This window comes from Crotalus tigris, unplaced genomic scaffold (genome assembly GCF_016545835.1).
Source record: "Crotalus tigris isolate CLP2741 ecotype Arizona unplaced genomic scaffold, ASM1654583v1 scf7180000021690.217554, whole genome shotgun sequence".
NCBI lineage: Eukaryota > Metazoa > Chordata > Lepidosauria > Squamata > Viperidae > Crotalus > Crotalus tigris.
The window spans coordinates 210-70,291 of record NW_024098634.1 but is presented as its reverse complement, the minus strand read 5'-3'; the positions used below and the strand labels follow the sequence as shown (position 1 = coordinate 70,291).

Sequence of the window (70,082 nt, the reverse complement as noted above, 5' to 3'; positions counted from 1 at the left end):
CACTCAATAGTCTTCTTACTAGTATATATTCAATGTTACATTTATTTATTTATTTATTTATTTATGAGACTTATATACCGCTTTAAGTGCAAGCACTCTCTAAGCGGTGTACACCAGTAAGCAATGTATATATATATATTTACATTGCCCCAACAATCTGGGTCCTCATTTTACCTACCTCGGAAGGATGGAAGGCTGAGTCAACCTTGAGCCGGTGAGATTTGAACCGCTGACCTGCTGAACACAGTCAGCTAAAGTGGCCTGCAGTACTGCACTCTAACTGCTGCGCCACCTCGGCTCTTACATGTCACATTCCTTTCTCTCTAACTTGTTTTTCTAACCATTGATAAAAATTAACCCATGTTCTAAAATACACCGAATCTTCTTTCTCTTTTATATATATACATATATACATACATACATACATACATACATACATACGTATATTATTCTTGTTTTTCAGAAAGGACCTGCTGAAACATTTGCCACTGTGATGCGAGGGCTACTTGAAGTTGGCAATAAGATCTCCAGGCATTGCAAAAGAAGGTGTGAGAGTCAGACGTGTCCTGTCAGTCACCCTTTGGCCACATACCCGTCACACGCAGACACTCTGAAAATGCAGTCGCTCCATAGAAAACTGGGTGGGTTTTTTTCTGTCAGTGTTGAGTTGTGTCAGTTTAGTTGAGCCAAGAATTGAGCATGCTTCACTGGTGACTGGCAGGATCATTCTGGATTTGTGTGCAGGTGTGTGTGAGACTTTGTGTCTTTGAGTCAGTGTTGGCTCCTGGCAACTGTTTGGGTGAATCTCTACAGTTTTCTTGGCAAGGCTTTTCCAGACTGGTTTTCCATTGCCTCCTTCCTAAGACTGGGGAGAGAGAGAAAGGGAATGGCCCAAAGTCAATCAGCTGGCTTTGTGCCTACGGCGGGACTAGAACTCACAGTCTCCTGGGTGACTGGCCCAAAGTCACCCCATTGGCGTTCATGCCTAAGGTGGGACTAGAACTCTCAGTCTCCTGGGGATTGACCCATAATCATCCAACCTGCTTTCACGCTTAAAGCGGGACTAGAACTCATGGTCTCCTGGTGATTGATCCACAATCGTCCAACCACTTTTCATGCTTAAGGCGGGATAGAACTCATAGTCTCCTGGGGAGTGGCCGAAAGTCACTCAGCTGGATTTCATGTCCAAGGCGGGACTGGAACTCACAGCCTTCTGGTTTCTAAGGTGGCGCCTTAAATACTACATCTAATTTCCAGATTACATGGACACATATTTGGGGAGGCATTTTTTTTCTGATAACTCTTCAAGGAGCGATTGTGTCGTCCTTTTGCATCTTCTTCTCATCAACATTCAGTTTTTCTTTCTTTGTTCGTCATCCTTTCTGTTTCAAATTGTCAGCACTGAGCATCACAAGAAGAATAGAATAGAATAGAATAGAATAGAATAGAGTGGGAAGGGACCTTGGAGGTCTTCTAGTCCAACCCTCACCCAAGTTTGAGACCCTGCACCACCCAAGAAGGAAACCTAACAGTGGAAGAAGTCAGATGTGTTGCTTTTCAGCTTGGCATTTAATTTTTTTTTAATTGAACCTATTTTTCTGCCACCCCCATCATAAAGAACACATTACAGGTAGTCCTCGACTTACAACCATTGGTTTAGTGGCTGTTCAAAGTTACAACGGCATTGAAGAAAGTGACTTATGACTATTTTTTTATACTTACAACCGTTGCAGCATCCCCAGGACACGTGATCAGAATTTGGGCATAGCAACCAGCCTGTATTTATAACAACTGCATGCCCCCCCCCCAGGGCATGTGATCACCATTGGTAACCTTCCCAGCCTTCCCTTCCCAATCTTCCGACAAGCAAAGTGAATGGATCAAACCCTGACTTGCTTAATGACCTCATGATTCACTTAACAAGGGCAGTGATTCACTTAATGACTGCGGCAGAAGTAGTCGTAAATGGAGCAAAGCTGGCTTGCTTAACGACAGAAATGTTGGACTCAATTGTGGTTGTAGGTTGAATACTACCTGTATCTACACCTGAACAGGTAGTCCTTCACTTACGACTGATTGCTTAGCAACCATTTGAAGTTATGACAGACCTCTCCGTGGCTACTTAAGATCTGGTTTCAAAGGCCGCACCCCCCCCCATGGTCATGTGACCAAATGTTAGATGCTCTCCAGGACGTTTGCAGAGTCCTGCGTTCCCTTGACCACAATTTAGGATGTTTTTTTTCCCCCAAAACTCAGCATTTACTTCTGTTGTCCAGCAAAAACGCCCCATTGCTAACAGTAGATTTGCTTTTTGACGTCCACAAAAAAGGGTTTGTGGAATTGGGCCTGGTAATTTGATAAGCCACTTTCCAACAATCGGGACCTACGACTGTAACAGGTAGGTTTCATTATAACAGTGGTTCTCAACCTGTGGGTCGCAACCCCATTTGGGTCGAACGACCATTTCACGGGGGTCGCCAAACAACGCAGTCCGCCATTTTTTCCCCCTTTTCCTTAGCTGTGCTACTCCCTTTTATTCTATTGGCTTTTGAAAGCCAATAGAATAGACTCTCTTGAATAGAGTCTAATTCTATTGGCTTTCAAAAGCCAATAGGAATTGTCCAGGCTGTCTCTGCCCTGCTGAGCCCGCCAAAAGTCCCATTCTGCAAACAGTGCTGCACCAGTTGAGTAGTCCTCGACTTACGACCGGTTGGGGATCGCGGCATTAAAAAGGTTGAGAACCACTGCATTATAAGAACGTTGGGGATTACCTGAGCAACAGCCCTGTAAATCATACAAAAGACAATCTTATTTGAGATTATTTTTAAAAAGATAAATAAAATAAGGATAAATAAGATGGCAGCATCAGTCAAGGGAAAGGCCTCTGAAACACTCAGTCTTCAAAGGTTTCTAAGAGACCCACAAAGAGGGAGCCAAGCCTGATCTCTGTATACATATATAAAGATTGCTAAATGAATATAAATTTAAGATATTAATGCATCTTAATACAAATATGCAAATTTGCTGAATAAATATACATTTACGGTATTAATACATATTAATAGTAATATGCAAATTTGCTCAAGGTATTAATGCACGTTAATAGATGTGTATAAATTTGCTCGAAAAATAAAGATAAATAAATCTCTGCAGGGAAGCTGTGTCATGTCACAAGAAGCAGGGCCTCCTTGCCTCTTCTTTAGAGTTGAAAGGGACCTTAGAGGTCATCTAGTCCAACCCCCTGCTCAGGCAGGAAACCCTATACCATTTCAGACAAATGGCTGTCCAGTCTCTTCTTAAAAACCTCCAGGGTTGGAGCATTCACTGCTTCTGGAGGCAGGTTGTTCCATTGGTTAATTGTTCTAACTGTTAGAAAGTTTCTCCTTAGTTCTAGGTTGCTTCTCTCCTTGATTAGTTTCCACCCGTTGCTTCTTGTCCTGCCCTCAGCTTTGGAGAATGGCTTGACTCCCTCTTCTTTCGGGCAGCCCCTGAGATATTGGAAGACCGCTATCATGTCCCCTCCTCGTACTTCTCTTCATTAAACTAGACATACCCAATTCTAGCAACCGTTCCTCATATGTTTTAGCCTCCAGTCCTTTGATCATCTTTGTTCCTCTTCTCTGCACTCTCCCTGAACTCGGAACCTCGCCAAAACGTGGGATTCACATTCTCTTCCCTCTAGGTCAATTTAGGATAGCAAAGTCACAAAGCTAATTTCCTGAGCTAGAGACGAGCCATTCCTAAGGGGAGACCCCAGGGGGACCATTTGGTCCAGAAGGACATATTTTAAAAAAATAGAAAAGAACCACCCTGTGTTCACGTTGTAAATTCTCGAATGAGAAGCACTTGAGCACAGAATGGAATAATGTGGCTCTTTTCAGATACGACAGAGTTCAATTTGCAAGCGGGGTTGCATGGCATGACAATTAAGGAGATCCAGAGTTGGTTTGAAAATGGTATCCAAGAGGGCTCTTCAGCAATTCCTCATCAAAGTGGGGAGTAGGAATGGAGTGGGGGGGGGTGCCCCAAGGTTCAGTTCCGTAGCCTCTTTTTTGTGCTCCTTTTTCTTAATTGCTCGGCTGAAGAGGTGGAGGGAACGCTGCAGACAGAAACAACATTCAAAACAGCCCTCCTGCCTTGGGTAAAATGGGCTGCAAAATTCACAGTGTGCAATTTGCAAATGCAATTTCTCCATGAAGGAAGCAGCAATTAAATATGCAGGTGTACGAATGGGAGGATCCCTGATCTGACGATAGTGCTTTTAAAACAATTTTAGAACAGGAGTTATATGCAAACCAGATATGAGTCAGAAGTACGTTGGATGGGGCTGCTAAAAAGGGACCTAAGACAGCTACCGGATGGATAAAAAGTTATTCAAGTAGAATATAATAATAATAATAATAATAATAATAATAATAATAATAATAATAATAATAATAATAATAATAATAACCCCCAGTGAGGCACTACCTTGACGTGGTTGTGGGGCTTGTGTACTCTGAGGAAGATGAGAGCTATGCCAGAGGTTCAACCATACTGGACAGGTCTCATCAGAGGAGTCAGACAAAGAGTGTCTCTCCCATAAAAAATATGGTGAGACGTAATTTCAGAATGCCATACCGGCTCGGACGTCGCCCGGGTTAACAAGGTCCGCACTAGATATTGGAGTTCCTGGATATCTGGTGAAAAATGGGTTACAGGACTCAGGACTGTTGGCTGAGCAACCAGGGCCAGCAGATGCAGAACTACTGGAAGAAAAGGTGTTTACCCGTCGCAGATACACAGTGATGGAAAACAAAGAAATAATGATCTGTTACTACAGATCAAGTCCAACAAGAAGAGGATATCTAAAACGAATGCACCAATTCTGGAAAGAACAACATCCAGAATCAGAAATAACAGAACAGAGACTAGCAGATCAACGCCGATTTATAACACGAAATAAAGTATTTACAGAAACAGAATTGGACGAACTGCAAAGGTTTACCCAGGGCAAAGAAATCAAAGCCTTACAAGAAGTAATTCAGAATGTAGAGGCAAACCAGGGGGAGTTGGCAGTGAAAGAATCCAGTAGAGATATACAACTGTTCTCATTTGGAAACCAGGCACCTCTTCCTCAGGAAGAACAAAACCCTCTAACTAAAGAAATAAAAGAATTGAAACAAAGAATAACTGAGCATCTAGAACAGCACAAAAACAACAGAATAAGCTGCCTGCATTGAAGCTTGTTCCAAAGAAACAGCTAGCACAAGCATTAAAAGATGCAAATACTGCAATAGCAAGTATAAGCACCAATTCACTGCAAGAAACAAACCAACTAATGTACAGCACAGCTGCAGTTATAACAGAATACCTGGGATGTAAAATCAACAAAAAAGAAAAACAAACAAACAGTGCACCACAAAAATGGAAGGTTAGACTAGAAAATAAGATCAGCAAGTTAAGATCACATGCAAGCAAGCTAGAACAGATGAAAGAAAAGAAGCTGAAGAACAAGAAGACCAAAGAATACCTAATCAAGAAATACCACTTAGAAACAAGGAAGATCAAGGAAGCACTGGAAATAATAAAGCAACAAATAACAGCTATAGCCAGGAAAATCAGTAGATATGAAGCTCGAATTGCAAACTATAGGCAGAACCTCCAATTTCAATCCAATCAGAAACGTTTCTACCAATCCATCAATGGAGAAACTGCAAGGAATCAGTCAGTACCTGACAAGGAAGAAACAGTGCAGTTCTGGAAGCAGATATGGGATAACCCAAAGAAATACAACAAGGATGCGGCTTGGTTAAAAGAGGTGGATGCAAATAAAACAGAAGTTGAAATGAAAGAACTAGTAATAACAACAAAAATGGTAGAAAAAAGAGCAAAGAAAATCAAAAATTGGTCAGCACCAGGTGAAGATGAACTGCATGGGTTTTGGTTGAAACATCTAACTGTTATACACCCACTCATTGCCAAGCAGTTCAACAATATACTACAAGGAGGAGAAATTGAAAAGTGGCTAACAACTGGGAAAACCTACCTAATAATGAAAAATCCAGCAAAAGGGGCAACACCAGGTAACTACAGGCCAATTACCTGCTTACCAACAACATTCAAATTACTAACTGGTGTGGTAGCTGATGCAGTACAACAGCATCTAGTTGAAAACAATCTCTTTCCACCTGAGCAGAAAGGAAACCGCCCCAATAGCAGAGGAACAAAAGATCAACTCCTAATAGACAAAATGATCTTGGAAAACTGCAAGAGAAGGAAGACCAACCTGAATGTAGCATGGATTGACTACAAAAAGGCATTTGACTCTCTGCCACATGATTGGATAATCAAGTGCCTAGAAATAACAGGAGTAAGTAGAAACATCAGAAAATTTGTGCAAAAATCGATGGCACAATGGAAGACACAGTTGCAGATCAATGGTGAGAGCTGGGAGAGGTTAATATCAAGAGAGGAATATTTCAAGGAGATTCATTATCACCATTACTATTTGTTATTGCACTGTTTCCTCTGTCAACAATACTGAATAACTCAGGACATGGCTATCAAACATCAAAAACATCTGCTAGACTATCCCACCTCCTTTACATGGATGATCTGAAGCTGTATGGAAAAACATCATCTGAAATAGAATCGCTGCTCAACACTGTCCGTATATATAGCCAAGATATTGTAATGGAGTTTGGCTTGGACAAATGTGCCACACTTACTATCAAACAAGGAAAAATAGTGAAAACTGAAGGAATCAAGATGCCCCACGAAAATAACATTAAGAGTCTGGATGAGGAAGAATACTACAAATACTTGGGTATCCTTCAAGCTGACAACATCAAGCACACTGAAGTCAAGAAAAAGATTAGAGGTGAATACATCAAGAGAGTGAAGAAGATCTTAAAATCCAAACTCAATGGAGGAAATACCATAAAGGCAATCAACACCTGGGCAATCCCAGTCATTAGGTACACAGCTGGAATAGTGGACTGGACTCAAGCAGAACTAAAAGCAATGGATAGGCAGACCAGAAAAATAATGACAATGAATCATGCCCTTCATCCACGCAGTGACATTGATAGACTTTATCTACCAAGGCAAATAGGTGGGCGTGGAATGCTACAAGTACATCAGATGGTTGAAGAAGAAAAAATGGCTTTGGAAGAATATCTGAAGAACAATGATGAAGATGCACTGAAATTAGTATATCAGGAAGGCTTACTAACTACTGGAGAGACCAAACTGGCCTACAAGAAAGACCAAATGAAGAACAGAATAGAGGCATGGGAAGACAAAGCACTACATGGCCAATACATTAAAAAAATAGCTGGGAAAGCAGATAATAATAAAACCTGGCAATGGCTAAGAGCAGGAAAATTGAAGAAAGAGACCGAGGGACTAATTCTGGCTGCACAAGACCAAGCCTTAAGGACAAATGCATACAAAGTCAAAATTGAGAAGACAGCAACAGACAGTAAGTGCCGCCTATGCAAAGAAGCTGAAGAAACAGTGGACCACTTGGTAAGCTGTTGCAAGAAGATTGCACAGACTGATTACAAGCAGCGGCATGACAAAGTAGCAACAATGGTGCATTGGAAGATCTGCAAAAAATATCATTTGCCTGTAAGCAAAAACTGGTGGGATCATAAAATAGAGAAAGTCATAGAAAATGATAAAATTAAACTGCTCTGGGACTTCAGAATTCAAACAGACAAGCACCTGCAACATAACACCCCAGACTTAACAATTGTCGATAAGAAAGACAAAAAAGTCTGGATAGTGGACGTGGCAGTGCCTGGAGACAGCAGAATAGAGAGAAAGAACTGGAGAAGATAACAAAATACAAAGACCTACAAATAGAAATAGAAAGACTGTGGCAAAAGCAAGCAAGGGTAGTACCAATAGTCATAGGCTCCTTGGGCGCAATCCCAAAACAACTGGAGCACCACTTGAACACCATTGGCATTGACAAATTTGCTATTAGTCAATTGCAAAAGGCGGCCTTATTAGGAACTGCTTCCATCCTGCGACGATACCTGTAATACCATCAAACATCACATCTGCCTATCCCAGGTCCTGGGTAAGGACTCGATAGGTAGACAAAATGCCAAATCCAGTCTGAACATCTGGCTGACTGTGCGATGATTGATAATAATAATAATAATAATAATAAAGTTGGAAGGGACTTTGGAGGTCATCTAGTCCAACCTCCTGCTCAGGCAGGAAACCTATACCATTTCAGGCAAATGGCTGTCCAGTCTCTTCTTAAAAACTTCCAGTGTTGGAGCATTCACCGCTTCTGGAGGCAGGTTGTTCCATTGGTTAATTGTTCTAACTGTCAGGAAGTTTCTCCTTAGTTCTAGGTTGCTTCTCTCCTTGGTTAGTTTCCATCCGTTGCTTCTTGTCCTGCCTTCAGGCGCTTTGGAGAATAGCTTGACTCCCTCTTCTTTGTGGCAGCCCCTGAGATATTGGAACATTGCTATCATGTCCCCCCTTGTCCTTCTCTTTGTTAAACTAGACATACCCAATTCCAGCAATTGTTCCTTATATGCTTTAGCCTCCAGTCCCCTAATCATCTTTGTTGCTCTTCTCTGTACTCTTTCTAGAGTCTCAACATCTTTTTTACATCGTGGTGACCAAAACTGGATGCCGCATTCCAAGTGTGGCCTTCCCAAGGCATTGTAAAGTGGTATTAATACTTCACGTGATCTTGATTCTATCCATCTGTTAATGCAGCCTAACATTGTGTTGGCTTTTTTGGCAGTGTATAATGATTGTTATTATTTATTATATATACAGGCAGTCTTCCACTTACAACAGTTCATTTAGTGACTGTTCAAAGTTACAACGGCACTGAAAAAAGTGCGTTATGACTGTGTTTCACACTTATGACCATTGCAGCATCCCTGTGGTCACATTCAGACGCTTGGCTACTGGCTGATAGTTATGACGGTTGCTGTGTCCCGGGATCATGTGATCCCCTTTTGTGACTTTTTGACAAGCAAAGTCAATGGGGAAGCCAGATTCACTTAACAACCATGTTACTAACTTAACACCCGCAGTGTTTTGCTTAACTGTGGCAACTAAGGTTGTAAAATGGGGCAAAACTCAATAAATGTTTCCCTTAGGAATAGAAATATTGGGCTCATCTGTGGTCGTAAGTTGGGGACTACCTGTATTTATAGCCTACTTTTATTTTTTTTTTAAGTCAAGGAAGCCCCCATCCATTTTTTTCCCACAACAACAATCCTGTGAGGTTGGACGGAGTGAGTTGCCCAAGGTCACTCGCCTGGCTTGATGCCCAAAGGGAGATTAGAACTCAGAGACTCCTGGTTTCTTATGTAGCATCTTAGCCACTGCACCAAACTGGTTCTCACTAGAGCCACTGAATGGCCAATCAAGTTATCTGTGTCATGATGGTGTGAGGACTCCTGCCTTAGACAGGGGTTGGATTAGAACAGTGGTTCTCAACCTTTTTAATGCCACGACCCCCCAACCGGTCATAAGTCGAGGACTACTCACCCGGTCATAAGTCGAGGACTACTCAACTGGTGCAGCACGGGTGGCAGAATGGGACTTTTAGCGGGCTCAGCAGGGCAGGGACAGCCTGGACAATTCCTATTGGCTTTTGAAAGCCAATAGAATTAGACTCTATTCAAGAGAGTCTATTCTATTGGCTTTCAAAAGCCAATAGAATAAAAGGGAGTAGCATAGCTAAGGAAAGGGGGAAAAAAATGGCGGACTGCGTTGTTTGGCGACCCCCGTGAAATGGTCGTTCGACCCCAAATGGGGTCCCAACCCACAGGTTGAGAACCACTGGACTAGAAGACCTTCAAGGCCCCTTCTAGTTCTATTATTCTATGAAACTCCAAGACGTTAGGGCAGATTGTGGCAATTCCAATATCCTGATGAGCCAGTTTAATCTAGTGCAGGGGTCTTCAAACCTGGCCCTTTTATGACTTGTGGACTTCAACTCCCAGAATTCCTCCCAGCGTGCCTGGCCGAGGAATTCTGGGAGTTGAAGTCTACAAGTCATAAAAGGGCCAGGTTTGAAGACCCCTGGTCTAGTGATTAAGGCACCAGACTAGAAAGCGAGAGACCGTAAGTTCAAATCCAACCTTAGGCATGAAAGCCAGCTAGGAGACTTTGAACCAGTCATTCTCTCTCTCTCCGCCTATCCCACCTCACAGGGTTGTTGTGATAGGGAAAATAAGAGAAGGAAGGTGTGTTGGGTATGTTCACTACCTTCAGTTATTTGTAAAATAACAAATAAATAAATCCAAACTTTAGGATGCAATGGAACCGCATCTACATGGAGGGAAGTATGTAGTGGGGTGCCCCAGGGCTCTGTTCTAGGCCCAGTGCTCTTCAACATCTTCATCAACGATTTGGACGAGGAAATAGATGGGGAACTCATCAAATTTGCAGACACCAAGCTGGCAGTATAAGCAACACTCCAGAAGACAGGCTTAAGATACAGGCGGACCTGGACAGACTTGAACACTGGGCGCTATCTGACAAAATGAAATTCAATGGTGAAAAAAGTAAGGTTCTACATTTAGACAAGAAAAACCAAATGTACAGGTATAGTATAGGGGGTATCTTGCTCAATAGTAGTAACTGTGAGAGGGACTTCAGAGTCCTAGTGGATAATCACTTAAATATGAGCCAGCAGTGTGCTGCAGCTGCCAAAAAAGCCAACACAATGCTGAGCTGCATTAACAGAGGGATAGAATCAAGATCACGTGAAGTATTAATAACACTTTACAATGCCTTGGGAAGGCCACACTTGGAATACTGCATCCAGTTTTGGTCACCACAATGTAAAAAAGATGCTGAGACTCTAGAAAGAGTACAGAGAAGAGCAACAACGATGATTAGGGGACTGGAGGCTAAAACATATAAAGAACAGTTGCTGGAATTGGGTATGTCTAGTTTAATGAAGAGAAGGATGAGGGGGGACATGATAGCAGTGTTCTAATATCTCAGGGGCTGCCACAAAGAAGAGGGAGTCAAGCTATTCTCCAAAGCCTCTGAAGGCAGGACAAGAAGCAACGGATGAAAACTAATCAAGGAGAGAAGCAACCTAGAACTAAGGAGAAACATCCTGACAGTGAGAACAATTAACCAGTGGAACAGCCTGCCTCCAGAAGTGGTGAATGTTCCAACACTGGAAGTTTTTAAGAAGAAACTGGACAGCCATCTGCCTGAAATGGTATAGGGTTTCCTGCCTGAGCAGGGGGTTGGACTAGACCAGTGGTTCTTAACCTTTTTGAACGAATTGCCCCCTTGAGCCAATGAGGAAGCTGTCATCGCCCCCCTCCCCCAACATAACCTCTCAATCACAACATAGGAAATAATTCTTCAATTTATGCAAACACTTTTTTTGTTTTCTTTAAAATTGTCATCAGGACATATCGATGCAAATAATTTATTTCCAGTCTTTTTCCCATATCTCCCATATTCTGGCCAATGGCGCGCCACTGTATGGGTAGAGGCTGTTGCGCAACGCGCATGAAGATAAGCAATGCGTCTTCACATATGTACGGTGTTCTGTATTGAAGCTAGCTGGAGGAACATTTGAAAACACAACTCAATCCAGTAATAGCGAGCGATACGATGTTTTTGTACGACAGATATACAGCGATTCACTGTACGAAAAAGTCTCAAAAGTGTCCCCAAAACTTCTCATTCCATCGCCCCCATATCACCCCCTTTTCATTCCTTCGCCCCCACATCGCCCCTTTTTGTTCCATTGCCCTCCTGAAAAATGAAATCGCCCCCTGGGGGGCAATATTGCCCAGGTTAAGAACCACTGGACTAGATGACCTCCAAGGTCCCTTCCAACTTTATTATTATTATTTGGTTAGTATCATTTGATGAGCCACAAACTCTCCAACCACATTACAGGTAGTCAGAATCAGAATCAAAACAGAGCTGGAAGGGGCCTTGGAGGTCTTCTAGTTCAGCCCCCTGCTCAAGCAGGAGATCCTATAAGTCCTCAACTTATGACTGTAAGGGAACCTGCCCATCCCAGTCATAAGTTGTCACAGTTGAGAATTAAGTTACCAACACAACCAACTTAATTGTACAACCTCTTTTGTGGTGGTTGTTAGGCAAACACCATAGTCGTTATGTAAACCCATGGTTTGCTATTGGCCAGTTTTGCAAAGTAAACAAAAAAAAAACCCCAGAAGTAAATGTCAGTTTTCATCAGAACATTGTAAACTGTGATCAAGTGACCACAGGACACTGCAAATTGCAGGCTTGTTGTTTAGTGCCTAACATGGTCATGTGATTTGGGGGGCGTCAGCCGTCAGAACTTCAAATATGGGTTAAAAGTACCCCCAGATAGGTCCATCGCAACTTCAAGCAGTTGCTATTCAGATGGTCGTAAGTCAAGAACTACCCATATGACCTGGTCCAGGGGTAGGTAACCTTGGCTCTTTTATGACTGGTAGATTTCAACTGAGCACAGCTGGCTCAGGAATTCTGGGAGTTGAAGTCCACCAGTCATAAAAGAGCCAAGATTGCTACCCCTGGCCTGGTCTAATATTGCTACTCTTTATTAAATTTTGGACTTTGAAGAAGCAGGATAGGAATTGAGACTTTTGAAGTTTGGTGTTTTGGACACCAGAGGTCAGACAAGAAAACAAATTGACAGATCAGGGGGTCTCCAAACTTGATAATTTTAAGATTTGTGGACTTTAGCTCCCAGATTTCTTCATGCTGGCTGAAGAAGTTGGGAACTGAAGTCCACAAGTCTTAAAATTGCTACGTTTGGAGACCCCTGTGATGGATCACTGAACAAATCGACCCAGACTTCTCATCCAAGGCAGAGATGACCAGGTTCAAATTATAATTAGTCCTTGACTTACAACCACAATTGGGATTAGAATTTCTGTTGCTAAGCAGGGCAGTTGTTAAGGGCTCTGGAGTCATAACTGCGAGGACCAATCATGAACCACTGTTTTCACTTAACAACTGCCTTGCATTGGAATTTTTGGACTCAACTGTGACTGTAAGTCAAGGACTACCTGTACTCAGGGCTAAACTGCCTCTGTCTATGGAGGCTCTAATTTCACCCGCACCAGCCATCGCAAAGCTAAAGCCGTTTGTCCAGAAAGGTATACTATAGGTGTCCTGCTGGGGGTTGGACTAGAAGACCTCCAAAGTCCCTTCTAACTCTATTATACTATTACTGTTACTGTAATTTTTCTCATTTTGCAAAAAAGAATCTCACCGCCTAACAGGCTTGTCCCTAAGCCTCCTGGAAATTTATTCTGCAATTTTTTGCATCGTTGTTATTGCTCTGTAACTCCGCTTTAAATATGCAGTCCTGATTTTCTCACCGCTGCGCGGCTACCGCCACCTCGTGGAGAACGAGGGGTGACGCAACCTACCATTTTGGATTTTATATGTATATATTTTTTCAGATCTTTTCCGTCGTGTCTCTTTAAGAGTTTCCAGGGCTTCAGGAAACCGGAAGCGTGGATGGCACGAGGCGAGTTTCTCCTGCACTTTGCTTCTGTTCCTGATTCTCTGTCTTGTTTCCTGCCTGGATGGGAGAGAATAAGAAATATTTCTAAGAAACGGGCTGTATCGATGTCATTTTCGATGTCTGCTCCTCTCCGCAAAATTTGCAGGTCAGTATGAAAAGCCGGTTGCCAAAGTTTTCCCTGGCCCCTGCTCTTTTGCTTTTTGTGCATGCAATTGCTTAGGCCAGGGGTCTTCAAACTTGGCCCTTTTATGACTTGTGAACTCCAACTCCCAGAATTCCTCAGCCAGCGTTGCTGGCTGAGGAATTCTGGGAGTTGGAGTCCACAGGTCATAAAAGGGCCAAGTTTGAAGATCCCTGGCTTAGTCAAAAGAACTGTTGCTTAAATCTCCATGCTGGAAAGAGGGGGAAAGGTTGGATCTAGATCAGTGTTTTTCAAGGTTAGCAACTTTAAGAGGAGTGGACTTCAATTCCCAGAACTCCCCAGCCGGCCCTGCTGAATTCTGGGAGTTGAAGTCCACATCACTTAAAGTTGTCAAGCTTGAAAAACATTGATTTGGGGATTAAATTCCTGGTTAGAGCTTGCACACAATAAACGGGAAAAGGTCTATATATTGCGTTGTGAGAAGCTGGGGTACCTCTGAATACTAGGGTGATTTTTATCTTCAAAGATAGTTTAGAAACTATTTAAATAAATTAAAAGTGGTCCTCTGAGAGACACAGCTCTGCAGGGGGAAAAAAGATTTCCTGGGAGTAAAATTCTGGTAAAGATTGTGACTCTGTTCATACTAATGTTAAAGCCTAACCTTTAGATCTTTTGCCATTAAGGTGTTAATGGTTTAATTAAAATATTAATTCAGTTTAAAGCCTAATTAAAAATGTTTTTAAACCGTGGCTTAAGACCAAATATAATAAGTGGGTGGCTTCATAAATCACAGAGATTTTTTTAAAAGCCTGTCTACCTAGTCATTCTAATCTAGGCAGATGTGTGGACTTCAGTTCCCAGAATCCTTAGCAGAGACTTGGTTGTGCTAGTTGGGGAATTGTGGAAACTGAAGTTCAAGCATGTGTAGGATAAAAACTATACTAAAATGAACAGCTTGCATTATTGGCTAGGCCCAGATATCATCATCATCATCATCATAAAGTTGGAAGGGACCTTGGAGGTCATCAAGTCCAACCCCCTGCTCAGGCAGGTAACCCTATACCATTTCGGGCAAATGGCTGTCCAGTCTTTTCTTAAAAACTTCCAGTGTTGGAGCATTCACCGCTTCTGGAGGCAGGTTGTTCCACTGGTTAATTGTTCTCATATCCTGCTACTGGTAATCCACAATGTGGTTAGTTTTATTTTAGCATTAGTGTATCATATAAAAGCAGCTGGTACAGCTTTGTAAATTGTGGTTTAGAGCTTACCAGGCTGTTTAAATCCAGTTACTTGTGATTTAATTCAATAAATTATAACCACATGCTACATCTATAGAGTTTAACTCTTTTTTTTTAATTACTTTAATTAAAATATCCTTGATTAGCTTTAACAACTTACTATGACATGTGCTGCAAAATAATGTTTGAGTAGGATGATTTAAAAAAAAATTAGAACTGAGATAAAATGGGGAGGGCAGCAGTTAAAATAAAAGCCTCATATAATTCTACAAATAAAATTCAATTGTTTTTATTGTTATTAGGTCTATTTGCACTATATGTTGAATAGTTCTGCCTTCAGAGAGCCCAGCATGGATCACTCTTTATATTGCTCTCTAATGGCTTTTGTTTATTTACTTTTTTACCCACTTATTATGTTCTGCCTTTATTATTTTTAAAAAAATTCAAGGCAGCCTACGTACCTAATATTCCTTCCTCCTCCCATTGTCCCTACCACATCAACCCTGTGAGGTGGATTGGGCTGAGACAGAGCAACTGGTCCACCCAGCCAGCTTTCATGCCTAAAGCGGTACTGGAACTTGCTGTCTCCTGGTAATTGGCCCAGGATCACCCAGCCAGCCTGGGGTGGGGCTACAACTCACCATCTCCCAGTTTCTAACTTGCTGTCTTAACTACTAGGCCACATTGATTTAATACAGGGGCCTTCAAACTTGGCCCTTTTATGACTTGTGGGTGGGGATTTCCGGGAGATGAAGTCCACTCATCTTCAAGCTGTTAAGGTTGAGAAACACTGATCTACAGTGTTGAATATCTAAATGTGTGTTAGTTCTAGGAATGATTTGATAAGACTGGTTCCAAATTAATTCTGTTCTGATTCTTCTTTAATAAAATAGACTATAGTCCTTGGAAGAACACATGCATGTGCATCCTCAGTGTTCCATTCGGCATCGAGTCACTTCTGTTATTCTTTTTATCTGACCGGAAGAAAAAGTCATGGCCGTGTCTTCCCTGATTTGCTCTGAAACTATAAGCAGGTGAGTGCAACTTTGGATCTTCGTTTTCAAAAGGACTAAGAACGACGGATGGAATCTTATCAAAGAGAGATGGAACCAAGAATTACAGGTAGTCCTCGACTTACGACCACAATTGAGCCCAAAAATTCTGTTGCTAAGTGAGACAGTTGTTAAGTGAGTTTTGCTACATTTTACGACCTTTCTTGCCTATAGAATAGAATAGAATAGAATAGAATAGAATAGAATAGAATAGAGCTCAAAGGGACCCCGGAGGTCTTCTAGTCCAGCCCCCTGCTCAAGCAGGAGAACTACACCATCTCAGACAAGTGATTATCTAGTTTTTTCTTAAAAACCTCCAGTGATGGAACGCCCACAATTTCTCGGGGTAAGCTGTTCCACTGGTTGATTGTCCTCACTATCAGGAAGTTTCTCTTTAATTCCAGGTTGCTTCTCTCTTTGATCAGCTTCCAACCATTGTTTCTCGTCCTGCCCTCTGATGCTCTGGTGAATAACGTGCCCCCCTCTTCTTTGTGGCAGCCTCTCAAATACTGGAACACTGCTATCATGTCTTCCCTATTTCTTCTTTTCTTTAGACTATCCAAACCCAAGTCCCGCAGCCGTTCTTCATATGTTTTGGTTTCCAGACCTTTGATCATCTTAGTTGCTCTTCTCTGAATTTTTTCCAAACTCTCAACATCTTTTTTGTGATATGGTGACCAAAATTGGCTGCAGTATTCCACGTGTGGTCTTATTAGGGCTTTGTAAATTCCTGCCCTTGTTAAGTGAGTAACATGGTTGTTAAGTCAGTCTAGCTTCCCCATTGACTTTGCCTGCCAGAAGGGCGTAAAAGGGGATCACACTGCAACCATCGTAAATAAGAACCAGTTGCCAAGTATCTGATCCCGTGACTATTTTGCAGCCGTCCTAAGTGTGAAAAATGGTCGTAAGTCCCTTTTTTCAGTGTTGTAACTTCAAATAGTCACTAAATGAACTGTTGTAAGTCGAGTACTATCCGTATGAAGAAATTTCCTATCGGTGAGAACCATTAACCAGTGGAAGGACTTGCCCCCAAAAGTTGTGGGTGCTCCATCACTGGAGGTTTTCCAAGAAGAGATTGGACAACCGTTTGTCTGAAATGGTACTATAGGATCTACTCGAGCAGGGGTTGGACTAGAAGACCTTCAAGGCCCCTTCCAGTTCTATTATTCTGTAATTAAAAGTGCAAAATTTCTGTGCTGCCGGTTAGTTTTGCGTTGAAATCTGGAAAAGAAACTCTTCTCCACCCTTGGCTTTTGTTTTCTGCACCCTTAGGGTGAGCTCCGTCCTCAACCGAGAGGTGAAGCAATTTGGAAAGAAGTACATGTTTGACGGAAATGAAGAAACCTGTTGGAATTCAGACCAGGTGAACTCTTATAAGTAACATCCTACAATGTTGCCCGGAGCATTCACACAAGCGTCTTGTGAACCTTACAACTCATTTGCGAACTAGGCCAACGTTTATCTATTAGATTTTTTTTTTAATCCCACTTTTATTATTTTGTATAAGTATCTCAAGGCGGTGAAGATACCTAATATTCCTCTCACCGCCTATTTTTCTCCACAACAACAACCCTGGGCTGGTGTGGGAGAGAGTGACAGGCCCAAATTGGGGAATTGCTGGGGGGGGGGGGAAGCTGGGGAATTCTGGGAGCTGGAGTCCACACATCTTAAAGGTTGCCATGGTTAAAAAAACAGCCATTAGGCCTGGGGTCCCGCCGTGGCCCTTTTATGACTTGTGGACTTCAACTCTCAGAATTCCTCAGCCCAGCATGGCTGGCTGAAGAATTCTGGGAGTTGAAGTCCACAAGTCATAAAGTGGCCAAGGTTGGAGACCTCTGCATTAGGCTGTTGCAGCTGCCTTTTTTTTTTTCTTTTTTTTTTTTGGTCTCTGTATGTGTGTGTGTGAGAGAGAGAACTTGGATAGAAAGCTTTTCTTTTTATACTATCTGCCTTTTTATATTTTTCTATTTGTTTGAATTTCTCTTAAGTTGATGATGTCCTGTTTTTTTGTTTGTTTGTTTGTTTGTTTTGCTGTATTAGGGTGCCATCCAGTGGCTGATATTGGAATTTCCTCAGACCATCCAGGCGTCTCAAATTCAGATTCAGTTTCAGGGGGGATTTGCAAGCCGAAAATGCATTCTGCAAGGTAAAAAACTCACCACAGTTAAAAATGCATGTCCTTGCCCAGTCTTCTTCTATTTGAGAGACAGAGGTAGGTTGTGTGTGTGTGTGTGTGTGTGTGTGTGTGTGTGTGTGTTTTACATATTTAAATGCATTTAACACGTGGCTCAGTGGTGCAGGAGTAGGCAACCTTGGCTCTTTTATGACTCATGGACTTCAACTCCCAGAATTCCTGAGCCAGCCATGCTGAGGTAAATAGATACTACTTCTGTGGGAAGGTAACAGCGCTCTGTACGCCTCGGCCTATAATCACGCCAGCCACATGACTACAGAAGCATCTTTGGACAGCATTCCCCCCCCCCCCTTGACTAAGAAACAGATGAGCTCACTGCCCCCTAGAATTGGAAACTGGACAAGGAAAATGTTTACCTTGTATATAATGTTTAATTTTGTATTTTATTTAGTATTTCTGTATTGTAGTAAAATAGTATTTCATTTAGTATATTGATAGGATGCATACAGCTTGGAGTTTTTTTAAAACCACTTGTTGTGGAAATCTGTATAAAATAAACTTCATGCTAACAAGCTGGCTATAAGTGCTTCACGTATAAAAGTTATATTTTTTATTATTAGATGCTGAGAGAACAGCAAAATAGGCTTTTACGGTCAGATTTCGGGCAGAAACCTGACCAGTGTTGGAAATTAGCAAGTCAGTGCTTAAAAAAGCCTAAAGGATGCCTCATTTTGTACTTCTCTCTAACTCCTGACTGTCTCTCCCTTCATACGAAGCCTGTTTGGCCTCTTGTTACTGATTATGAGGGGAACAGAAGATAAAAAGTACCTAAGGAAAGAAAAACAAAGTTTGGACTGACAAGAGCTCTGTTGAATTTACTTTGTGGCGCATTGAAGGGAAAAATATAAGGAATTTTCCCAGACCCCCACCATTCTGTCTTCTCATGGTTGCCCATGAAGTTTTTTGGAATGGTTCAAGGCCTTAAGGTATTGGCCAGGTAAGAGACCAGAGAGATCCCTTGAGAGCTTGCTGTGATATGTTCACTTAGACCAGAGGTCCCCAACCTTTTGGGCACCAGGGACCGGTTCCGTGGAGAGAGGTTCTTCCACGGACCGGAGAGTGCGTGGTTTCATGTGCTGCCTGCATCCTGCAGATGGAGCTTTACTTGTTTGTGCGGACCAGTTGCTGGCATGCTGCAGACCAATACCGGTCCATGGACCAGGGGTTGGGGACCCCTGACATAATAATAATAATAGTAGTAGTAGTAATAGTAAAGTTGGAAGGGATCTTGGAGGTCATCGAGTCCAATCCCTTGCTCAGGCAGGAACCCTACACCATTTCAGACAAATGATTGTCCAGTCTCTTCTTAAAAACTTCCAGTGTTGGAGCATTCACTGCTTCTGGAGGCAGGTTGTTCCATTGGTTAATTGTTCTAACTGTCAGGAAGTTTCTCCTTAGTTCCAGGTTGCTTCTCTCTTTGATTAGTTTCCATCCATTGTTACTTGTCCTGCCTTCAGCTGCTTTAGAGAAGAGGTTGACCCATTCTTCTTTGGGGCAGCCCCTGAGATATTGGAGCGCTACTATCATGTCCCCCCTTGTCCTTCTCTTCGTTAAACTAGACCTACCCAATTCCAGCAACTGTTCCTTATATGTTTTAGCCTCCAGTCCCCTAATCATCTTTGTTGCTCTTCTCTGTACTCTTTTAAACTGGTGATGGCTTAAACTCTGCAGTTTTACTAGTCCATTCTGTAGAAACATCCCTGGCTTCATCAGATTTCTTTGGGTGAATTTGATTTTTTTAAACACCAATGAGATAGACTAGTTGGCTTGCCCATCATAGCTTACTACATCTAGCAGGAATAGGGTGATTGGCTGGAATCAGGCAGCGGCTAGAAGAAGTCTTGCAATATAGGTAGTTCTCAACGACCATAATGGAGCATCATGGTTGTAAGTCTGACCGTCATAAATCAAGTCGCCCCTGTGACCGATCTGTTTTCAGATTTTGTTGTTGGTTTTTTGCAGCGGTTATTAAGTGAAGGCCCCATTTATCAAGCAAACCAATGGTTCGCTATTAGCCAATTTTGTCAAAAAAACTGAAGTAAATGCCAGTTTTTAGCAAAACCGGGAAATAAATCCAGTCAAATGACTGTGGGATGCTGCAAATGGCTATAAATGCTGGCCGATTGTTAAGCATCAAAATCCAGTCACATTATGGAGAGTCAGCTGAACTGAGTCGTAAGCAGTACTTTTTTTGTAAAAAAAATAAAAGGTGCTGGAACTCACACACGTCATACAACCCGCCTTGCCTACCCTACAAGGTTCCATCCCAAAAAGGTGCTGGAACTCCATTCTGGATGTTCTATGACCAAAAAAAGCCCTGGTCATAAGTAACTCTGGGGAGGTCTGTCGTAACTCCGAACGGTCGCTAAACAACCAGTTGTAAGTCAAGGACTACCCGTACTATCTCTTCCTCAGTATTTTTCCTTTCCAAATTATTTTCATTGTGAAGTGACGGGTGCCTGATAATACCAGCGAAAAACAGTTCCCAAGTATTTTCACAACGGCACATCTTGTTTCTTTGCATTCAAATTTCCAAAGGTGGCCGGAAAGCAGAAGATCTCTCCACCCTAGCTGAATTCTACCCTGAAGATAGCAACTCTCTCCAGATATCCTTTATCGACTAATTCAGAACTCCAAGAAGCGAAATTACAAAATGTGTGGATCCAGGGCTCATAGACAGCCCTGCAGGGTTTTCTGGTGCAATTGCCTCTCTGTTTCCTATTTTGTTCCTCCTTGCATTCCCACAACCTTTTCCCCATTGTTGCTTGAAATGCTTGTGAATGTTCTTCCCTACCTTGGGGATCAACGCTTCAGTAGATCAAGCCTTTGCTACCCTGCGGTTAGAATGCAGTATTGCAGGCTGACTCTGCTCGCTGCCAGGAGTTTGATTCTAACCAAACCCCTGCAGCATCCCCACTCACAGGATCTAAATCCAAGCCCTTGGCAACCAGCGTGTATTTATATGGTTCCAGGGTCCTGGGGTCATGTGATCACCGTTTGCAATCTCCCCAGCTGGCTTCCGACAAGCGAAGTCAACGCGGGAAGCCAGGTTTGCTTAATGATTGCATGATTTACTTAATGACTGCAACGATCTGCTTAACAACCATGGCAAAAAGGTCATAAAGTTGGGTGCAATTCACTTAACAATTGCCTATATCAGTGGTGGCGAACCTATGGCACGCATGCCAGATGCGGCATTCAGCGCCCTCTCTGTGGGCACACGTGCCGTTGCCCCAGCCTTGCCTGCCCCCACAACCCCATCCTCACCAGCAGCCCCCCTGGAGGAGAGTCGCCCCCGAGCCTGGCCCACGCTGAGTAACGCAGCCAAGGCATGGCAGCCAGGCAGCGTAGAGAAGACTCTGCCCTCATGCCCATCGTGCATCGTTGATGCTGCGGGGCGCGGGCAGAGGGCGTGACCGCCATGGCACTGCTGGGCTGCCTGGGTGATTTGCGGCAGGCCCTGGAGGCAGTGAATGGCCCTGCAGGCAGGTGGGGTGGGGCGGGGCAGGGGGTGGAGTGGGCGCAGGGCCAGTTTTTTGGGCACTCGGTCTCTAAAAGGTTCACCATCACTGGCCTATATATGTGTGTGTGTGTGTCAGTGCAGTGGTTAGAAGGCAGTATTGCTGGCTAATTCTGCCAACTGTCCACAGTTTGATTCTCACTGGTTCAATGTTGACTCAGCCTTCCATCCTTCTGAGGTCGGTAAAATGAGGACCCAGATTCTTGGGGGGAAATATGCTGACTCTGTAAAGCACTTAGAGAGGGCTGTCAAACACTATGAAGCTGTATATTGTGCTGTTGCTATTGCTGTTCACATTATAGATGCATTGCTGTAATGAAAAATAATTTTAGGTACATCACGTAACCCCTCCATAAAGGATCTTCATCCCCAGTTGTGTTTTTTTGGGAGGGACTGTATTTCTATTCTATTTCTATTCGCATCTTCCGTTCCTTAACTCCTGCTTCCTCTACAGCTTCCCGTTCAAGGCAGAACCCCTGGATAAACTGAAAATTACTTTTCAAAACAGCTCGGATTTCTTTGGGCGAATTATCGTCTACCGTCTCGACCTCCTTGGGCAGAAGCTTTGATAGAGGAGGAAGCAAGAGCTGAAGGATTTGTCGAAATGGCAAACTTTGATAGAGGAAGAAGCAAGAGCTGAAGGATTTGTCGAAATGGCAAACTAAACACCAGTCTGGGATTTCTTAAGATGGTGTGAACTAGACTTGGCTGCTTTCCGTTTGGTGCTTCGAAAGCAAATGAACGTCCTCCCCATTTTTCTCCTATTTCAGGAGCACTTTGAACAGCTGGAAAGAAAAGAATTTCTCTCTTAGATGTGTAATTAGAGGTTTCATTAAAGAAAAACTACATTTTCCATGCTGAAAGGAAAGGACCTCTAGTTCTAATTTGAACATATGGGCTAGTACAGATACTGTAGTCCTTGACTTACAATTTACTCAATTACAGTATCACTGAAAAAAAAATGATTTACAACGGGTCCTTGCACATGACTGTCACAATGTCCCTACAATCACATGATCAGAATCCAGATGTTCAGCAAACCACATCTATTTACAATGGTTGCAGCATTTTTGGGGTCACTTGATTGCCATTTGCGACCTTTGGAGGGACTTCTGACAAGATGGGCGGCACATAAATCCAATTAATAAATCCAATTAATAAATGAGTGTACTGTAGGTATGTATCTCAATGGGGAAGCCATATTTGCTTGATGACCACAGCAAAAATGTCTGTAAAATCAGGCAGGATTCATTTAACAATGGAGGTTCCGGGCCCAATTGTGGTAGGTCAAGGACTACTTTACTCCTTTCTAGCCATCCCTGCTAAGCAGTGGTTTATGAAACACACACGCAGGCCAAGAATTAAACTTGTGTTCTGCAGCTTGCAAAACTCACGATTTGTCTCTGAGCTACACCCTTCTCAGCCAGAATCCCCCAAAAGGCTGCACCCAAAGTGTGGGGTGTGGTGTCATGGCGAGCTCAGATTCTGACACCAATAATTAGCAGCCTGCTCCAAAGGAACAACCGCCTGAGGATCTGCAAGCAGCTGCTGTCAGCCTCTGAAGGTGAGTCTGGAGCTGCCACCTCCATCCAAGGCGCCAGGGCTGCCCACACAGAGGAGAGAGCAGAGCCCGTGCCTTATGCTCACATTCTGCCCGATGCCTGGACCCTTGTTTTTAAAGGCAATAATAAATCATGCCATTTATAAAGCCTTAGTAAGACCACATTTGGAATACTGCGTCCAATTTTGGTCACCAAAAAGATGTAGAGACTCTGAAAAGAGTGCAGAAAAGAGCAACACCGATGGAGGTTGGAGGCTAAACACAGGAAGAATGGTGGCAAGAATTGGGTTTGTCTAGTCTAGTGAAAAGGACTGGACGAGATGACTGCCTCAGAGAAGAGGGGGGGGGGGGTGTCAAACTATTTTCCAGAGAAATGGATGGCAAGACAACAACAACGGATGGAAACCGAATCAAGGAGACAAGCAATCTAGAACTCAGAAGAAATTTCCTAATGGTCAAAACAGTCCGTGGAATGGCTTGCCTCCATACGTTGTGGGTGCTCCGTCACTGAAGGCTTTCAAGAAGAGACTGGACAGCCGCTTGTCTGAAATAGTATAGGGCAGGGGTAGGCAACCTTGGCTCTTTTATGACTCGTGGACTTCAACTCCCAGAATTCCTGAGCCAGAATAGCTCAGCTTGGAAACCTCTCCCTTTCCCCTCAGTACGGCTGGCTCAGGAATTCTGGGAGTTGAAGTCCACGAGTCATAAAAGAGCCAAGGTTGCCTACCCCTGATCTAGGGTTTCCTGCCTGAGCAGGGGGTTGGACTAGAAGACCTCCAAGGTCCCTTCCAACTTTTGTTATTCTGTTCATCGCTTTTCCTGGGTGTTTTGGTGTGTTTGGTCCGGACCAGCACAAACAGATCTTGCTCTGGCAATGAAATGGCGAGCTTCGCTCGGTCGTAAGCATGCTGACTCTACAGGTAATCCTTGACTTACAGCCATTCATTTAGCAACCATTCAGAGTTACAACAGCATTAAAACTAGTGGCTTATGACCGGTCCTTACACTTACAACCGATGCATGACCAACCAGCATGTCTTTACGATGGTTGCAGCATTTCACGTCATGTGATCACTCCTGTCGGCTTCCAGCAAGCAGAGTCAAGGAAATCTGGGCTCCTTTAACAACTGTGTGTTTCACTTAACAGCCATGTGATTTGCTTAACAATCATGGCAAAAAAGGCGATAAAATCAGGTATGACTCATTGAACAGCCCCCTTGCTTAGCAGCTGAAAGTCTGGTCCCAATTGTCACAATTCGAGGACTACTTGTACATCCAAGCCTAAATCAGAGGCACTCGTGAAAATGAGAAAGAGCAGGAGTAAAACATAAAAAAAAAACAGACCAGAAGCAACTGATTTGAAAATGAAAATCATTGAACAAGCCTGTTACATATACATATATATATATATTTATATTTCTATTAAACAAAAATATTCTCTTCAGTCTTGCGAAAGTTTTTTGTTCAGCTTCCTTTGACCCAACCCTAATTCATCTCCAGCAACTGAGGAAATGACACATTTTGCAGAGCCAAATAAGATCTTTTTACAACTTAAAGCAGGGGAGTCTCCAAACTTGGCAACTTTTAAGACTTGTGGACTTCAACTCCCAGAATTCCTCAGCTTAACTACGCCGCCTGAGGAATTCTGGAAGTTGGAGGCCACAAGTCTTAAAAGTTGCCAAGTTTGGAAACTCCTGACTTAAAAGGAAGGTCTGCTCAATACAGTTTCCCTCCCCCAATTTATGGTTTGACATTCAGGAGAAATTTCCATAAATCTACAGGAGAGGTAAATTAGCAATTCCTTGAAAAGGAAATAGGTTCGATGTCGGGGGATCCTGTAAGCCATAGTTCAAGAAGGCAGAGTTTCTTTTGGAAAAAACTCAGGTGCTTCTTTCTGTACCCTGTTGTCTGAAAATGCCCGGTTCTGCACCATCTCTGCAGGCTGGCATAGAAGGTGCCCGCCTCAAAGACCCTTCCATCCACTTCCTTGTTTCGGGAGAAAAAAACAAAGAGACGGTCATCATTCTGATTCGAGATCCTTTTCCTCTCTTTCTTTGTTCCGCAATAACTTGAGGATGTGTTTTTCAATCACTTGCTGGACTGCAAAGAAAGAAGAATTTTTATTGTTTGGAAAAATATTATTCATATCAGGGGCCGTCAAACTTGGCCCTTTTATGACTCGTGGACTTCAACTCCCAGAATTCCTCAGCCAGGCACGCGTGCCTGGCTGAGGAATTCTGGGAGTTGAAGTCCACGAGTCATAAAAGGGCCAAGTTTGAAGACCCCGGATTTATATTCATCTGTCCACTGCAGAGGAAGGATAGGTACACACAGTCCTTGACTTACAAACAGTTCGCTTTGAAGTTACAACGACACTGAAAAAAAGTGACTTAGGACAGTTTTTCATTATCTGTGATCGTGGCTGCATCCCCCTGCTCACGTGATCAAAATCCAGACGTTTTGGCAACTGGGTTCATACTCCTGACAGCTGCGGCGTCCCTGGATCATGCGATTCTCTTTTTGCCACCTTCTGAAGTCAGTGGGAAAGCCAGATTCACTTAACCACCATATTACTAACTTAATAACTGTAGTGATTCACTTAACAACTGTGGCAAGGAAGGTCGTAAAATGGGGCAAAACTCAACTCGCTTAGCAACGGAAACATTGAGCTCAATTGTGGCCGTTAAGTCGAGGACTACCTATAGTGAGGTGGTTTTTTTTGTGCAATGTGTGCACCTGCCTTTTCTGAGCCTTGACTCTGGAGCAATTTCCTGCGGTTTTCTCAGCAAGATTTTCAGGAGGTGTTTTTTCTTGCCTTGTTCTTCCTAGGAGGGAGAGATTGGGACTGATGCAAAGTCACCAGCTGGCTTGGCGCCTAAAGCCAAACTAGAACTCAAAGGCTCCTGGTTTCTTCCCCGGTGCCTTTAACCACTACCTCAAACCAGCTCTCAAGTAATAATACATTAATTAAGTCCTTTCGAGTTCCTGGTGCTCTCTGAGCTTGGATCTTTTATTGCAGACGTTTCATTATCCCACTATGTAACATCTTCAGTGCTAGAAGGGAGAAGGGTTTGCTCTCTTACTTATATACAGCAGCTCGTCCTGTCCCCATTGGTGGGAGTGTTGTTTTCTTGGTACGCTATTGTTTACTATTTGTTTGTCTCAAGCAGTAAACAACCAAACAGTAAACAATACGCCAATCATGGAGTTACCAGTTCAGACAAACAGTAAACAACCTAATGAAGGAACTACTAAGAATAAAACACAACACACTCAGCAACACTGACAGGGCACTCCTTTCTAGCACTGGTGATATTGTCTAGTTCAGGGGTAGGCAACCTTGGCTCTTTTATGACTTGTGGACTTCAACTCCCAGAATTCCTGAGCCAGCCATGCTGAGGGGAAAGGGAGAGGTTTCCAAGCTGAGCCACGCTGGCTCAGGAATTCTGGGAGTTGAAGTCCACAAGTCATGAAGGGGCCAAGGTTGCCTACCTGACCTAGTTGAATATCTTGTTCAAGAAAACAACCAAGCTCAGAGAGCACCAAGGGCTCCACTATTCAACCTTGAGCTAAAATATTGTTTTCTATTGGTAATGCTATCCTTTCCCTGCACAGTTTAATTTTTTTTTTAAAAAAACCTGATCGATTTTCTAAAATACTGCTTCTAAAATTGTACCACTTTGCGACAAAGTGGAATTGTAGCCACCAATCATGCTTCTATGCTAGTTCCTGTGATCTTGTGTTGAACAGGCTGTTACGGCAGGGGTCTTCAAACTTGGCCCTTTTATGACTTGTGGACTTCAACTCCCAGAATTCCTCAGCCAGGCACGCGTGCCTGGCTGAGGAATTCTGGGAGCTGAAGTCCACAAGTCATAAAAGGGCCAAGTTTGAAGATTCCTGCCGTAACAGAACATAATATCCAGAAAACCTGAGAACTAGCTTAGAAGGAGAGCGACAGAAAGCAGATCCATATAACACGTTGTATTGCACTCTGGTTCGAAACCAAATGAAGCTTTTCACTGGATTTCAGTCAGGTAACAGGGCTTCAGTTGATGCCTACTCCTTGCAGGCTGGCACTACAGATAATAATCCTTGACTTACAACCACAATTGATCCTGGAATTATTGCCATATGTCATGGAGGATTGTCCAATTTTACCACCTTTTTTTAGCTATAGTCATTATGCAAACAGTGCCGCCAATGAATCCATTTTCCCAATGGGCATTTTTGCCCAGAAATAGAAAGTAAAGCAAATTTCCAGCAAAAAAAAAACAAAAAAACCATAAATCATGAGAAGAATAGAACTTTATTGTCCCTTTAAAGGTACACCAATCAGCATACGTTAAAATGAAATTTTGTTCCATTTAGGATAACTATTATGCACATACCCACATACATATACAATACACAGAAACATCAGTCTAGTTTGAATGTATACATATGCGTGGCGAGAAAAAACAACCCTGCGAATTTACAAGACGGATGGCCTAAGGAGCAACGTTGTTGCAGAATCTAGTACAGTGATGGCGAAGCTTTTAGAGACTGAGTGCCCAAACTGCAACCCAAAACCACTTATTTATCGCCAGGTGCCAGGTGGGCATGGTCCACTGGGTGGGCATGGCTGTGGTGGTCATGGGAGATTGGGTGGGTGTGGCCAATGTGGGCATGGTCACCTCGATGTTGCTCGTGGGGACGCCTGTGGGGGCCGGGCAGGGTTGGGGGAGATCCAGGGGGTCTCAGGCAGGTGGGGTGGTGGGCAGGAGGCTCGTCCTGCGGGGTGAGGTGAGGCAGGGCGGGGGTGCCATTATCTCAGGGCAAGGCAAGGCAAGGCAGGGGTTGGGGTGATTTCTGCCTGACACCATCGGCCCCTGCACACAGAGGCCAGTGAGCGCATGGGGCCCAACAATGTCCATCAGCAGCCACAGCCTGCCGGCTCCTCGACCGATGCACTCTGGGGCTCTGCAGCCCGCCACCAGTTCAGAGAAGTGCCCACAGAGAGGACTCTGAGTGCCGCCTCTGGCACGCGTGACATAGGTTTGCCACCACTGATCTAGTAGTTCTGCTATAAATACTTTGAAACCTCCTCCCAGAGAGGAGCAACAGAAACAGACTGTGAAGTGGGTGCGTGGGGTCTCTAACAATGCTTTGAGCTTTAAGCACATAGCGCTTATAAGCAGCATAACCATGGGACACTGCACACCGCCATAAAATCGGACCAGTTGCTGAGTACCCAAGATGCAATCATGTGACTGGGTCATCATAACTTTGAATGGTCACTAAGTGACCAATCGTAAGTCAAGAATTAGTTATATCTATAGCTGAATGCACAACATTCCCCAATAGGGGGAAACTGGATAAGTAATACCCACTTCCAGGCTCCTTAAACAACTGAGATATCCCATGAGGGCATCCTTGCTAGAACCAAGCCTCTTACACAGGGAACTGCTTGCATTCACACTTAGAGCCAACCTAGAACTAAGGAGAAATTTCCTGACAGTGAGAACAATTAATCAGTGGGACAACCTGCCTCCAGAAGCGGTGAATGCTCCAACACTGGAAGTTTTTAAGAAGAGACTGGACAGCCACTTGTCTCAAATGGTAAAGGGCTTCCTGCCTGAGCAAGGAGTTAGACTAGATGACCTCCAAGGTCCTTTCCAACTCTTGTTATTATAATTACTAGAAATGTTTCATAGCTGACTGGCTCTGTCTAGAACCCAGCCCTGTTGTTATTCTGTTAACAGAATAACAGAGTTGGAAGTGAACATGGTCAACACTGAGCCAAATTCCCACTGGCCATGGTACATGCGCAGGAACCCTGTATAAGTGGGGCAAAATACCATCACCAAATTGTAACTGCGGGGCCGAAAAACAATCTATTCAACATGCAGGGATGGAGTGCCAAAATAGAACCTGTAATAGAGACTTTGTTGTGCCAAAAGAAACAAAAAAAATGTTATCTAGACATACATTTGTAATTATTTTAGATTTTATATTCCTTATTTTGTAGTTTTATCTCTTGTGTTTTTATCAAAATGTGATGTGAACGTGCTGTACCAGGAGTCTTCAAACTTGTCTCTTTTATGACTTGTGAACTTCAACTCCAAGAATTCCTCAGCCAGGCACACGGGCCTGGCTGAGGAATTCTGGGAATTGAAATCCACAAGTCATCAAAGGGACAAGTTTGAAGACCTCTGTGCTATACAATAAATCTGCTGACGCACTCTGGCTTGCTTTGGCTCTGTCTGGGAAGGTGGGGCTGCTGTAAAAGAATTCCCTCCTCCCCCTCCCCACTTGCCTTTTTTGTGACCCAAAGCCACCGCAAGGTCCATTGGAGTATAGCCAGAATCAGCCTCAGTGGTAAGGTCTGCACCGCGGGCTGAAAACACACAGCAAAAACTGGGTGGGTTACCAGTCCTCATGTCATCGTGGCAAATAATTACAATGAATAACTACATCATAGATGGTGGATTTCACAGCAGCCAAATTGGGAAGAATTTACATTGCAGCTGAGACTTAAATGGGCCGAAATCTGCTTCCATTACAGCAGAGAAGGGTGACTTGCAGGATCCCAGATATAGGTAGTCCTTGACTTATGACCACAATTGAGCCCAAAATTTCTGTTGCTAAGCAAGAAGTGAATTGGGTTAAGTGAATTTGGTCTCATTTACAACCTTTCTTGTCGCAGTTGTTAAGTGAATAACTACAGTTGTTAAGTTAGTTAACACGGTTGTTAAGTGAATCTGGCGTCCCCCATTGACTTTGTTTATCAGGTCACAAAAGGGGATCACATGACCCCGGGACACTGCAACCGTCATAAATATGAGTCAGTCGCCGAGCGTCTGAATTTTGATCAGATGACCGTGGGGATGCTGCAACAGTCATAAGTGTAAAAAACAGTCGTAAGTCACTTTTTTCAGTGCTGTTGTAAGATAGGATAGGATAATAATAATAATAGTAAAGTTGGAAGGGTCCTTGGAGGTCATCTAGTCCAACCCCCTGCTCAGGCAGGAAACCCTATACCATTTCAGACAAATGGCTGTCCAGTCTCTTCTTTAAAACTTCCAGTGTTGAAGCATTCACAGCTTCTGGAGGCAGGTTGTTCCACTGGTTAATTGTTCTAACTGTCAGGAAGTTTCTCCTAAGTTCTAGGTTGCTTCTCTCCTTGATTAGTTTCCACCCGTTGCTTCTCGTCCTGCCTTCAGGCGCCTTGGAGAATAGCTTGACTCCCTCTTCTTTGTGGCAGCCCCTGAGATTTTGGAACACTGCCATCATGTCCCCCCTCGTCCTTCTCTTCGTTAAACTAGACATACCCAATTCTCGCAACCGTTCCTTATATGTTTTAGCCTCCAGTCCCCTAATCATCTTTGTTGCTCTTCTCTGCCCTCTTTCTAGAGTCTCAACATCTTTTTTACATCGTGGTGACCAAAACTGGATGCAGTATTCCAAGGATAACTTTTATTGTCATTTTTTACTGTGGGTACACTGGCACACATTAAAAATGAAATTCTGTTGCCTGCTCTCAAAAGTGTACACATAAAGGTACATAATACACATATACACATGCTATATACATATGTATATACCTGCATCCTTACATATAAATATGTACAAATATTAATCACTGTCCATCTTGTAACTGCGAACGGTCACTAAATGAACTGTTGTAAGTCAAGGACTACCTGTATTATTATAATAGCTGGTTGCATAGTCAGCCAGATGTTTGGGCTGGATTTGGCATTTTATTTCCACCCAAGTCCTTCCTAAAAATCTGGGATAGGCAGATGTTCTTTGATGGTGCTAAAGGCATCATCACCGGATGGAAGCTGTTCCATGTCAAGCTGCTTTTTGCAATTGACTCATTGTGATTTTGTCAATGCCAGTGGCGCTCAAGTGGTGCTCCGGATGTTTTTGGGATTGCACCAAGGCACCTATTATCTGCCAGAATTCCTCCTGACCAGGTCATAAAATTTTGATGGAGCGATTGCCTCAAACCAAAACTCCAGGGACCTACCATTTTGGATGGAATTCAGTCAGTGTTTTATAATCTATAGCAGGGGTAGGCAACCTTGGCTCTTTTATGACTCATGGACTTCAACTCCCGGAATTCTGAGCCAGCATGGCTCAGCATGGAAAGCTCTTCTTTTCTCCTCAGCATGGCTGGCTCAGGAATTCTGGGAGTTGAAGTCCACCAGTCATAAAAGAGCCAAGGTTGCCTACCCCTGATCTATAGCATGCATGAAAAGCAAAACATTTAAACCTCAAAATAATTTAAAAGCCACCCAAAGGCTGCCTTTTTAAAAACCTCTGTGGAAAAAAATATTCTGGCATGGTGGATTAGAAGATCAAGCGTAACAGGTATGTTTGACTTACCTAGCAAGGCCTCAACGCACTTCGCGTGATTGCCCCGTACAGCGTAAAGCAGTGGAGTCCCACCATTCTGTAAAGATGGTTGATAAAGTTAACCCACCGTTGTCTTGATTTTTTTTATTTGGAGGGGGAGTGGTTGTGAGAAGATTGGTGTAACTTTTGCCTCAGGGAAGTTTCTAGCTCACCCTTGACCTCACATTTCAATGAGGTTAATGTTCAAAGCATCTAATGCAGTGTTTCTCAACCTTGACAATTTTAAGGCATATGGACTTCAACTCCCAGAATTCCACAGCCAGCAATGCTGGCTATGGAATTCTGGGAGTTGAAGTCCACAAGTCTTAAAATTGCCAAGGTTGAGAACCCCTGCTCTAAGGGGGGTGTTTCTCAACCATGGGAATTTTAAGATGAGTGGACTTCAATTCCCAGAATTCTTCAGCCAGCCATTCTGGAAATTGAAGTCCACGCATCTTAAAATTATAGAATACCAGACTTAGAAGGGACCTTGGAGGTCTTCTAGTCCAACTCCCTGCTCGAGCAGGAGATTTTATATCAGGGGTCTTCAAACTTAGCCCTTTTCTGACTTGTGGACTTCAACTCCCAGAATTCCTCAGCCAGGCACACTTTTCTGAGGAATTCTGGGAGTTGAAGTCCACAAGCCATAAAAGGGCCAAGTTTTTTTTTAAATAATTTTGTATTTTTCCAAACTCTCCCCCATACAAATACCGTGATATTTATCAGATGTTAATATACATTCTTTTTACATTCATATATAAGATACTTTTAATAAAATGAAATAAATACATTTTATTTATTGGTGTTGCTTGCCCATTTCCCCTTTCACTGTATCCACACTCCTCCTTCTCTACCTTCTTTCTCCCTTTCTTCTCTTCCCTACTTCCCTCTTCTTCCTCTCCTCTTCTCTTTCCTTCACCACTCTCCTCCCCTTTCTCCCCACTTCTCCTCTTCTCCTCCAACCTTCCTACTTCCTTCTCCCCTCCTTTACTCTTTTCTCTCTCCTCTCCTTTCTTCCCTCTCATCCCTCTTCAGATACAAATCAGGGGTAATGTCCGAGCAACTCCTCTCTCCAAATTAAAAGGGCCAAGTTTGAAGATCCCTGTCTTATACCATTTCAGAGAAATGGCTGTCTAATCTCTTCTTAAAAGCCTCCAGTGATGCAGCACTCACAACTTTTGAGTACAAGCGATTCCACTGGTTAATTGTTCTCACCATTAGGAAATTTCTCCTTAGTTCTAGGTTGCTTCTCTCCTTGATTTAGTTTCCATCCATTACTTCTTGTCTTGCTTTCTGGTGCTTCTTAAAATTCCCAAGGTTGAGCAACACAACTCTGAGGTGTAATCACAGCTCTCTCTCTCTTTTCTAAATGCCTTTTTATCAAGGGGGCAGAGTGCACCTGCCCTTAGCTTCTCTAACCAGAGGTTCTAGAACAGCTCCCATAATCCCCAGCCAGCATGCCTTAATTTATTTATTTTATTTATTTATGAGACTTATATACCGCTTTAAGTGCAAGCACTCTCTAAGCGGTGTACACCAGTAAGCAATGTATATATATATATTTAATTGCCCCCAACAATCTGGGTCCTCATTTTACCTACCCCGGAAGGATGGAAGGCTGAGTCAACCTTGAGCCGGTGAGATTTGAACCGCTGACCTGCTGAACACAGTCAGCTAAAGTGGCCTGCAGTACTGCACTCTAACTGCTGCGCCACCTCGGCTCCTATAATGGAACAGTGGGGCCTGGAGTCCAGCCTCTATAGAAGATAATAGGGCTGAAAAAGGCCAGATTCAAATTTTAAAGTTGAGTTGTATTCATAACCCCTTTCAGCCACAAATCTGACTTCAGTTATAGCTTCTTAGTCTCATCTTGTAGGACTATAGCAGTGGTGGCGAACCTATGGCACGGGTGCCAGAGGCAGCACTTGGAGCCCTCTCTGTGGGCACACGTGCCGTTGCCCCAGCTTAGCCTCCCCCATGACCCCCTCCTCCCCAGCAGCCCCCCTGAAGGAGAGTCGCCCCTGAGCGTGGCCCACGCGGAGCAGCGCAGCCAAGGACATGGCAGCCAGGCAGCATAGACAAGACTCCGCCCTCACACCCCATTGTGCACAATTGATGCTGCAGGGCGCGGGCAGAGGGCGTGACCACCATAGCGCTGCTGGGCTGCCTGGGCGATCTGCAGTGGGCTCTGGAGGTGGTGAGTGGCCCTGCGGGCACGCGGTACGGGGGATGGGTGGATAGAGTGGGGACAGGGGCAGTTTTTGGGCACTCGGTCTCTAAAAGGTTCACCATCACTGGATTATAGTGATGATGATGATGATGATGATGTTATGCCTTTTGGGGAGAAAGGTCAACTATAATCAAAATAATCAACAAAACAAGAATATAGGAGAGACTGAATGTTCAGCCCTTTTGGACTTTAGGGGTTGGAAAAAGCAGGTTGGGTTCATACAACACACCTATCAGGTCCGTTTAAGGAACCTGTCTTGATTGGGGCTAGAAAAGGGCAGCTTTAATCCAAAATAACATCACGGCAATTCTGAGTTAATTTACCAAACCTCTATCAATTACGTTATGTTGACCCCAAACGCATTCATACTCTGGGACGGTGTCCAAACTGTTGCCCACTTAATCCCCCAAGAGAAAGAGACAGAGGCGGCTATTAGATCACCACCATCCTGTCTTCAATCTCCCCGTTTTAGAGAAGGTTGTTGAAAAGATGGGGGGCTTGCAATTATAAAGAACCAAAGAGGAAGCAGATTATCTCAATGTTCTTCCATCCAGGTTCAAACCTGGAGAAAGTACCAAAACCATAAATGGTTGGATCAAGCAAAGCTGATCCTATAGGACAGTGATGGCGAACCTTTTAGAGACCGAGTGCTCAAACTGCAACCCAAAACCCACTTATTTATCACTGGGTGCCAGGTGGGCGTGGCCCACTGGGTGAGCGTGGCTGTGGTAGGCGTGGCTGTGGTGGGCGTGGTCACCTCGATGTTGCTCGTGGGGGGACACCTGTGGGGACCGGGCAGGGTTGGGGGAGATCCAGGGGTTCTCTGGCAGGTGGGGCGGTGGGCAGGAGGCTCGTCCTGCAGGGTGAGGGGAGGCAAGGTGAGGCAGGGCGGGGGTGCCATTGTCGCAGGGCAAGGTGAGGCAAGGGCTGGGGCGGCTGCTGCCTGACACTATCGGTCCCTGCACACAGAGGCCAGTGAGTGCATGAGGGCCGACAGTGTCCATCAGCAGCCACAGCCTGCCAGTCCCTTGACCGACGCACTCTGGGGCTCCGCAGCCTGCCACCAGCAGTTCAGAGAAGCCGCCTCTGAGTTGGATGGCCAGCTGACAGCTGAGGAGGCGATGCAGTAGGTCATGCCCAGGAAAAGGAGAGCATGCGAGGCCAGGAGGGATAGGAAGGGGGGGGAGGAAAACCAGGCATGCTGGGATGCATCCAGCCACGTGAGACCTCGGCGAGTTAGCGGGCGGCTGATTGAAGAGGGACAGTTGCCATCTCTGGAGCATGGCACATGTGCTCACAGAGAGGGCTCTGAGTGCCGCCTCTGGCATGCGTGCCATAGGTTCACCACCACTGCTATAGGATCTCTCCGCGGTTTTTGACCCTGTCAATCATTCTATCTTACTGAACCACTTCAGCTCTCCTCCCTCAGTGTCAGTGTTACCCAATCATAGGTGTTGATGTCCACAGCCTTCTCCAACAGCAAGGTGACAATGCCTGTGTATCCTCCTGTGCTGGCCAGGGACAAGGCACTCTCTCGTTCCTTAGCAAGGACATGGGGATCTGCGCCCTACAGAGAGTAAGAGAAAGGTTTAGAGATCGCTCACAACTGCTGCCAGAAATGTTGGCTTTCTAAGGCTGTTGTCTCCGGGCAAGCTTTCGTACCCAGTCTAGCATGCTGCGGACGGTTTCAATCTCTCCGAAAGCCGAGGCCCACATCAGAGGGGTGAATCCTCGCTCGTCGGGCTTGTTCAGCAGATTCTCACCTGTAAGAAGGATGAAGTGGGCAATAGGGCTTGATTGAAATCAAAAGGTTTTGGAGGAGCAGCTTGTAGGGGTTTAAAGGCCCTTCGACAGCCCCATGCGATCCTTAATGGGGGAAGCAGCCCGCTTTCTAATCCTCCCTTGGTGCCCATCACGCTTCCTTACGCTCCGATTTTAAATATTCTTTTCATTAAAAATTAATAATATACAGGTAGTCCTTGACTAGTCTTAGACCAAAACTGAGGCCGGAATTTCTGTTGTTTACGCAAGGCGGTTGGTAAGTTTTACAACTTTATTTGGCCATGGTGGTTAAATGAATCACTGCAGTTGTTAAGTGAATCACAAGATCATGAAGCAAATCCAGCTTTCCACATTGACTTTGCTTGTCTGAAGCCAACTGGGAAGGCTGCAAATGGTGGTCACATGACCCCGGGACACTGCAACTGTTCTAAATACATGCCGGTTGCTAAAGTGTCAAAATAATATTAATAATAATAACAACAACAACTAACGATAACAAAAAAATTGGAAGAGACCTTGGAGGTCATCTAGTCCAGGGATTTTCAACCAGTGGTATGGGTACCACCTGTGGTACATTGGCACCTGGCAGGTGGTACGCGACCATCCTAGAAAAGTGGTAGCGGGGGAGGGGAATGAGCTGAATCAGTGGTAGCACCGCACAAGCCTGAGCGAGAGATGGCTGGAGCTGCAGGGCTGTCAGGGCTCAGCAGAAGCACTAAGATCAGTGCCGCTTTCCAGCTGATTGGCGCTTCTTTGGGGCTGTCAAGGCTCAGTGGAAGCGCCAGGATCAGTGCCAGGATCAGTGCCAGGCTCCAGCTGGAGCTTGGCGCTGATCCTGGTGCTTTTGCTGAGCCCTGAAGAAGCACCAATCAGCTGCAAAGTAGCACTGATCCTGGTGCTTCTGCTGAGCCCAGAAGAAGCGCCAATCAGCTGGAATGTTGCAGCATTTTCCAGGGTCTTCTGATTTACATTCAGATGCTTGGCAACTGATTCATATTTATGATGGTCACAGTGTCCCAAGGTCATGTGAAGTGACCAAAACCTGCTGCAACCACCCAGCAGACAAGGGGAATAAAAACCAAACACCCCACCCCCGCTGCCAATCCTCAACAGAAATGCTCACAACAATTAAAATCTCGGACAGGAGGAAGAGCGCCACTGGGTGGGCAGGCGTCTTGCTCGGCTGTGGCTTGGGGGGCACTTTTTTCAGTGCCATTGTAACTTCGAACAGTCATTAAGCAAACTGTTGTAAGTCGAGGACTACCTATACTTTATCACTTTTTTCCTTTTTTTTTTTTGGGTCATCAAGTTTTTGACACCTTGCTAGGTGACTGGTGGTACTCTGATGTTACCATATCCTAAAAGTGGTACAATGGGTGAAAAGGTTGAAAAGCCCTGATCTAGTCTAACCCCCTGCTCAGGCAGGAAACCCTATACCAGGGGTAGGCAACCTTGGCTCTTTTATGACTTGTGGACTTCAACTCCCAGAATTCCTGAGCCAGCATGGCTCAGCTTGGAAACCTCTCCCTTCCCCTCAGCATGGTTGGCTCAGGAATTCTGGGAGTTGAAGTCCACGAGTCATAAAAGAGCCAAGGTTGCCCTATATCATCTCAGACAAATGGCTGTCCAATCTCTTCTTAAAAACTTCCAGTGTTGGAACATCCACCGCTTCTGGAAGCATTTTGATCACGTGACCATGAGGATGCTGCAATGGTTGTAAATGTGAGGACTGGTTGTCACTTTTTTCAATGTCATTGTAACTTTGAAAGGTCGCTAAACGAATGGCTGTAAGTCAAGGACTACCTGCAGAAGAGGCTGGCAGAGTGCAGAGCAAGGAACCAACCATAGCAGTTTTATTTCTAGGAATGAATCAGTGACCCACACACAAATGCCACTGAAAGGATAGCTAATATTCCACGGTGCTACTTCTACATCCTGTTCAAGACTGTGACTGATTGTGTCCACCATGACAGCCATTTTTGAAATGGGGAAGCCTCTCAAGAGTCGCCATTTTGTGAACTCTGAAAATTCCAGTCAAACCTCTAACTCCAAACAACTACAGAGCCCCAATCTAGTCTCGTTGCCATCCTTCTTTCAGCAAAAATCAGGACAATGGATCCATTTCATCTGCCTCTAACAACAATTCTGTGAGGTAGGTTATATTAGGTTACCCGGTAGACAGGAGTCAAAGGTGGAAGGATGTTTTGAAGATTTCTGTCGTTCCGATCACTGCTGAAATATTTTGAACATAAAACTATTACTGAGTGAACAATCTCCAGGCTGTATTCCTCTAGAACGGTGCTTCTTAAAGTATGGCCCTAGAACTGCTGGAGGTTCCCCCAAGACACTCTCAGAAGTCCTCAAAGTCAAAATTATTTGCCAGCCTATGTTGAAAACTAATAAAACATTAAAATCCCATCAATCAAGCATGAGACTGTAGCAGCGGCAAATGCGTTTTTAATTTTGAATACGGCAAATGTAATTCGGACAAATAAAAACTCCATAATTTTTAAAAGTGAAAAGGGGTCCTGATAGAAAGTTTAAGAAATACTGCTCTAACATAGCTCTTTGCAAACAGAGCAACATTAAGAGGTGTGGACTTCAACTCCCAGAAGTCCTCAGCCAGCATGGCTGGGGAATTCTGAGAACTGAAGTCCACAATTCTTAAAGTGGCTCAAACTAAGACTCTCTAGCACAGTGGTTCTCAACCTTGGGTTAGCACCCCATTTGGGGTCAAATGACCATTTCACGGGGGTCGCCAAACAACGCAGTCCGCCATTTTTTTCCCCTTTTCCTTAGCTGTGCTACTCCCTTTTATTCTATTGGCTTTTGAAAGCCAATAGAATAGACTTTCTTGAATAGAGTCTAATTCTATTGGCTTTCAAAAGCCAATAGGAATTGTCCAGGCTGTCTCTGCCCTGCTGAGCCCGCCAAAAGTCCCATTCTGCAAACGGTGCTGCACCAGTTGAGTAGTCCTTGACTTACGACCGGTTGAGTAGTCCTCGACTTACGACCGGTTGGGGGTCGCAGCATTAAAAAGGTTGAGAACCACTGCTCTAGCAGAAGAGTGAGAAATAGAGAAATTTCACGGCTCACCTTTTCGGAGGCTTTCCTTTAACAAAATCAGTTCACCCTGAGCTGCAAGCTGGTGAATGGACAGAGCTGGGAAATCAAAAGAGAAGACAATGATCAAGACAGCTTAAGGGTGGTTTAAAATGTTAATAAATTAATACATATGAGTGAACTGTTCCATATAATGCGACTGTGAATATTTTTTTAATAATCTAGCACAGGGGTCTTCAAACTTGGCCCTTTTATGACTTGTGGACTTCAACTCCCAGAATTCCTCTGCCAGGCACGCTGGCTGAGGAATTCTGGGAGTTGAAGTCCACAAGTCATAAAAGGGCCAAGTTTGAAGACCCCTGATCTAGCACATTTCAGATTTATTGAGGTATAGAGTTGCTAGTCTGAAAAAAAATCATATTGTGCAATTTTATACTGATTTCAGTGATGAGGAAAGAGCTAAGTGTTATATTTTTAAACTTGTAGAAATCTTATTCATCCCTTTAGCAAAACACACATTATCTCATCAAACCCATGGGACAGAAACTTGACTTAAAGAACAATGAACATTAAAGCTAGATTATAAGGAAACTGAATTTTTCATCTAGTGCCTCGTACAGCGTGTATTTTATTAAGGGAGTACAAATTAGCTCCATTTATTTTGCAACATGCAAGTCAATCCACATAAATTGATGTGACCCTAATCTCTAAATCAGACCTGATTTGAACCATTAAAGTGAATGTTCAAAAAACAACAACTGAGCTGGCCCAGCTTGATTCATCCATATTTGAACTGGTTAATCAATTCAATGAATCAGATGCTGGCAAAAGCCTAGCAGATTTTCAGAACAAGGAGAAAAAAACTTTTTTTCTTTCTTCCAAGGAACTATTTTTTTAATAGAAACAAATACAGTAGTGTACAACGGCATGAAAACTGCAACTTAAAGTGAAAAAAAATGTTTTAAATGTCACTCTTTAATTTTTGAATTTCTTCAGTTAGAGTAGGGGTGTCAAACTGCCAGCCCACGGGCCAGTTGCATCATATACAGGCCGCGCCCACCCCAGATCCGGCAATGCAAAAAAAAGTCATGATATGTGGTGACACGTCACATGACGCAGCGAGTTTGACACCTGTGAGTTAGTAACTGCAGTGAATCCTGCACTGGCAAGGGGTTGGACTAGATGATCTCCAAGATTCCTTCCAACCCTTACGTTCTATGATTTTGGAGCTTCATGTTAATGAGCTGTGTTGCTTTATATATAAGTACTTGCATGAACTGTGAACTACCCTGAGGTTTATGAACAACTACGAAGCTATAAAGTTTATAATAAATAAATACAATTTCTCAGATAAAATATTTAAAATAATATTTGAATGCCTTTTGCCTTTTGGTCTTCTACTCCAACAGGTTTTCCTCTCTCTGTGCTTAATTTTGACAGCTGGAATCACATGACCTAAATGGGTTTGCTTTTATGACACAGAAAAAACTCACTATCCAAAGTGGCTGGCAAGGCAGAGACTTCATTGCCACGTTGACGGTTTGTCAGGGTACTGGAACGCTTCAGGATCCCATCTGCATTTTGAGAAATAAAAGAAAGAGAATCTTCAGTTTATTGACTTGTCCACAATTAGCGAGATTCACATGGGGCTTGCTAAGCTGTAGCCTTGTTTTAGGGCCCCAGCTGAGTTCATCCAAGATACACTAAGGCAGGAGTATCCACAGGGTGTGGTCAAAAAAGTCAAAATGGCTACCACAGAGCAACTGAAGCTTTGTCTATATGTGGTGGTCATGCTATTGTGGCAGCCATCTTGACTTTTTTTGACCAGTCTACTGCTCTAAGGCAACGAACTGTAGGAGAAATAAAAAGTATTAAATTAATGCCATTTTTGTTAAGAACTAGCTTTTTTTCCAGATATGTCCACCAATCTTTTGTAGAATTCAAACTGGACACATTTATTCCATGTGTCAGAGAAGATTCAACAAATGAACTGTTCTGTGATCTTTTGGCCAAAGTCAGAGCACAGAAACTTTCCATCCAGGTGAAATCTGCATCTTTTCTCATTACATTTATGCAAGGCACTCAACCACTCCCAAGAATTATAAACTATATCCTATTGAATTAAATGAGGTTTATTTTTCAGTGAGCAGAGGATTGCAGTTTAAATTAAAGACACAACATTCCACTACTCAGCATCTTCATAATTCCTAACTTAACTTGGATACAGGTACTCCTCGACTTAACAACCATTCACTTAGTGACCATTTGGTGTTACAATAGCAATGAACAAAGTGACCTATGACTGTTTTTCACACTTATAACAATTGCAGCATCCCCATCTGTCAGAGCACGGACAGTCTTATTGCGCTGAGATAATTCAGGAATAAACACAGTAAACAGTGGTCTATATTAAATGGTGACTATCTTACACTATCTACAATATCTGGAACAATATACATACATGTGGTATACAGCAGGATTAAACACACAGCAGTTACAGCAAGAAAACGGAAGAGAGAGCACACATCTGCTGAGCCTTCCCTTTTATACAAAGCTCTTAAAGAGACACAGATCCTGCTTGCTCTTAAATAGACACAGACCCTGCTGAGTCATTCCCATCATTACATCTTACATTACATCAGCTGGTTATCTTTTAAATCATTACCCTGACACCATCCTCACATGATCAAAATTTGGCTGTTTGCCAACTGGCTCATATTTATAATGGTTGCAGTGTCTCAGAATCATGTGATCCCCTTTTGCGACAAAGTCAATTGAGAAGCCAGATTCTCTTAGCAACCATGTTACTAACTACAGCGATTCACTTAACAACTATAAAATGGGGCAAAATTCACTTAACTGTTTCACTCAGTGACAGAAATTTGGGGCTCAGTTGTGGTCATAAGCCGAGGACTACCTGTATCAGAAGAATGAAAAACTTCCATTTTTTCTTCTAAAAAAAGCAGAGATTTTTAGAAGCTGAATTCTGCTGCATCCCCACATTCAGACTTGAGCACGTACCATTTAAATCATCCCCAGCTTCTGTGTATGGAAACAATTGCAGGTTTATTATTGTGTCCTCCTCCTCCTCCTCATCATCATCATCTTTTCTGTCACTAGCTGAAACTTCAGGATCCCTCTGGATGGTGGCTTGGATCATTTTAGTATTGCAGTGTTGTTATTGTGTCTGCAGGGCTGTCGACACTCTGAAAGTGAAGTGATGCACTGAATGAGATTGTAAGGAAGCCTCCGACGCATGGTGAGGGCAGCATACCCAGCAGGATAGAAATGCAATTAGCTAATGGATGAAGGAAGGCATCACACAGAGACCAGCTACCGATTAGCAATTGCCAAAGAGAAAACAGTGAAGCAATTCCAAACAGGAGCAATTTACCTAAGCAGGAGAACTTGGTTTGTAGACGCCATTCTCAACTCACCCTTCTTTTCTTGGGGGACTTCTTGAATCCGGTTTAGAAGGATGGATTACCGAATAATCAAAGCATGATCTCCGCAGTCCCCGCTTCGATGGGAAATAACGTTAACAAACAGCCTTTAAGGCCATTCGTTCCTCTGATGCAAAATGAAAATAACTTTCTCTTCCCACAATGCATCTGAAGCGCTGGTTATTTTCAAAAAGCACCCGGCTGGTGGGCCCTTTAAGAGTTTACGGAATTTTATGAATGAACCGACGGAATTTGCACCACCCACCCGACCAATTTGCACCACCTACCCGACCGTGTGTCAGGAGGGGGCGGAGCTGCTTTCCTCCTGACTGTTTAGCCTTAAAGGGCCCCCCTTCTGTTGGTTTCTAAGCCCAGACCAAAGTAATGTGGTCTCGACTCTCATTCATCAAGCAAAAATTAATTCTTCCCCGTTAGATTTCGGATTGCGATGCAGCTATTAAAAATAAATGTAAGATATCCGGGGCTGGCTTGATTCCCTTAGTTAAGAATAGCTAAGGAAAGTAAAAGTGATCTCAAAACAATGATAGACATATACTGCATTTTTTCCTCTGTGTAACTATATAGTTCATGTCCTTTCCTTTCTTTTCCATGCCCTTTCTTTTCCTTCCTTCCTTCCTTCCTTCCTTCCTTCCTTCCTTCCTTCTTCTTCTTTCCATCTTCCTCTTTCTCTGTGACTTTTTCTTCATTTAGGAAACTCAACTAAAACTAACCCCCTAAAACCATCTGACACATTTTAATCCTTTTTAAAAATTATTTAAACAGTTAACAAATTTTAAATAAAAGTGATCATACTGGCCATGTTCTTTTTTCAAGGTCTATTTCTTGCCTTGCAAAAAAAGTTCAATTACTGTCTCTATAAAGGCTGCATTCACACAACATGTTTAACTTGGCTGCTGCTTTTAATCCATTTTCTGGATGTGGCTAATCCAATGTCAAATTACCAAACAAGTTGGGTTTCTAAGTCATGCTAAGACAGAACGAAACCTAAACAAATCTTCAATTTTCCATGCTTAACATGAGCAAACAGCCTAAATGCTCCAGGTAGCATATAAGAAACCAGCATATAAGAACCACAGCACTAAAACCAATGTGGCATAAAAACAATAAATACAAAAACTGAAAGCACAAGAAACAAACCAAACATTAAAAAATTTAAATCTTTAGAAGACTATTCCATGATTCCTGGAAGAAGATCGCTCTGCATTCAGGGGATTGTATATTTTTCTATTTTCCTAATTAAGACAAAAAAAATTGCACTGGACTCTTGTGCTTGGTTTTATAAATCACACAATCAAAACACATAATGCCACTGATCGCAGCGGGATTTATTTCCAGGATCCACTGACCATGTTAGTGAGAAAGCCTCATGGAACACAACAGAAAAAAAGAGTATTTTCATTAAGTACTTAGGGATTGGTGACATCCATTCATTTTGAAAGGGAAACGCTCCCTCATAAGCCTTGTCATCTTTTTAGGCCTGAACGTCGGCACGGGAAATCCGGGCATCAATAAATGAACAAATCCTGACGGATGAAAGAAACGCTATACATTCCGCACCGTTTTGATTTTTTTAAAAAAAAAACAGCAAGAACCTTTCTCCTCAGGCGGTGTTTCCACACAGGTACGTTTCTGACGATACACCCAGCTTTCCGGAAGTTGACGTTCGGCTGGAGTTCCGCCCCGGTTCTGCAATCCGCTTTTTCTCACGCGGGGTCGGGCTCGGTTCGGTATCATGGAGGAGGCTGAAATGCAGCTGAAAGTGAAAAAGGGTAACAATGACGGCTACTTCCGGGTTATGTTACACTAAAATAAGTCCGGGGAAGAATAGAGAAAGGGGCGCTTATTCTCTCCCCGCGCCTCTGGGTTGAGATTTGGGTGTTATTGTAGCAAAAGTAAAACTGGTCACAGATCTGGAGTTGGTCTCTGGGATCCATGCGTGGACAATTTCCACCTTTCGGGTGGAATTCCAACCATTTTTATTTTAATATTGAAGAAAATAGCTCTGTTTCAGTATAGAGCAGGCATCTTCTCCCAAGCTAGAAATAGGGACAAGGCGGTTCTGTTGCATTGAATGAGAGATTTCATTTTTATTGTTCTGGTCTGACACTGTGCAGGCGTTCTCACCCAAACTGGGCTGGTTTCAAACAAGCTAACTGCAGTTGCAGCTGGTTAATGGATGGATGGGAGACCACAAAGGAATTCCAGAAAAGTAGGCTGACTTGAGAGTACAGAATGGCAATGGCAAGCTAACTGTTGTGTTGTTGCCAAGAAGTTCTTGTCAGAATAAAAATGTAATAAGGGGCCCTTGGTGCTCTCTGAGCTTACTTGTTTTCTTGCAGACATTTCATTATCCCAAACTAGGTAACATCATCAGTCTAGCACTTTTGATATTACCTAGTTTGGGTAAGGAAAAGTCTGCAAGAAAACAAGCAAGCTCAGAGAGCACCCTTATGTCAAACCTGAGCTACAAATATTCTCCTTTATTAAAAATGTAATAATACAGCTTACATGATGCAATGATACCTCTAACACCATCAAAATCAACATCTGCCTATCCCAGGTCCTTGGGAAGGACTTAAATAGATGAATAAAAATACTAAATCTAGTCTACACATCTGGTTGACTGTGCGATGAACCATAACAACTTGAAGTATGAAAGATTCACATCCACCATTACCCTCTTGGATTCTTATTCAGTTTTCCAATTTCATTTCTCTCCTTCTGCCTCAATGTTCATCTATCATTCTGAAGCAGTTGCAGATTTTAGACTGCCATCCTACCCTGACTTTTTTTTCTTGCTTCTGGTTAGTTTTTATACTTACAAATTTTATCCAAGCCTAGACATCCCTTTCTTGCACTGGTGGCCTGAAATCATGACATGTATTATCTGAATGAACCCTTTTTTCCCTCCTGCTGTGGAAGCAAAGCTGTGAGAAAAAAATATGCTTTCTTTTCTTATAGTGACAGACAAATTTACAGAAAGCATGTATGTCCTGGCCAATGAACCTTCTGTTGCGTTGTATCGGCTTCAAGAGCATGTCAGGCGCTCTCTCCCAGAACTGGCTGAACATAAAGTAAGCTGTGATCTGAACTGTAAATGAGAATGGATATAGTGTTATTCTTAGAAAGTCTATAATGTAATAAACCTATTCTGTTACAGACCAGACTTAAAGGCTCAGATTTTTAGCTATTCCTCCATATTTTTTAATTCCTCATAGGCAGAAATGTAATATATTAGGGGAAGGGGAAGGGAAAATGGACATTTTTTCACGATATGTTAATTTTCAGTGTGCAAAGATCAGGCTAATGTAGAGGCAGCTATGAGAGGTGGGTATATTAATGCACATCTGCTAATTGAAGTTTCCAGAGCATTTTCTGTAATGAAGAAGTACTGGTCTTTAAAGCCTGAGGATATATATATATCTCCTTTTATCAGTTTGTGTTTGTTACATTGTTAAGAAGAATGTGGGAGTCAGTAATTAGGCTACTCCTGAAAAATAAATTAAGCCAGATTGAGAAGTAACAAATCATCCTTTCACAATCTATTGGTTAAGTAGTTGTGGATCACTTCAGAATTGTTTGGGGTACAACTGGTTTTCTATATCGACTCTGTCCAGTTTCAAGGCCATGTTTGGGAGAAACTCAAAAATATCTTACCTTAAGCTGCATATTGGGAAGGAGAGAGTGGTGGGATTCAAATATGTGAATAACTGGTTCTCTGTGTGGATGCCACTTCCAGAAGTCCATTCTGGGCCTGGGCAACAAAAAATTAACTACCGGTTCTGCCAAAGTGTGCGAACCAGCTGAATCCCACCACTGGAAGGTGGCGCAGCAGTTAGAGTACAGTACTGCAGGCCACTTTAGCTGACTGTATTCAGCAGGTCAGCGGTTCAAATCTCACCGGCTCAAGGTTGACTCAGCCTTCCATCCTTCCGGGGTAGGTAAAATGAGGACCCAGATTGTTGGGGGCAATGTAAATATACATTGCTTACTGGTGTACACCGCTTAGAGAGTGCTTGCACTTAAAGCGGTATATAAGTCTCATAAATAAATAAATAAATAATTCCCTTCTGGATAATTATATTAGAGAAAGCTCTGTCTTCACGTCTTCTCCTTGACCTCTTGGTTTCCCTTTGCTCTCTTTTGAATCTGTCCTTGTTACTTAACTGCATTGTTAATTCTCTCATTCAGCATTAACTAAACAGTGATGGGAGAAATCATTCTCACATCCTTCAAAGCAATGGGAAAGGAGTTGTGTGAACTAATGTGGAAAATGGATAGTACCTAGATAGGATATGAGAAAAAGTGACTCTTAAAAAAAAAAAGTGAATCCTTTGCTTGACCAAAGCCATCATATCTGCTCTTCGTCCATGCTTTCCATAATGTGGTTCACTTTAAAAGATATACAGGTAGTTTTCAACCATAATTGGGACCAGAATTTCGGTTGCTAATCAAGGTGGTTTTTAAATGAGTCGCACCTGATTTTAATCACCTTTTTCCCCCACAGTTGTTAAACAAATCAGTCCAGCTTCCCCCATTGACTTTGCTTGTTGGAAGCCGACCTGGAAAAGTCGCAAATGGTGACCACATGATTCCGAGGTGTTGCAACCGTTGTAATATGCTGGTTGCCAAGTGTCTGAATTCTGATCACATGATCTTGGGAATGTTGTGAAGGTTGTAAGTGCAACAACTGGTCATAAATCACTCTTTTAGGTGCTGTGGAAACTTTGAGTGGTCTCTAAACAAATAATTGTAAGTCGAGGATTACTTGTAGTGTGAAAAATATATACGCATTCTGTAAAAACCAGAGTCAAAAGCTTAAAGGAAAAGTGAACAAAGGTAAAGCCCCTTTTTTTTCACTTTGCAAGAAGGGTGACAGAAAGTGCTGGAACGTTTTATAGCAATAACAATAGTACTTAGACCAGGGGTAGGCAACCTCGGCTCTTTTATGACTCATGGACTTCAACTCCCAGAATTCCTGAGCCAGTTATGCTGACTCAGGAATTCTGGGAGTTGAAGTCCATGAGTCATAAAAGAGTCGAGGTTACCTACCCCTGACTTAGACTTATACACTGCTCCATAGTGCTTTACAGAAGTTTAACGAGTCAGCCTATTTCCCCCAACAATCTGGGACCTCATTTTACCAACCTCGGAAGGATGGAAGGCCGAGTCAACCTTGAGCTGGTCAGGATCGAACTGCTGGCAGTGGGCAGAATTACCTGCAGTACTGCATTCTGACCACCAGGTCTCTTGTGCTTCTACCTAGCAAAAGATCAGCTGTCCTTTCTCTTTGCAGGCTGACATGCAGAGCTGGGAAGAACAGAGTCAAGGAGCCATTTACACCGTAGAATATGCCTGCAGGTGACTGCCCTTAAAAACTTGTTTTTTACCATTCTAACCCCTGCGATATACTCTTCTCTCTATCCCTGTTCCTGGATTTCTGAGGCTGGGACACTCTGGATCCCCTTTCCCCAACTCTTGTAATTCTAACCAGGTGCTTTCCTTCCTGTCCAGTGCCATCAAGAATATGAAGGACAGTAGCATGTATTTCAAGAACATTGAAGGACTCCTTAGACACGCCATTGCCGTAAAAGATCGGTTGAATTCTGCACGGAGGTAGCTCTGGAGATCCAGGTCTGGGAAAACTTCATGGTCATCCTCTCTATTTATGGAAAGAAGCTTCAGACGCCAAGGGGAAGCCATTCTTCACGTCGATGTGACCAAGACACATTTATATTAACCAGTCTCCAGGTTTAATCATTTTTTTAACATCAATAATTAGTTAATTTAAAAAATTACTCTAAGCAAAGAACATATGTTAGCAATACTTAGTTTCCAAGGAAGAAACACTGCAGGCAAGATTTTTCTTGCTGTGTCATGTGCTTGTACAAGTGCTGGGGTGAGACAGGATTGGCTTCCCAGAGGAAGAGGAGAGGGGAGAGAATACATTTAAGAATCCCATTATATCGAGCCAAACTGTTGGTCCATGTAGCTCATGATTGATGGCAAGCTAATCACACCTCTCCTGAGCCTCAGAGGTGCCAGCTGTATTTGAAAATTCCAGATTTTCAACCCAGGACCTCTTCTACTTGTAAAACGGGTGTTGTGCCTTCTTATTGGCTGCCCATTCTTCTCCCAGTTCTACCTGCTTCATCTTATCCTCTCCTTCCCTTTTCAAGAAATTCCAAGTGACTGTCCTTCTGTTCTCACGGTTAAGCTAGATTTTGTCATCTCCTGCATTTGTCCAAAAAAAGGAAAGCAATCTTAGATTTAAGACGATCCCCTACCCCACCATACACAAGGAAGGCAAGAGAAAGGAAAGCCTTGAATGCTTCCACTGTTTTATCCTTAGCTGTCTTAACAGTCTCAGTTCAGGCAGAATTATTCAGAAAACCTAGTTTTCCTATCAGATAAATACATATAAAGGATTTCGGAACGGTAAAGGGGTTAATTGGTTAATGCAGCCAATCTCCTGGGTTGCAGAGAGCAATATTATCCTACTTTGATCCTGAGCACGCTCAAAGACATTCTGTTTTACACACAACTCTGCTTCGCTGATGTGAATCCAGTGGGCTTCTGGTTCTGTATAAAGGGAGAGTTTGCCAGACCTTATTTATGTCTCTGGTCAGCTATCCAAGGCCTGCATCAATGCCCCCATCCCGTCCTCCATCAGCTTTTCATGGTCTCCAGAGCACCCTCCAATCCCAAGGGGTGAAAATCAGAGATTCCTTTCTTACTCTTTCGAAGTGGGAAACACAACACACAAAAAGTGTAGGAATCCCCGAACTTGGATGAATATAATTAAAAGGGAAAATCCATCCCAAATCTAGGGGGGGAAATACCTTTAATACTCATGACAGCTCCCTGCCCACCCTAGTTCTTATCCTTCCTTCCCCCCCTCCCCAAATAACGAATGCCAACTCTAGCCAAGGAACAAACTTCCATTTAAATCAGGTGATCACTCAGAATTTGGAATTATGGGATAATATTCCTTTTTTCAGCAACCGCACAAGGAATTTGAGCTAAGCTTGATATATGGTCTTTGTTATTTATACTGGATTTTTTTTTTAGTTTTAGGGTTAGGAGGGAAAGGTTTTCAAAATATTCACTGACATTTTACTTTTAGGAATCTTTGCAATAGCTTTGCAGGGTAAATCCAGATGATGCTCTTCAGCCATTATTATGAGGATGGAGAGATATGAATTTTCTCTCTTGTACTGAAATGGAAAATTCTGTTGAAATTCCGAGTGTCATTTGCGTATGCCAGCCCATGTTTCTCCTTGTACATGCCTACATTTCATTTCTGGCTTATATGAACGTATGGTAATGGTTCTAACTAAATCACTAAAAAGCGTGTCATTCATGACTTGAAGTGAGGTCTTGTTACGGATTTTGGCTCTTGCGAACCCTAATCACTATCGCTTTCTGGATGGCATACAAACTGTGGATGTTGGATTCACAAACTTGATCTGATGTTGCTGTTCCGGTCTTCACTGTAATCAGAAAGTCTACCTACCCTTCAATTCAGTATAGATAGTCCTCAAGTTCAAAGCTACAATGGGCTCCCCAAAACTATTTGTAACTCAGTTTTGAAATTATGGCCGCCTCACACCCGTACACCCCTGCGGTGATGTGATCGTATTCTGTACACTTGGCAACCCGCTCACTTTTACAGCTCTTTGCAGTGTCCCATGGTCATGTGACCATGGTTTTTTATTTTTTCAAATTTTGCTGATTTCCAGTACTTCCAGTTTCTGGCCCCCAAAAAAAGACCGTTGGGTAAAATGGATTCACTTAACACCACCACTACAAAAAGGTTGAAAAATCGGGTCTGGCCATGTGATGCCTCAATGTATAACTATAATTCTGGGCTCAGTTACGGTCATAAGTCAAGGATGACCTATATAACAGTGGTCTCCAACCTTTACAGTTCGATGGACTGGTGGAAGCAGCGGGGGGGGGGGAGAGAATATGGTTTCATGTGTGCCACTTTCAAAAATGCAGCCTCATGCATACACATTCACCTATCACTTCCGTGGCCCGGTTCCGAACAGGCTGTAGCCCAGTTCCAAGTCACGGACAGGGGTTGGGGAACCCTGACCTATACAACCAATCTTCCTTTACTAGTGTGAGTCCAGACAAATTGCCTCTTTATGGTAGCACCTAAGAACAATTTAAATGTAGTACCGTATCTAATAATGGATGGCATCTAATATTAGTAGAACAAAATTGGAGGTAATAGGATCATTAAAGGAAGCCTCCATGTTCAGTAGCAGTCTTTCTTGATGCTGGTTTGCAGCATGCATTAGGGCAGGGGTCTTCAAACTTGGCCCTTTTATGACTTGTGGACCAACTCCCAGAATTCCTCAGCCAGCATGCATTAGGGCAGGGGTAGGCAACCTTGGCTCTTTTATGACTCGTGGACTTCAACTCCCAGAATTCCTGAGCCAGCCATGCTGAGGGGAAAGGGAGAGGTTTCCAAGCTGAGCCATGCTGGCTGAGGAATTCTGGGAGTTGAAGTCCACAAGTCATAAAAGAACCAAGGTTGCCTACCCCTTGTCTATGTAGACATCCTCACACAATCTGTAATATGTGGATTTTTCTAATTGCTGAGAGTAAGGGAGGTGACGTCAAAAATGTTTCTTTAAGCCCTGGGTATCAAGATAATATTTGGAAATGGCTCAGACAATCACCTCCCTGATCCAAGGAGGGGAAATACAGGTAGTCCTCAACTTACAACCATAATGGAGCTCAAAATATCTGTTGCTAAGTGAGACATTTGTAAAGTGAGCTTTGACCCATTTTATGATCTTTCTTGCCACGGTTATTAAGTGAAGCACTGCAGTTCTTCAGTGAGTCATAGGGTTGTTAAGTGAATCGGGCTTCCCCATTGACCTTGCTCGTCAGAAGGTCACCAAAGTCATCGCATGACCCCGGGACACTGCAACCGTCATAACTGAGAGTCAATTGCCGAGCATCTGAATTTTGATCAAGTGATCATGGGGATGCTGCAACGGTCGTAAGTATGAAAAATGGTCCTGACTCACTTTTTCCAGTGCAGTTGTAACTTTGGTCACTAAATGAACTGTTGTAAGTCGAGGACTATTTGCACAGCAAAATCAGGCTTGCAACATTTTGTTGTTATAGCCCAGGGATAGGCAACCTTGGCTCTTTTATGACTCGTGGACTTCAACTCCCAGAATTTCCTGAGCCAGCATAGCTCAGCATGGAAACCTCTCCCTTTCCCCTCAGCATGGCTGGCTCAGGAATTCTGGGAGTTGAAGTCCACGAGTCATAAAAGGGCCAAGGTTGCCTACCCCTGTTATAGCCTGTCTCAATAAAGTGGAGTTCTGGTCCTCCTGTGAAGTTCCATCTAGTGGGGCTGTGGACTGGGACAATTCGCCATAGCCAGCTTGCTGCAGGACAACTCGCCGCAAGACAACTGAACAATTCAATTTAATTATTTAAAATAAATACAAAAATATTTTCATTTCTGCCATTCGTATTTTGTTGGGTACCTCCTTTTTGCATCCGTTCTTTAATTATTCTGTTCCGCTATTCCTTTGATATTAGTGTAAAACTCTTGTCCTGCAGCAAGTTGGCGATGGTGAGTTGTCCCGCGGTGTGAGTTGGCTGTGGCAAGTTGGCCATGGCGAATTGTCATAAAACCATGGGGCTGATCCTAATTTCCTTTTAAAGGAATCTAAATAAGGTTGTTCCCCACTGTCTTATGAGTGAACGAGAGAGCGTGTGAAGCAATCAAGCAATATGGTTAAGTGTTCCTTCCAACAAAGGTCGTCTGGAGATTGAAGATTTCTGTGGGGATCGGGATCGCCACGCTTTCTGAGATTTCACACCAAGTGTCAGAATCCAATTATATTTCATCTCTAGTTATCAACTATAGAAAACCCCATTTCTGCCTTCTCTGGATTCTGTCATACGATGAAGGGAAGGGGGTGAACAAAGGGGCTTTATGGCCCTCACTTCCTTTGGTACACTTCAAAGGGACTGAATGTGGATATCACCAAAAGGACTAACCATAACAATGGGGCTATTACCTTTCATGTACTCCCCTCTGAAGTCTCCATCCAGCCGGTAGTAAGGAAAAGGGGGTGTGAGTGTAATGCCTAAGACTGTCGCTGGAAAAAGGGGGTGATTAGGTGGGCTACTGGGGAACCCCTTAAAACCTTGAATGGGAGAGCTTGGACCCCAAGTCCTGTCTAGAACGCCTGCAACCATTTTCTCTTAATAAAGGATGCCTGTTGGAAGAACTATTCCAAGAGTTCTGTCTTCTTAAAGATGCAAAGTGGGGTGGGTCCTTACACCAAGGTTGAACCTTTGCCTGATCCCTTCGGTTTGCGAGATAGGACTTTCCTCATTTCCTGCCTCACCCCGTGGCTCAGCAGAAGGCCGGACTCTGCCGAAAGTGTCTGGTGCATTCTGGGGATGCTACAGCCCTCTTTCTCCAGGGTTGGTACAACACTGTCCACGGAGGTGACATTGGTGCTGCTCGCTGGGATGGTCTGGTGGGACTTCTGCTCCACGTAGGACAGGTACGAAACCTCTGGGTGGATTTCCAGATGTGACCGTGAAGAAGCCACCTTTGGAGCATCACTAGGATGAACGGCTGGTGTTTCGCCGCTCTGGGCTGAGCCGTTCTCGTAAAGATTGTGTGACAATTCTCCTGGGCTATGTTGCGTGGCTTTGGAAGCCCGGACGAGCACGTGGATCACCGTAATGATCAAGACGATGATCCCAGAGGAGAAGATACAAACACAGGTAATTCCCGTTTCTCTCTCAAATGCCATCATCACGTAGATCGAGAGGGCTGGAGAGCAGAAGAGAGGGGAAATGAAATTTTTAACAAGGACCAAAGCTTAAAGCAGCCTACAAAAGAATTGGGTTCTCCCAGAACAGGGGTAGGCAACCTTGGCTCTTTTATGACTCGTGGACTTCAACTCCCAGAATTCCTGAGCCAGCCATGCTGAGGGGAAATGGAGAGGTTTCCAAGCTGAGCCATGCTGGCTCAAGAATTCTGGGAGTTGAAGTCCACGAGTCATAAAAGAGACAAGGTTGCCTACTCCTGTCCCAGAACGATCAACCAAGTTTGTAACCCATGTGTTCAAAATGCTAAGAATTGGATTCCCTCAACACACTGACTCACAATTCTCCCAGCAATTAGCATACTGAAGAAGGCTTGGCCTACACAGGTAGTCCTCAACTTATAACGGTTCATTAAGTGCCGTTCAAGTTACAACAGCATTGAAAAAAGTGACTTATGACCATTTTTCTCACGACCACTGCAGCTTCCTCGTGGTCACATGATCAGAATTCGGACACTTGGCAACTGGTTCATATTTATGATGGCTGCAGTGTCCTAGGATCAGCTTTTGTGACCTGACAAATGGGGAAGACACTTAATTCACTTAACAACCATGTTACTAACTTAACAACTATAGCAATTCACTTAACAGCTGTGGCAAGAAAGTTCATAAAATGGGGCAAAACTCATTTAACAAAGGTTTCACTTAGCAACATCACTTTTGGACTGAACTGTGGTCGTACGTCAAGGACTGCCTGTATGCTTCCTTGCAATTTATATATTTTAAATTAAACCACCCAATAGCCAGACGTCTCTGTGCAGTTTATAATAAAATAAGCTCTAAAAAATACAATTTGAATGAAAACATAGACCCATGGTGGCGAACCTATGGCACAGGTGGCACGCAGAGTCCTCTCTTTGGGCACACGCTCCATCGCCCCAGTCCTAGACCTTCAGCTGGGTTTTATAAAACCTTTTTGCTTTAGGCTGCCGTGTGCAAAAAAAAAAAAAAAAAAGGTTCAATCCATCAATCAATTTCAACTTCTTGTGGGAGAAAAAAAGATCTCGCAAAGTTGGAACTGATTGATTGAACTTTTTAGTCCCACCCAGTCTGCCGTTACCACTGCAGCCACGCCCACCCAATGGGCCAGGTCCACCCAATGGGCCACACCCACCCAATGGGCCATGCCCACCTGGCACCCGACGATACATAAGTGGGTTTTGGATTGCAGTTTGGGCACTTGGTCTCTAAAAGGTTCGCCATCACTGACATAGACCATAGATAAATACAAAATAAAATAGAATTGGATGCCTTTGTAACTTCTCTCCATGCCTTTCCTTTGTGCCTAACTTGTTTTTAAAGCATGGTTCTCAATACTCCAGAAGTTATGTGGATGGGAAATTTTATTTCCTTACACCAAACATAATTTTCAGACCAGTTTTTGAACATTTCTTCTAGGAAAGGACAAGCAAGGGAAACCAGAAAGGGAAGGGAGAAACTACTCACCTGCTAGGTAGGCTAAAACAGCGCAGCAAAACACACCCACAGCTACATGTCTCACTTTTCGGCTCTCCAGCAGGAACCAGTCACCTCTGTGACATAAGAACAATATATTTTTATTATTTTTGTCTGCCAAGTAGATAGATCCCTGCTCCAAACAACTCACATGCAAACCTATTATAATGTTGATGAATATAAGGAACGGTTGCTGGAATTGGGTATGTCTAGTGGCTCTAGTTCAGGGGTAGGCAACCTCGGCTCTTTTATGACTCGTGGACTTCAACTCCCAGAATTCCTGAGCCAGTTGTGCTGGCTCAGGGATTCTGGGAGTTGAAGTCCACGAGTCATAAAAGAGCCGAGGTTGCCTACCCCTGCTCTAGTTTAATGAAGAGAAGGACGAGGGAGTACATAATAGCAGTCTTCCAATATCTCAGGGGCTGCCCCAAAGAAGAGGAATTCAAGCTATTTTCCAAAGCACCTGAAGGCAGAACAAGAAGCAACAGATGGAAACTAATCAAGGAGAGAAGCAACTAGAACTAAGGAGAAACTTCCTGACAGTGAGAACAATTAACCAGTGGAACAACCTGCCTCCAGAAGGGGTGAATGCTCCAACACTGGAAGTTTTTAAGAAGAGACTGGACAGCCATTTGTCTGAAATGGTATAGGGTTACCTGCCTGAGCAGGGGGTTGGATTTAATGACCTCCAAGGTCCCTTCCAACTTCTTCTTCTTCTTCTTCTTCTTCTTCTTGTTGTTATTATTATAATTACTTACATATTGTCCTAAAATACAGAGAGTCCTCAACATACCTACTTTCATTAGGGACCGTTCAAAGTTAACAACAGCAGTAAAAAAAGTGACTTCACAACCATTTTTCACATTTAACAACCTTCGCAGGAAACCCATGGTCACGGGATCAAAATTTCAGCACTTGGCCACTGGTTATATTTACGACGGTTGCAGCATCCCAGGGTTATGTGGTCGCCCTTTATGACCTTCCTAGACGGCTTCTGACAAGCAGAGTCAAAGGAGAAAGCCAGATTTGCTTAACAACCGTGTAATTCACTTAACAAACATGATTTGGTTAATGACCATAGCAAAAAAAGTTGTTGAATTGGATTGCAACTCAACTCAACAGCCACTACTCTTAGCAACAGAAGTCCCGGTCCCAATTGTCATAAGTCAAGGACTCCTTATACTGTAGATTTGATTGTCCTGGGCAAATTGTGAACAGTGCAAAAAAGCAACTTTGTGCTGAAGTTGCCAAAGAGCTGAGGAACCCAGCCATCCATTGTATCCATGGGTGAAATAGCCCCTCTGTTTTGGGAAGGGGGGGGTCAGCTCAAGCCCAAAGAGTGATGGCTTTTGATTAATATCTGACCCATTTATTTTAATAAAAGAGCTCTTTTAAATTCTTACTTGGGTCAGAGCTGTTGGGAGTTATTGCAGTTCTCTTTAACAGGCAGGAATTCAAGCAGTTGACTGGGGAGTAAGAATGTGAAGCTTTGGGGGGGGGGGCGGGGGAAGGAGCAGCTGGTTACCAGGGTTGAAACTTCATCTTCACAGGGAGCCTTAGGGGGGGGGGACGGAGGGAAGGGAGGAATGGAATCACAGCCTGTCTTTTGGTGTCTTCAAGTATTGAGTCTTGCTTTGTCAACTGCAGAAGGAATTCCACCCCACTGCTCTCCTTGGCAGGGATAGAAGGGGAGGGAAGAAAAGGAAAATGGGAAGGAAGGACAAGGAAAGGAAAGGGAGAAAGGGAAGAGAAGAGAAAGAAAGGGGGAAAGGGAAGAGGGAAAGGAAATGAGGAAAAATGGGAAGGAAGGAGAGGGAAAGGAAACAGAAAGAGAAGGGGAAGGAAAGAGGGAAAGGAAAGTGAAAACGAGAAGGAGGGAGAAGGAAAGGAATTTAATGTAGATTATGGGTCAGAGAGAGAAGAAAATGGAAGGGAAGGGAGATATCAGGTGGAATCCAGAAAGAACATTTGAAGTGTTCAGAATCACCACAGCAACTCAGGAAAACTGGAGGAGCTGAGATGAAAGCATAATGAATAGAGTGAGTGCCAGTAGGCTGGATTCCAAACTTGCTCATTAAAATAGAATTTCACTTTATAAAGGCTGGCACACGCAGGTGGTTGGTGTGTATTGCACTTTGCACAATAATGTGAGCAATCCTCAAGGCTGATGTGATCCTGGAGCAAAGCTCTAGAATGGGAGACTTATACAAAAATTATCCCCCTATGATTCTGTTGCAGTTTTAATGAATTTTTGTCAACCTTGGAAATATGTAAATATTAGCTACAAGCATTCTAGAGCCTGCATGGATTTGCACATGTTGGACAAGCCAAACATGGACTGTAGTTCAACATGTTTTGTGAATCAGACTATTATAATAAGCCCTACTCAGGTTTCTTTATTTAGATACAGGATTTAATGTGAATACATCTGCTCTGTTTTTTTTAACCCTGGTTCAATGTATGATGTGAACCCAACCATCGTGTGGCTTAGCTCAATCAAAATCAAAGCCAAAAGAAAGACTTAAAATTATGTCAAGCTCAAAAGGCAACAAATATCTGCTTAATTTGGTTACCTTTGGATTGATTCCCTATCGCAGGGGTCTCCAACCCCCGGTCCAGAGACCGGTACCGGGCCATGGCATGCCCACAACCGGGCCGCACAAACAAGCAAAGCTCCATCCGTGGGATGCAGGCAGCACACAAAACCATGCCCCCTCTGGTCCACGGAAAAACCTCTTTCCACATAAGCAGTCCCTGGTACCCAAAAGGTTGGAGACCTCTGCCCTATAGTGGTGTTTCTCAACTTCAGCCATTTTAAGATGCGTGGATTTCAAGTCCCAGAATTCCCCAACCAGCTTGTTCACTGCAGAATTCTGGGAATTGGAGTCCGCATATTTTAAAGCCGCTAAGATTGAGAAGTACTATCTAGGCAGGTAAAGGAACATCTGCAAGAAAATAACCAAGTCAACTCACAGGCCAATCATAAACTACATATATCCTCTATTGTTGGACAAATTGATGCCCCCAAATCTTGACTTCACCCTTGTGTTCTTTCTCTTTGTTATGTATTTATTTATTTAAAACATTTATATAGCCACCCATCTTATAACCAACTCTGGCTGACTCCCAGTCATTTGTTAGATCTGATCAAGTAGAATTCAAAGATAGTATCTCTTGACTGACAGCATATAGTATCTAAAGGTATACTACGCCTGGATGCAGAGGTTCTCTTCTTACTATCGTGAATAATAGCACTTACCAGAAGCATTAAGGACACCATTAAGCTGATTTATAAAAATGGTTTTGTGGGCTACCTAATCTCACCTTCTGCTCCACATAGAAACCTGGAATATCTTATTTATTCTGGTAGCAGAAGCCTGTAAGAGACTCAGAAGCAGGGCTGCCCTTTCTATCCGCCTCCATAATATTGTACACTATTCAAAGATAGGCTACCTCTGACTTTAGAGCAGTGTTTCTCAAGCTTAGCAACCATAAGGTATGTGGACTTTAATTCCCAGAATTCCCCAGCCAGCAGCATGACTGAAAAGCAGGATACAAGTAGTCCTCGACTTACAACCGTTCACTTAGTGACCATTCAAAGTGACAAAAGCACTGAAAAAAGTGACTTAAACAACCATTTTTCACACAATAGTTGCAGCATCCCCGTGGTCATGTGATCAAACTTCAGATGCTTGGCAACTGGAAGTTTTTAAGAAGAGACTGGATAGCCATTTGTCTGAAATGGTATAGGGTTTCCTGCCTGAGCAGGGGGTTGTGCTAGATGACCTCCAAGGTCCCTTCCAACTTTATTATTATATTATTATTATTATTATTATTATTATTATTATTATTATTATTATTATTATTATTATTATTATTAACTGTAGTGTCCCAGGGTCGTGCGATCACCTTTTGTGAACTGACAAGCAAAGTCAGTGGGGAAGCCAGGTTCACTTAACCACCATGTTGCTAACTTAATAACTGCAGCGAGTCCCTTAACAACTGTGTCAAGAAAGGTCATAAACTGGGACAAAATTCACTTAACAATCGTCTTTCTTGCTTAGCAATGGAAATTTGAGGCTGTTGTGGTCAGTCAAGGACCACCTGTATGATGCTGAACCACACTCTTTTTAGGATCTTGAAAAGCCTTAATTTCTGCACTTGGGTCGGGTTGACTGGATGGATCTGACCGTTAAATCATACTTTAACGCTTGATGTGATATGGTAGCCCAGCTTGAGGGGGGCTTCTTCAGCAAAGCAGAGGTCAATACATCGTGGCTTAGCAGAAGTTAACCCAAGTTACATGCTCTGCGCCAACTAAGTGCCTCCCCCCCCTTCAAACCCAGTTCTGAAAATGCCACCCTCAGGAAAAGCCTCCACCACCCCCGATCGTGGCGAGGGGACCTTGTGTCGCTTCGGGGCCCTTCACTCCCCCACATACGCACCTCTCGCTGCCCAGCCCGCCCCCGGAGGCCGCGCATCGCTCGGCGCCGCAGTAGCCGTGCAGGAGGCTCAGCAGCAGGCAGCTCAGGCTGAGCACCAAGCCGAGCGAGGCCAGGCCGGCCGAGATGGGCCGCAGCAGCGCCCGGAGCCGCTGGGTCAGGTCGCGGTTGCCGACGGCGCCTCCTTGGATCTGGAAGAGCAGCATCGAGGCCAGCACGGCCACCAAGCCCGAGGCGGTGCCCAAGAGCATCAGCGCGCCCAAAGCGCGGTGCCCGTACTGGGAGAGCATCGGGACGGTACGGGCCGAGGAGGAACGACGGAAAGTCGGGCGAAAAACTTTTCCCCAAAGTTGGTGCCGAGACGTCGTTTTGGAGAGGGAAGGGGGCGCGGCCGAAGTGAGCGGCTGCGCGGGGAGAAGAGGGCTGCGGGGGTCCTTCTCGCCACTGACCGCCCAGTCCTCGGACCGCCGCCCTTCCAATTGAGCCTGGATCCTATCCTAATTTCTTCATCCTCCGCGCTCAACCCGGGTTGGCCAAACTCCATTGCCGCGCTCAAATGCAGCGCAGACACATTGGAATTAGAATCAGAATAGAGATGGAGGACATTAGGGTTACGTCAACGTGAACTCCTAGTGCAGGATGGACATCGCCAACAAACTCGGAGTGCTTGGGTATGGTTAGGAGGGCACTGACTTTTCTAGGCTGCCCTATGTATGTTTCCCGATAAAATTCATGGGAAAATCCCATTGGAGGAAAATTCCATTTAGGGTTACGGTTACGTCTCCATGAACTCCTAGAGGAAAATGGAAATCGCCAACAAACTCGGAGTTCTTGGGTATCATTAGGAGGGCACTGACTTTTCTAGGGTGCCCTATGTATGTTTCCTGGTAAAATACATGGGAAAATCCCATTGGAGGAAAATTCCACTTAGGGTTAGGGTTACGTCACCGTGAACTCTTAGAGCAAAATGGACATCGCGAGCAAACTCGGAGTGCTTCGGTATGGTTAGAAGGGGACTGACTTTTCTAGGCTGCCCTTTCTATGTTTCCTGGTAAAATACATGGGAAAATCCCATTGTAGGAAAATTCCACTTAGGGATTAGGTGAACTCTTAGCGTCACCTTGGGTATGGTTGAACTCCTAGAGCATGGGAAAAATTGGAGACACGTCTGTGCTCTTAGAGCAAAATGGACATCGCCAACAAACTCGGAGTGCTTGGGTATGGTTAGGAGGGCACTGACTTTTCTAGGCTGCCCTTTCTATGTTTCCTGGTAAAATACATGGGAAAATCCCATTGTAGAAAAATTCCACTTAGGGTTAGGGTTACGTCACCATGAACTCCTAGAGCAAAATGGACATCGCCAACGTACCCGGAGTGCTTCGGTATGGTTAGAAGGGGACTGACTTTTCTAGGCTGCCCTTTCTATGTTTCCTGGTAAAATACATGGGAAAATCCCATTGTAGGAAAATTCCACTTAGGGTTAGGATTACGTCACCGTGAACTCTTAGAGCAAAATGGACATCGCCAACAAACTCGGAGTGCTTGGGTATGGTTAGCAGGGCACTGACTTTTCTAGGCTGAAATAACTATGTTTCCTGGTAAAATGCATGGGAAAATTCCATTGGAGAAAAAACCCACTTAGGGTTAGGGTTACGTCACTGTGAACTCTTAGAGCAAAATGGACATCGCCAACAAACTCGGAGTGCTTGGGTATGGTTAGGAGGGCACTGACTTTTCTAGGCTGCCCTTTCTATGTTTCCTGGTAAAATACATGGGAAAATCCCATTGTAGAAAAATTCCACTTAGGGTTAGGGTTACGTCACCATGAACTCCTAGAGCAAAATGGACATCGCCAACGTACCCGGAGTGCTTGGGTATGGTTAGGAGGGCACTGACTTTTCTAGGCTGCCCTATCTATGTTTCCTGGTAAAATACATGGGAAAATCTCATTGGAGGAAAATCCACTTAGGGTTAGGGTTACGTCACCATGAACTACTAGAGCAAGATGGACATCGCCAACAAACTCGTAGTGCTTGGGTATGGTTAGGAGGGCACTGACTTTTCTAGGCTGCCCTATCTATGTTTCCTGGTAAAATACATGGGAAAATCTCATTGTAGGAAAATTACAATTAGGGTTAGGGTTATGTCACCGTGAATTCCTAGAGCAAAATGGACATCGCCAACGTACTCGGAGTGCTTGGGTATGGTTAGTAGGGCACTGACTTTTCTAGGCTTCCCTATGTATGTTTCCTGGTAAAATACATGGGAAAATCCCACTGGAGGAAAATTCCACTTAAGGTTAGGGTTACGTCACCGTGAACTCTGAGAGCAAAATGGACATCGCCAACAAACCTGGAGTGCTTGGGTATGGTTAGAAGGGCACTGACTTTTCTACGCTGCCCTTTCTATGTTTCCTGGTAAAATACATGGGAAAATCCCATTGTAGGAAAATTCCACTTAGGGTTAGGATTACGTCACCGTGAACTCTTAGAGCAATATGGACATCGGAAACAAATTAGGAGTGCTTGGGTATGGGTAGGAGGGCACTGACTTTTCTAGGCTGCCCTTTCTACGTTTCCTGGTAAAATACATGGGAAAATCCCATTGTAGGGAAATTCCACTTAGGGTTAGGGTTACGTCACCAAGAACTCTTAGAGCAAAATGGACATTGCCAACAAACTCGGAGTGCTTGGGTATGGTTAGGAGGGCACTGATTTTTCTAGGCTGCCCTTTCTATGTTTCCTGGTAAAATACATGGGAAAATCCCTTTGGAGAAAAATTCCACTTAGGGTTAGGGTTACGTCACTGTAAACTCTTAGAGCAAAATGGACATCGGAAACAAACTAGGAGTGCTTGGGTATGGGTAGGAGGGCACTGACTTTTCTAGGGTGCCCTTTCTATGTTTCCTGGTAAAATACATGGTAAGAAAATCCCTTAGGGTTAGGGTTACGTTGGAGGAAAATTCCTAGGGGACTTAGGCTGTTAGGGTTACGTCACTTAGGGTTAGGGTTACGTGTAAACTCTTAGAGCAAAATGGACATCGGAAACAAACTAGGAGTGCTTGGGTATGGTTAGTAGGGCACTGACTTTTCTAGGCTGCCCTTTCTATGTTTCCTGGTAAAATACATGGGAAAATCCCATTGTAGGAAAATTCCACTTAGGGTTAGGGTTACGTCACCAGTGAACTCTTAGAGCAAAATGGACATCACCAACAAACCGGAGTGCTTGGGTATGGTTAGGAGGGCACTGACTTTTCTAGGCTGCCCTTTCTATGTTTCCTGGTAAAATACATGGGAAAATCTCATTGGAGAAAAATTCCACTTAGGGTTAGGGTTACGTCACTGTAAACTCTTAGAGCAAAATGGACATCGGAAACAAACTAGGAGTGCTTGGGTATGGTTAGGAGGGCACTGACTTTTCTAGGCTGCCCTTTCTATGTTTCCTGGTAAAATACATGGGAAAATCCCATTGTAGGAAAATTCCACTTAGGGTTAGGGTTACGTCACCGTGAACTCCTAGAGCAAAATGGACATCGCCAACAACTAGGAGTGCTTGGGTATGGTTAGGAGGGCACTGACTTTTCTAGGCTGCCCTATCTATGTTTCCTGGTAAAATACATGGGAAAATCCCATTGGAGAAAAATTCCACTTAGGGTTAGGGTTACGTCACCGTGAACTCTTAGAGCAAAATGGACATCGCCAACAAACTAGGAGTGCTTGGGTATGGTTAGGAGGGCACTGACTTTTCTAGGCTGCCCTTTCTATGTTTCCTGGTAAAATACATGGGAAAATCCCATTGTAGGAAAATTCCACTTAGGGTTAGGGTTACGTCACCGTGAACTCCTAGAGCAAAATGGACATCGCCAACAAACTAGGAGTGCTTGGGTATGGTTAGGAGGGCACTGACTTTTCTAGGCTGCCCTTTCTATGTTTCCTGGTAAAATACATGGGAAAATCCCATTGGAGAAAAATTCCACTTAGGGTTAGGGTTACGTCACTGTGAACTCCTAGAGCAAAATGACATCGCCAAGAAACTTGGAGTGCTTGGGTATGGTTAGGAGGGCACTGACTTTTCTAGGCTGCCCTTATCTATGTTTCCTGGTAAAATACATGGGAAAATCCCATTGTAGGAAAATTCCACTTAGGGTTAGGGTTACGTCACCGAGAACTCTTAGAGCAAAATGGACATTGCCAACAAACTCGGAGTGCTTGGGTATGGTTAGGAGGGCACTGACTTTTCTAGGCTGCCCTTTCTATGTTTCCTGGTAAAATACATGGGAAAATCCCATTGTAGGAAAATTCCACTTAGGGTTAGGGTTACGTCACCGTGAACTCCTTAGAGCAAAATGGACATCGACAACAAACTCGAGTGCTTGGGTATGGTTAGGAGGGCACTGACTTTTCTAGGTGCCCTATGTATGTTTCCTTGTAAAATACATGGGAAAATCCCATTGGAGGAAAATTCCACTTAGGGTTAGGGTTACGTCACCAAGAACTCCTAGAGCAAAATGGACATGCCAACAAACTCGGAGTGCTTGGGTATGGTTAGGAGGGCACTGACTTTTCTAGGCTGCCCTTTCTATGTTTCCTGGTAAAATACATGGGAAAATCCCATTGGAGGAAAATTCCACTTAGGGTTAGGGTTACGTCACCATGAACTCCTAGAGCAAAATGGACATCGACAACAAACTAGGAGTGCTTGGGTATGGTTAGGAGGGCACTGACTTTTCTAGGCTGCCCTTTCTATGTTTCCTGGTAAAATACATGGGAAAATCCCATTGTAGGAAAATTCCACTTAGGGTTAGGGTTACGTCACCGTGAACTCCAGAAGCAAAATGGACATCGACAACAAACTCGGAGTGCTTGGGTATGGTTAGGAGGGCACTGACTTTTCTAGGCTGCCCTTTCTATGTTTCCTCGTAAAATACATGGGAAAATCCCATTGTAGGAAAATTCCACTTACGGTTAGGGTTACGTCACTGTGAACTCCTAGAGCAAAATGAACATCGACAAGAAACTTGGAGTGCTTGGGTATGGTTAGGAGGGCACTGACTTTTCTAGGTTGCCCTATGTATGTTTCCTGGTAAAATACATGGGAAAATCCCATTGGAGGAAAATTCCACTTAGGGTTAGGGTTACGTCACCGAAACTCTTAGAGCAAAATGGACATCGCCAACAAACTCGGAGTGCTTGGGTATGGTTAGGAGGGCACTGACTTTTCTAGGCTGCCCTTTCTATGTTTCCTGGTAAAATACATGGGAAAATCCCATTGGAGGAAAATTCCACTTAGGGTTAGGGTTACGTCACCGTGAACTCCTAGAGCAAAATGGACATCGCCAACAAACTCGGAGTGCTTGGGTATGGTTAGGAGGGCACTGACTTTTCTAGGCTGCCCTATGTATGTTTCCTGGTAAAATACATGGGAAAATCCCATTGTAGGAAAATTCCACTTAGGGTTAGGGTTACGTCACCGTGAACTCCTAGAGCAAAATGGACATCGCAACAAACTCGGAGTGCTTGGGTATGGTTAGGAGGGCACTGACTTTTCTAGGCTGCCCTTCTATGTTTCCTGGTAAAATACATGGGAAAATCCCATTGTAGGAAAATTCCATTTAGGGTTAGGGTTACGTCACCATGAACTCCTAGAGCAAAATGAACATTGACAACAAACTTGGAGTGCTTGGGTATGGTTAGGAGGGCACTGACTTTTCTAGGGTGCCCTATGTATGTTTCCTTGTAAAATACATGGGAAAATCCCATTGGAGGAAAATTCCACTTAGGGTTAGGGTTACGTCACCGTGAACTCCTAGAGCAAAATGTACATCGACAACAAATTCGGAGTGCTTGGGTATGGTTAGGAGGGCACTGACTTTTCTAGGCTGCCCTTTCCATGTTTCCTGGTAAAATACATGGGAAAATCCCATTGTAGGAAAATTCCACTTAGGGTTAGGGTTAAGTCACCGCGAACTCTTAGAGCAAAATGGACATCGCCAACGAACTCGGAGTTCTTGGGTATGGTAAGGAGGGCACTGTCTTTTCTAGGCCACCTTATCTATGTTTCCTGGTAAAATACATGGGAAAATCCCATTGTAGGAAAATTCAACTTAGGGTTAGGGTTACGTCACCGTGAATTCTTAGAGCAAAATGGACATCGACAACAAACTAGGGGTGCTTGGGTATGGTTAGGAGGGCACTGACTTTTCTAGGCTGCCCTATGTATGTTTCCTGGTAAAATACATGGGAAAATCCCATTGGAGGAAAATTCCACTTAGGGTTAGGGTTGTGTCACCGTGAACTCTTAGAGCAAAAAGGACATCGCCAACAAACTAGGAGTGCTTGGGTATGGTTAGAAGGGCACTGACTTTTCTAGGCTGCCCTTTCTATGTTTCCTGGTAAAATACATGGGAAAATCCCATTGTAGGAAAATTCCACTTAGGGTTACGGTTATGTCACCGAGAACTCTTAGAGCAAAATGGACATCGACAACAAACTAGGGGTGCTTGGGTATGGTTAGGAGGGCACTGACTTTTCTAGGCTGCCCTTTCTATGTTTCCTGGTAAAATACATGGGAAAATCCCATTGTAGGAAAATTCCACTTAGGGTTAGGGTTACGTCACCGTGAACTCCTACAGCAAAATGGACATCGCCAATGAACTTGGAGTCCTTGGGTATGGTAAGGAGGGCACTGTCTTTTCTAGGCCACCTTATCTATGATTCCTGGTAAAATACATGGGAAAATTGCATTGTAGGAAAATTCCACTTAGGGTTAGGGTTACGTCACCGTGAATTCCTAGAGCAAAATGGACATCGACAACAAACTAGGGGTGCTTGGGTATGGTTAGGAGGGCACTGACTTTTCTAGGCTGCCCTTTCTATGTTTCCTGGTAAAATACATGGGAAAATCCCATTGAAGGAAAATTCCACTTAGGGTTAGGGTTACGTCACCATGAACTCCTAGAGCAAAATGAACATTGACAACAAACCTGGAGTGCTTCGGTATGGTTAGGAGGGCACTGACTTTTCTAGGGTGCCCTATGTATGTTTCCTTGTAAAATACATGGGAAAATCCCATTGGAGGAAAATTCCACTTAGGGTTAGGGTTAAGTCACCGTGAACTCTTAGAGCAAAATGGACATCGCCAACAAACTCGGAGTAATTTGGTATGGTTAGAAGGGCACTCACTTTTCTAGGCTGCCCTTTCTAGGTTTCCTGGTAAAATACATGGGAAAATCCCATTGTAGGAAAATTCCACTTAGGGTTAGGGTTACGTCACCGTGAACTCCTACAGCAAAATGGACATCGACAACAAACTTGGAGTGCTTGGGTATGGTTAGGAGGGCACTGACTTTTCTAGGCTGCCCTATGTATGTTTCCTGGTAAAATACTTGGGAAAATCCCATTGGAGGAAAATTCCACTTAGCGTTAGGGTTACGTCACTATGAACTCCTAGAGCAAGATGGACATCGCCAACAAACTCGGAGTGCTTGGGTATGGTTAGGAGGGCACTGACTTTTCTAGGCTGCCCTATGTATGTTTACTGGTAAAATACATGGGAAAATCCCATTGGAGGAAAATTCCACTTAGGGTTAGGGTTACGTCACCATGAACTCCTAGAGCAAAATGAACATTGACAACAAACTTGGAGTGCTTGGGTCTGGTTAGGAGGGCACTGACTTTTCTAGGGTGCCCTATGTATGTTTCCTTGTAAAATACATGGGAAAATCCCATTGGAGGAAAATTCCACTTAGGGTTAGTGTTAAGTCACCGTGAACTCTTAGAGCAAAATGGACATCGACAACAAATTCGGAATGCTTGGGTATGGTTAGGAGGGCACTGACTTTTCTAGGCTGCCCTTTTTATGTTTCCTGGTAAAATACATGGGAAAATCCCATTGTAGGAAAATTCCACTTAGGGTTAGGGTTACGTCACTGTGAACTCCTACAGCAAAATGGACATCGACAACGAACTCGGAGTGCTTGGGTATGGTAAGGAGGGCAACTGTCCTTTTCTAGGCCACCTATCTATGTTTCCTGTTAAAATACATGGGAAAATCCCATTGGAGGAAAATTCCACTTAGGGTTAGGGTTACGTCACCATGAACTCCTAGAGCAAAATGGACATCGACAACAAACCTCGAGTGCTTCGGTATGGTTAGGAGGGCACTGACTTTTCTAGGGTGCCCTATGTATGTTTCCTTGTAAAATACATGGAAAATCCCATTGGAGGAAAATTCCACTTAGGGTTAGGGTTACGTCACCAAGAACTCTTAGAGCAAAATGGACATTGCCAACAAACTCGGAGTGCTTGGGTATGGTTAGGAGGGCACTGACTTTTCTAGGCTGCCCTTTCTATGTTTCCTGGTAAAATACATGGAAAAATCCCTTTGGAGAAAAATTCCACTTAGGGTTAGGGTTACGTCACTGTAAACTCTTCAGAGAAAAATGGACATCGGCAACCAAACTAGGAGTGCTTGGGTATGGGTAGGAGGGCACTGACTTTTCTAGGCTGCCCTTTCTATGTTTCCTGGTAAAATACATGGGAAAATCCCATTGTAGGAAAATTCCACTTAGGGTTAGGGTTACGTCACCGTGAACTCCAGAAGCAAAATGGACATCGACAACAAACTAGGGGTGCGTGGGTATGGTTAGGAGAGCACTGACTTTTCTAGGCTGCCCTTTCTATGTTTCCTCGTAAAATACATGGGAAAATCCCATTGTAGGAAAATTCCACTTACGGTTAGGGTTACGTCACTGTGAACTCCTAGAGCAAAATGAACATCGACAACAAACTTGGAGTGCTTGGGTATGGTTAGGAGAGCACTGACTTTTCTAGGTTGCCCTATGTATGTTTCCTGGTAAAATACATGGGAAAATCCCATTGTAGGAAAATTCCACTTAGGGTTAGGGTTACGTCACCGAGAACTCTTAGAGCAAAATGGACATTGCCAACAAACTCGGAGTGCTTGGGTATGGTTAGGAGGGCACTGACTTTTCTAGGCTGCCCTTTCTATGTTTCCTGGTAAAATACATGGGAAAATCACATTGTAGGAAAATTCCACTTAGGGTTAGGGTTACGTCACCGTGAATTCTTAGAGCAAAATGGACATCGCCAACAAACTCGGAGTGCTTGGGTATGGTTAGGAGGGCACTGACTTTTCTAGGCTGCCCTTTCTATGTTTCCTGGTAAAATACATGGAAAATCCCATTGTAGGAAAATTCCACTTAGGGTTAGGGTTACGTCACCGTTGAATTTTAGAGCAAAAATGGACTCCTCGACAAACCAAACTAGGGGTGCTTGGGATATGGTTAGGAGGGCACTGACTTTTCTAGGCTGCCCTTTCTAGTTTCTGGTAAAATACATGGGGAAAATCCAGTGTAGGAAATTCCATTTAGGGTTAGGGTTACGTCACCATGAACTCCTAGAGCAAAATGAACATTGACAACAAACTTGGAGTGCTTGGGTATGGTTAGGAGGGCACTGACTTTTCTAGGGTGGCCTATGTATGTTTCCTTGTAAAATACATGGGAAAATCCCATTGGAGGAAAATTCCACTTAGGGTTAGGGTTACGTCACCGTGAACTCCTGGAGCAAAATGTACATCGACAACAAATTCGGAGTGCTTGGGTATGGTTAGGAGGGCACTGACTTTTCTAGGCTGCCCTTTCCATGTTTCCTGGTAAAATACATGGGAAAATCCCATTGTAGGAAAATTCCACTTAGGGTTAGGGTTAAGTCACCGCGAACTCTTAGAGCAAAATGGACATCGCCAAAAAACTTGGAGTGCTTGGGTATGGTTAGGAGGGCACTGACTTTTCTAGGCTGCCCTTTCTATGTTTCCTGGTAAAATACATGGGAAAATCCCTTTGGAGAAAAATTCCACTTAGGGTTAGGGTTACGTCACCAAGAACTCCTAGAGCAAAATGGACCTCGCCAACAAACTCGGAGTGCTTGGGTATGGTTAGCAGGGCACTGACTTTTCTAGGCTGCCCTTTCTATTTTTCCTGGTAAAATACATGGGAAAATCCCATTGGAGGAAAATTCCACTTAGGGTTAGGGTTACGTCACCGTGAACTCCTACAGCAAAATGGACATCGCCAACGAACTCGGAGTGCTTGGGTATGGTAAGGAGGGCACTGTCTTTTCTAGGCCACCTTATCTATGTTTCCTGGTAAAATACATGGGAAAATCCCATTGTAGGAAAATTCAACTTAGGGTTAGGGTTACGTCACCGTGAATTCTTAGAGCAAAATGGACATCGAAGACAAACTAGGGGTGCTTGGGTATGGTTAGGAGGGCACTGACTTTTCTAGGCTGCCCTATGTATGTTTCCTGGTAAAATACATGGGAAAATCCCATTGGAGGAAAATTCCACTTAGGGTTAGGGTTATGTCACCGTGAACTCTTAGAGCAAAATGGACATCGCCAACAAACTAGGAGTGCTTGGGTATGGTTAGAAGGGCACTGACTTTTCTAGGCTGCCCTTTCTATGTTTCCTGGTAAAATACATGGGAAAATCCCATTGTAGGAAAATTCCACTTAGGGTTACGGTTATGTCACCGAGAACTCTTAGAGGCAAAATGGACATCCGCCAACAAACTCGGGATGTGGGTTGGGTATGTTAGGAGGGCACTGACTTTTCTAGGCTGCCCTTTCTATGTTTCCTGGATAAAAATACATGGGAAAACCCATTGTAGAAAATTCCACTTAGGGTTAGGGGTACGTCACCGTGAACTCCTACAGCAAAATGGACATCGCCAACGAACTTGGAGTGCTTGGGTATGGTAAGGAGGGCACTGTCTTTTCTAGGCCACCTTATCTATGTTTCCTGGTAAAATACATGGGAAAATTGCATTGTGGGAAAATTCCACTTAGGGTTAGGGTTACGTCACGGTGAATTCCTAGAGCAAAATGGACATCGACAAAAAACTAGGGGTGCTTGGGTATGGTTAGGAGGGCACTGACTTTTCTAGGCTGCCCTTTCTATGTTTCCTGGTAAAATACATGGGAAAATCCCATTGTAGGAAAATTCCACTTAGGGTTAGGGTTAAGTCACCGCGAACTCTTAGAGCAAAATGGACATCGCCAAAAAACTTGGAGTGCTTGGGTATGGTTAGGAGGGCACTGACTTTTCTAGGCTGCCCTTTCTATGTTTCCTGGTAAAATACATGGGAAAATCCCTTTGGAGA

At 43.7% G+C, this 70,082-nt stretch overlaps 4 protein-coding genes and 1 long non-coding RNA gene across 10 annotated transcripts; 3 read left to right on the top strand and 2 right to left on the bottom strand.

Moving 5' to 3' along the window:
- The first annotated feature begins 13,453 nt into the window (after positions 1-13,453).
- Positions 13,454-23,352, top strand: LOC120296895 (nuclear receptor 2C2 associated protein). 2 transcript variants are annotated; one of them, XM_039318938.1, is made up of 6 exons: positions 13,458-13,637; positions 15,766-15,906; positions 17,197-17,287; positions 17,965-18,070; positions 20,657-20,724; positions 22,091-23,352. In XM_039318938.1, exons 2-6 carry the CDS (start codon positions 15,866-15,868, stop codon positions 22,205-22,207), a joined length of 423 nt encoding a protein of 140 aa, XP_039174872.1. In that variant the 5' UTR covers positions 13,458-13,637; positions 15,766-15,865; the 3' UTR covers positions 22,208-23,352. The 2 variants fall into 2 exon arrangements, with proteins under 2 accessions (XP_039174873.1, XP_039174872.1); XM_039318939.1 differs by lacking the exon at positions 20,657-20,724 and having other exon boundaries at positions 13,454-13,637; positions 17,965-18,136; positions 22,093-23,352.
- A 1,201-nt stretch (positions 23,353-24,553) lies between these two features.
- On the bottom strand, positions 24,554-43,847 carry RFXANK (regulatory factor X associated ankyrin containing protein). 5 transcript variants are annotated; one of them, XM_039318930.1, is made up of 9 exons: positions 43,710-43,847; positions 41,675-41,859; positions 40,147-40,227; positions 38,687-38,752; positions 35,471-35,571; positions 35,250-35,375; positions 31,570-31,636; positions 29,495-29,575; positions 24,554-25,299 (listed from the first exon to the last, which is right to left on the bottom strand). In XM_039318930.1, exons 2-9 carry the CDS (start codon positions 41,811-41,813, stop codon positions 25,220-25,222), a joined length of 741 nt encoding a protein of 246 aa, XP_039174864.1. In that variant the 5' UTR covers positions 41,814-41,859; positions 43,710-43,847; the 3' UTR covers positions 24,554-25,219. The 5 variants fall into 5 exon arrangements, with proteins under 5 accessions (XP_039174864.1, XP_039174867.1, XP_039174866.1 ...); XM_039318933.1 differs by lacking the exon at positions 43,710-43,847 and adding an exon at positions 43,524-43,669; XM_039318932.1 differs by lacking the exon at positions 43,710-43,847 and adding an exon at positions 42,048-42,327.
- Positions 37,363-40,262, top strand: LOC120296893. The gene is made up of 2 exons (XR_005553607.1): positions 37,363-37,742; positions 40,094-40,262. It is a non-coding gene; the product is annotated as an uncharacterized LOC120296893 (long non-coding RNA).
- LOC120296892 (BLOC-1-related complex subunit 8-like) lies at positions 43,716-49,489 on the top strand. Its single transcript, XM_039318935.1, has 4 exons — positions 43,716-43,886; positions 45,079-45,191; positions 47,414-47,478; positions 47,632-49,489. Exons 1-4 carry the CDS (start codon positions 43,850-43,852, stop codon positions 47,735-47,737), a joined length of 321 nt encoding a protein of 106 aa, XP_039174869.1. The 5' UTR covers positions 43,716-43,849; the 3' UTR covers positions 47,738-49,489.
- A 2,618-nt stretch (positions 49,490-52,107) lies between these two features.
- Positions 52,108-59,330, bottom strand: LOC120296890 (transmembrane protein 221-like). Its single transcript, XM_039318929.1, has 3 exons — positions 58,901-59,330; positions 54,447-54,532; positions 52,108-52,945 (listed from the first exon to the last, which is right to left on the bottom strand). Exons 1-3 carry the CDS (start codon positions 59,185-59,187, stop codon positions 52,437-52,439), a joined length of 882 nt encoding a protein of 293 aa, XP_039174863.1. The 5' UTR covers positions 59,188-59,330; the 3' UTR covers positions 52,108-52,436.
- Positions 59,331-70,082: the final 10,752 nt, after the last annotated feature.

Bases quoted from the DNA above. Each gene is read 5' to 3' on its own strand.
- RFXANK (XM_039318930.1), bottom strand. From the start codon at position 41,813: ATGATCCAAGCCACCATCCAGAGGGATCCTGAAGTTTCAGCTAGTGAC. The intron at 31,637-35,249 runs GTAACACTGACA...CCATCTTTACAG, and splicing joins ACATCAACACCTATGATTGG to AATGGTGGGACTCCACTGCT. The intron at 29,576-31,569 runs GTAAGTCAAACA...GTGTGTTTTCAG, and splicing joins GTGCGTTGAGGCCTTGCTAG to CCCGCGGTGCAGACCTTACC.
- LOC120296895 (XM_039318938.1), top strand. From the start codon at position 15,866: ATGGCCGTGTCTTCCCTGATTTGCTCTGAAACTATAAGCAG. The intron at 15,907-17,196 runs GTGAGTGCAACT...CTGCACCCTTAG, and splicing joins TGCTCTGAAACTATAAGCAG to GGTGAGCTCCGTCCTCAACC. The intron at 17,288-17,964 runs GTGAACTCTTAT...TTGCTGTATTAG, and splicing joins CCTGTTGGAATTCAGACCAG to GGTGCCATCCAGTGGCTGAT.
- LOC120296890 (XM_039318929.1), bottom strand. From the start codon at position 59,187: ATGCTCTCCCAGTACGGGCACCGCGCTTTGGGCGCGCTGATGCTCTTG. The intron at 54,533-58,900 runs GTGCGTATGTGG...CTTATGTCACAG, and splicing joins GGCGGGCTGGGCAGCGAGAG to AGGTGACTGGTTCCTGCTGG. The intron at 52,946-54,446 runs GTGAGTAGTTTC...TCTGCTCTCCAG, and splicing joins TGTTTTAGCCTACCTAGCAG to CCCTCTCGATCTACGTGATG.
- LOC120296892 (XM_039318935.1), top strand. From the start codon at position 43,850: ATGGAGGAGGCTGAAATGCAGCTGAAAGTGAAAAAGG. The intron at 43,887-45,078 runs GTAACAATGACG...CTTTTCTTATAG, and splicing joins GCAGCTGAAAGTGAAAAAGG to TGACAGACAAATTTACAGAA. The intron at 47,479-47,631 runs GTGACTGCCCTT...CTTCCTGTCCAG, and splicing joins ACCGTAGAATATGCCTGCAG to TGCCATCAAGAATATGAAGG.